At 45.1% G+C, this 72089-nt stretch overlaps 2 protein-coding genes across 4 annotated transcripts; one reads left to right on the top strand and one right to left on the bottom strand.

The window, feature by feature from the left end:
* Positions 1-7284: 7284 nt before the first annotated feature.
* LOC129831825 (uncharacterized) lies at positions 7285-13154 on the bottom strand. 2 transcript variants are annotated; one of them, XM_055895315.1, is made up of 5 exons: positions 12578-13154; positions 10114-10244; positions 8522-8608; positions 8203-8367; positions 7285-8081 (listed from the first exon to the last, which is right to left on the bottom strand). In XM_055895315.1, the coding sequence occupies exons 1-5, from the start codon at positions 12588-12590 to the stop codon at positions 7935-7937; spliced, it is 543 nt and encodes a 180-aa protein (XP_055751290.1). In that variant the 5' UTR covers positions 12591-13154; the 3' UTR covers positions 7285-7934. The 2 variants fall into 2 exon arrangements, with proteins under 2 accessions (XP_055751290.1, XP_055751288.1); XM_055895313.1 differs by lacking the exons at positions 10114-10244; positions 12578-13154 and having other exon boundaries at positions 8522-10104.
* A 10356-nt stretch (positions 13155-23510) lies between these two features.
* LOC129831824 (chordin-like) lies at positions 23511-60948 on the top strand. 2 transcript variants are annotated; one of them, XM_055895312.1, is made up of 22 exons: positions 23511-24643; positions 36070-36274; positions 38597-38700; positions 38962-39088; positions 41711-41857; positions 42325-42442; positions 43413-43500; positions 44997-45138; positions 47134-47271; positions 48036-48118; positions 50508-50655; positions 52204-52310; positions 52443-52722; positions 53634-53875; positions 54008-54121; positions 55042-55233; positions 55467-55560; positions 55738-55794; positions 58591-58694; positions 58852-59109; positions 59613-59706; positions 59883-60938. In XM_055895312.1, exons 1-22 carry the CDS (start codon positions 24155-24157, stop codon positions 59945-59947), a joined length of 3396 nt encoding a protein of 1131 aa, XP_055751287.1. In that variant the 5' UTR covers positions 23511-24154; the 3' UTR covers positions 59948-60938. The 2 variants fall into 2 exon arrangements, with proteins under 2 accessions (XP_055751287.1, XP_055751286.1); XM_055895311.1 differs by lacking the exon at positions 23511-24643 and having other exon boundaries at positions 27762-36274; positions 59883-60948.
* The last annotated feature ends 11141 nt before the right edge of the window (positions 60949-72089 follow it).

The raw sequence follows: 72089 nt of genomic DNA, 5'->3' as shown, positions 1-72089 counted from the left end.
TCCTAAACTGAATTACATAAAGATCTGGGCTATACAAACAAATTCGTACATTCTGGTATTGACAAACTTGGATCTCTAGTGACATTTTGGACAATATTAATATTGAAGGTTATGTGTTCAGAGCTGACAGACAGGGAAGAGGTGGTGGAGTGGCAATTTTTATAAGAAAAAATATTTATCTGTCTACTGAAATCCATGTCCCTTGTCAAAAAAATGTGAATTATCTTTAAGCCTTTGTGGAAAATGTATCCATAACTGTCGGCTAATCTTCGTGCATTTGAGGAGTTAACTAGTTGTCTTCTTTTACTAAATCAGAAGTTATTATCCTGGGTGACCTAAATTATGATTGGGAAATGTAGCCTTCAGACAATCTAAAAGACGTGTAATGATCTAAACCTCACCCAGCTGGTGACTATGCCTACACGGCCCAAACCTAAAGATCCTTCAAAGTTGACTCTCATTGATCTTATTCTAGTGAATACACCAGAGAAATATGTTTCTATTGGTGTCTCCACCCAAGATATTAGTGACCATTGCCCAGGTTGTGTTACAGATGTGAGAATACAAAAATGTAAGCCTGTGTCAACACTAAAATAAACTTTAAAAACGTCAGTGAACAGGCTTTTTTATTTTATCTTTATTTTAGTGACCTTGATTGTATTTAAACTATCCCTAAACCTGATTTAGCATTGAGCCTTTTTTCAGATGTCTTCAATACTATTGTCGACAATAAATAAGGGTTAAGGTTAGATCAAATGCCTGGAATTATCAGAAGTCATTCATAAAATATATGATACTTGGGTCAAGGCCAGGAACACCGGCTTAGGCCCAGACTGGCAAGCTTTTAAGCAACTGAGGAAGCATTGTGCAAGACAAATCAGAAAGGCTAAATCAGATGTTTGTATGTAACCACTATTTTGGATTGTAATGGGAACCCTGCTAAATTAGGGAAAACTGTCAAATCCCTTAAGGTTTCTACTTCCTCCTCCCTGCCACAACAAATTCATTCAGACATTGGCCTCATTACAGAAAAAAATGTAATCATTAAGCATTTATTCACCATTTTATTTCAGCTGGCTTTCTCTTTGAAATAACTTCTAACACAATTCACAATGATATTGGGTTGGATGCTAAATGATCAGACAAATGATAGTCAGAGCTTTTCTTTCAGGCTATTTACAGAAAAATAATTTCTGAATGCTTTGCTAGCAATAGACAACAAGAAATCCAAAGGGGCTGACCAATTGGATCCCGGTCTGCTTAAGTGTGGAACACCCATCAATGTTGGCTTAATAACCTTAGTAAATGTACAACTTTGCTCTTTTTTAATCTGAGAAATTCATTTTGAATGTTAACCATTAGGGTTTAGGCCTTGGCATAGCACTATTACAGCAACCACATTAGTTGTTAATTATCTAGGCAGTAATTTAAATAGACAAATGAAATGGACTTGTCAAAAGCTTTTAAAACTGTTGATCATGCTATTTTATTGAATAAATTGTCCTCGATAGGCCTGAGCTTTGACACCTGTTCATGGTTTAATGATTATCTTAGTGACCGAACTCAGACCATCGTGATTGATGGGGTTAAGTCTGCATTTCTTGATGTACATAAATGTGTACAACGGGTCAATTTTGGGACCTGTTCTCTTCACTATTTAAATAAACATTATTGGTCAGTCTGTTAAAAATTAATCTATATGTGGATGATACTATTATGTACAGTTGAAGTCGGAAGTTTACATACACCTTAGCCAAATACATTTAAACTCAGTTTTTAACAATTCTTGACATTTAATCCTAGTAAAAATTCCCTGTCTTAGGTCAGTGATGATCACCACTTCATTTTAAGAATGTGAAATGTCAGAATAATAGTAGAGAGAATTATTTATTTCAGCTTTTATTTCTGTAATCACATTCCCAGTGGGTCAGAAGTTTACATACTATTTGGTAGCATTACCTTTAAATTGTTTAATTTGGGTCAAACGTTTCAGGTAGCCTTCCACAAGCTTCCCACAATAAATTGGGTGAATTTTGGCCCATTCCTCCTGACAGAGCTGGTGTAACTGAGTCAGGTTTGTAAGCCTCCTTGCTCGCACATGTTTTTTCAGTTCTGCCCACAAATTTTCTATAGGATTGAGGTCAGGGCTTTGTGATGGCCACTCCAATACCTTGACTTTGTTGTCCTTAAGCCATTTCGCCACAACTTTGGAAGTATGCTTGGTATCATTGTCCATTTGGAAGACCCATTTGCGACCAAGCTTTAACTTCTTGACTGATGTCTTGATATGTTGCTTCAATATATCCACATAATTTTCCCTCCTCGTGATGCCATCTATTCTGTGAAGTGCACCAGTCCCTCCTGCAGCAAAGCACCACCACAACATGATGCTGCCATGATGCTGGTGTTCTTCGGCTTGCAAGCCTCCCCCTTTTTCCTCCAAACGTAGCGATGGTCATTATGCCCAAACAGTTCTATTTTTGTTTCATCAGACCAGAGGACATTTCTCCAATAAGTACGATCTTTGTCCCCATGTGCAGTTTCAAACCGTAGTCTGACTTTTTAATGGCGGTTTTGGAGCAGTGGCTCGTTTCTTGCTGAGCTGCCTTTCAGGTTATGTCGATATAGGACTCGTTTTACTGTAGATATAGATACTTTGTACCTGTTTCTTCCAACATCTTCACAAGGTCCTTTGCTGTTGTTCTGGGATTGATTTGCACTTTCGCACCAAAGTACGTTCATCTCTAGGAAACAGAACGCGTCTCCTTCCTGAGTGGTATGATGGCTGCGTGGTCCCATGGTGTTTATACTTGCGTACAGATGAACGTGGTACCTTCAGGCGTTTGGAAATTGCTCCCAAGGATGAACCAGACTTGTGGAGGTCTACTTTTTTTTTTTTGAGGGCTTGGCTGATTTCTTTGGATTTTCCCATGATGTCAAGCAAAGAAGCAATGAGTTTGAAGGTAGGCCTTGAAATACATCAACAGGTACACCACCAATTGACTCAAATGATGTCAATTAGCCTATCAGAAGCTTCTAAAGCCATGACATAATTTTCTGGAATTTTCCAAGCTGTTTTAGGCACAGTCAACTTAGTATATGTAAACATCTGACCCACTGGAATTGTGATACAGTGAATTAATCTGTCTAATCAATTCTTGGAAAAATCACGTGTGTCATGCACAAAGTAGATGTCCTAACCAACTTGCCAGAACTATAGTTTGTTAAAACAAGAAATGTGTAGAGTGGTTTAAAAACGAGTTTTAATGACTCAAACCTAAGTGTATGTAAACTTCCGACTTCAACTGTATGCTATTAACCCGACTGTTGATCTGGCTGTGTCAAAACTACAGTTAGATTTGATAGCTATGCAGGAATCCCTTGCTGATTTAAATCTTGTGCTTAATACAGGCAATACTCTCATAAGAATGTTTCAGATGAACTACATGTTCTCTCATTAGATGGTGCTCCAATCAAACGTGTTCCCATATATAAATACTTACGCACATGGATTGGTATGGATTTGACGTTTATAAAACATAGATAGATATCCTACCAACGGGACATTAAAACTGCAATATCTTATCTTTCACCGAGTCGTGGCTGAACAACGAAATTAATAACATACAGCTGGTGGGTTATACACTGTGTCGGCAGGACAGAACAGCAGCTTCTGGTAAGACGGGGTGGCGGTCTATCTATGTTTGTAGACAACAACTGGTGCACGATATCTAAGGAAGTCTCGAGGTATCAGTCTCCCCCTCAGGAGACTGAAAAGATTTGGCATGGGTCCTCAGATCCTGAAAAGGTTCTACAGCTGCACCATCGAGAGCATTCTGACGGGTTGCATCACTGCCTGGTATGGCAACTGCTCGGCTTCCGACGGCAATGCACTACAGAGGGTAGTGCGTACAGCCCAGTACATCACTTGGGCCAAGCTTCCTGCCATCCAGGTCCTCTATACCAGGAGGTGTCAGAGGAAGGCCCTATAAATTGTCAAAGACTCCAGCCACCCTAGTCATAGACTGTTCACTCTGCAACCGCACGGGAAGCGGTACCAGAGCGCCAAGTCTAGGTCCAAGAGGCTTCTAAACAGCTTCTACCCCTTAGCCATAAGACTGCTGAACATATAGTCAAATGGCTACCCAGACTATATGCATTGCCCCCCCCCCCCCTCCTCTTTAACACTTCTGCTACTCTGTTGTTATCTATGCATAGTGTGGCAGATGAATCAGAATTAGTTGGGTAACATAGATAAATAAGATGTTTTATTTACATAATATGCTTATGTGAGATACTTGTCATTAGAATGTATCCCTTTGGACTATACTGTTGGCAGTTGCACTTTTCCTTTCTCAGCTAGGGCTCAGTCACTTGGGGCCCAGAGAGGGGAGAGGTCAGGCTTGTCTTTTACATGTCTCTGGTAATATGCAGAATATCAGAAAGGGAGGAGTACAGAATGGAACATTGTCTTCATATGTGAATGTATCTGTTAAACCATGTGAAGGGATGGTGTGATTAAGGGGGAACCAATTATCTCTTGGCTCCACAATGTCTGTGTGCAAGTCACTCCCCCCAGTGAGCTTGTCCAGGATTGGGGAGAAGAGGGGGTTTACTTGAGATGGGGGTATATAGAGATGACAATTGAGTTATGCCTTGGATGAGTACCACTATGAAGTACCAGGAACAAGATTAGAACCTTCTTTTAGAGACCAAACTGAGCGATAATTTATAGCGAATGCAATCTGGCTAAGGGAAACTCCTTTCTCAAGTAAAAGGCCCTTTGTGAAGAGTTCCTAAGATCTGTGGTTCGTCATGTAAGTTGAGAGGGGTGTATCTTTGCTATAAAAGATCTCAGTTGCCATTATGTTGGGACTCTCAACAATTCATTATAGATAGTGAATTGTTGAAAGTCACAGGGCTATGGTAAAGCTCATATTATTAAATATGAAGTTTAAGTATAACTCTGACTGGTGTGTGGTTTGTAACTCTCCTCATACAGGAAATTGCCACGACATTAGTCACTTTAATAACTCTACCTACATATTACCTCAATTACCTGACTAACCGGCGCCCCGCACATTGACCGGTACCCCCTGTATATGGCCTCGCTATTGTTATTTTACTGCTGCTCTTTAATTATTTGTTACTTTTATTTGTTACTTTTTTTGGTATTTTTCTTAAAACTGCATTGTTGGTTACGGGATTGTAAGTAAGCACCTGTTGTATTCGGCGCATGTGACAAATAAAATATGATTTGATTTGTTGAGCTGGTTAAGAAGCTAAGATTTAAAGTTGGCTTTCTACAGAAACATATCATGCCTGACTAAGCAGTAGGAAGCAGATTATTCAGTCATTTTTATCTGTTCTTGATTGTGGCGATATTATTTATCAAAGTGCAGCTCCTCTTAAACCTTTAGATGCCATTTACCATAGTGCTCTTTGTTTTGTTACCTGTAACAGTTTTGATCCTCATCACTGCATCCTGTATCTTAAGGTTGTCTGGACTTTGTTAAAGACCTGTAGATCTCTACATTACTCCCTTTTTGTTTACAAGGACCTACTTCATAAACTTCTGTCTTGCCTAACTTTGCTGTTGAAGTATAGACACCTGAGTTGCCTAACCCGTTCACAGGATTGGTTAACTCTTGAGGTTCCTAAGGTCTCCACGAGCTAGGTAAATCTGCTTTTAGTTTTAATGTACCTTATTACTGGAACAAGATTCAAAATACATTTAATCTTGATGTTCTGGTGTCATTCGGGTAATTTAAAGCATTGATTAGGGACTTATTTGTGGGGGAATATCACTGTTTTTTTGTGATATGTGATGTTGAATTTGTGCTTCCCATGACGGGGTTTTTGCATTTTAATATGTATATATATTTTGTGTATATTTATGCAGTATCATGCAGGGCAAATTTGAAAAGAAACCTAGATCTCAATATGTCTTCCCTGTTAAAATAAAGGTTAAATAAAATCTGCAACCCATGATAGTTGTTGCATCTTGAAACTACTTGCATGTGTGGTGCGCATTTTAGATTGGTGTTTTCCAACAAATTGCATTTTGGAACATTTGCATGTAGGCCTATACTACCGTTCAAAAGTTACACTACTGTTCAAAAGTTTGGGGTCACTTAGGAATGTCCTTGTTTTTGAAAGAAAATACAATTTTTTGTCCATTAAAATAACATAAAATTGATTAGAAATACAGTGTAGACATTGTTAATGTTATAAATGACTCTTGTAGCTGGAAACGGCAGATTTTTAATGGAATATCTACATAGGTGTACAGAGGCCCATTATCAGCAACCGTCACTCCTGTGTTCCAATGGCACGTTGTGTTAGCTAATCCAAGTTGATCATTTTAAAAAGATAATTGATCATTAGAAAACCTTTTTGCAATTATGTTAGCACAGCTGAAAACTGTTGTCCTGATTAAAGAAACAATAAAACTGGCCTTCTTTAGACTAGTTGAGTATCTGGAGCATCAGCATTTGTGGGTTTCGATTACAGGCTCAAAATGGCCAGAAACAAATAACTTTCTCCTGAAACTTGTCAGTCTATTCTTGTTCTGAGAAATGAAGGCTATTCCATGCGAGAAATTGCCAAGAAACTGAAGATCTCGTACAACGCTGTGTACTACTCCCTTCACAGAACAGCGCAAACTGGCTCTAACCAGAATAGAAAGAGGAGTGGGAGGCCCCGGTGCACAGCTGAGCAAGAAGACAAGTACATTAGAGAGTCTAGCTTGAGAAACAGACTTATCAGAAGTCCTCAACTGGCAGCTTCATTAAATATTACCCGCAAAACACCAGTCTCAACGTCAACAGTGAAGAGGCGACACCGGGATGCTGGCCTTCTAGGCAGAGTTCCTCTGTCCAGTGTCTGAGTTCTTTTGCCCATCTTAACATTTTCTTTTTATTGGCCAGTCTGAGAGATGTCTTTTTCTTTGCAACTCTGCTTACTTACCTACTGATTAGAAGGTCCTGTGTAGATTGTATTTTCAACCAGTAACTATCAGAAAATAACACTGATCAAATGTTTTCACACTTTTACAGCGTTAGTTTCATCAGCTGTTGTACAATATGCTACAAAACACTGGAAAACAGAAATCTGACTGCACTGGGCCTTTAATGGAATGCACTTTATCAATGATTTAATGTTGTAATACAACTCCATATAATAGACTATATCATGCATTTTACACATTTTAAGCAAATACAGAAATTTGAGCAAATAATAATGCAATATAAAATATGACATAGTCCAAAATGTTTTGTTGACAAGGACACTTTAATATCAATCATTATACACAGAGAGATACATATAGAATACAACACACTCTTTCTCTCTTGACATTTTCATTGTCATCTGGCTCAACTTTTTCCAAAATAGTAATTCTTCAAAAATATGCCTTTGATTTATATTCCTCTTCCATTCTTCCAACCAGTGCAGTAATCAATTTTAACCAACTATATTTCCAGCATGGATGTTTCTTTCCCTCCTGACATGGCTGTGAAAATCCATGCAAGTTAGGCTACCTTTACTCTGTTGATATTCCCATTTGAAAATACTGTTGATAGTCTTCTTCCAATTTGGCACAGAGGCACTTTAAAGTCAGGGTAAAAGTCTTTAAAATTGTCTTATCTAATAAGAGCATAGGTCCAATCTCTTTGGTCTTGGTCTTGTTCTCTCTGATAGTGCCTGCTTTTGATAGTAGCCATTTGTAGCCTACTCAGATCCCAACTACTCCTCAACAGGTACAACACCATGTCATACTGTATATGACCAGAAGAGGGTAATGTAACTCCATTAATAAATACAGGTGGCAGCAAAACACTGCCATGTAGTACAGATAGCCTCTACCAGGGAATGCTACCTCATCCAGTTCAGCGTTGATAATACTGGAGAGGGATAGAAGAAATCCCAGGTTATCAACTCTGGTCCAGACAGCTGTCTCTGAGGTCCAGGGAGAGCCACTCCAGCTTCCCCCGGAGCAGCCTGCCGTACAGCTGCAGCACCTGGGTCAGACTCCGGCTCTGCTGGCTGGGGCAGCCTGGGTCTGGATCTGTCAAGTCACCCTGTGGACCAACAGACACACAGTCAAGTGTTTGTGAGGGGAGATTGGGAGAGAGGAAGAGAGAGAGAGAGGGCTGGAAAGAATTAAAGTGTGTGTGCGTGCGTGTGCGTGTGTTGTCTCACCTTGATGTCCAGTTTGGTGACTATGTGCAGGTAGTTTGTGATTCCATGCTCAAGTCTTTCCAGCAAAGATGACTGACAGCTGAGTTTGGTCTCTTTCCTCACTCTCCCTACACCGTCCAACAACACTCCCAGAGCCCCTCTCACCTCAGCACGCTTCTGCTGCAGCTAAGGACACACACACACACACACACAAACAACGAAACACACACACAATCAATTTGAAACTTTGACTTTATGTGTTATAGAGCGTTATACTGTAGATGTAAGTGTTATAGAGCGTTATACTGTAGATGTAAGTGTTATAGAGAGAAACGCTTACAGATTTGTGATCCCAGGTTGCCTTTAGAATCCTGACACAGGGTAGCTGAAGGGAGGAGGGGAGTTGGTCTGAACCACTACAGCCAACCTGGATGGATTTAAGAAACATTTTTACAAAAATATAATGTGAAGTAAAGTGTTGATTCCATGTTTCATGAGCTGAAATAAAAGATCCCAGAAATCTTCCATACTCACAAAAAGCTTGTTTCAAATTTGAGTGAGCATTTTTGAGTGAGCATTTCTCCGCCAAGATAATCCATCCACCTGACAGGTGTGGCATATCAAGAAGCTGATTAAACAGCATGATCATTATGCAGGTGCACCTTGTACTGGGGACAATAAAAGGTCACTCTAAAATGTGCAGTTTTGTCACACAATACAATGCCACAGATGTCTCAAGTTTTTAGGGAGCATGCAATTGCAATGCTGACTGCAATAATGTCCACCAGAGCTATTGACAGATAATTGAATGTTAATTTCTCTACCATAAGCCTCCTCCAATGTTTTTTGACAGTAAGTCCAACCGGACTCACAACTACAGACCATGTGCATGGTGTCGTGTGGGCTTGTGGTTTGCTGATGTCAACGTTGTGAACAGAGTGCCCCATGGTGGCCGTGGGATTATGGTTGGGCAGGCATAAGCTACGGACAACGAACACAATTGCATTTTATCGATGGCAATTTGAATGCACAAAAATACTGTGACGAGATCCTGAGGTGTCACGTTCCTGACCGGTTTTCTGTTATTTTGTATGTGTTTGACGGTCAGGGCGTGAGTTTTGGGTGGGTAGTCTATGTTGTGTGTTTCTATGTTTGTTTAAGGGTGACCTGATATGGCTCTCAATTAGAGGCAGGTGGTTTTCATTTCCTCTGATTGAGAGCCATATTAAGGTAGGTGTTTTCACACTGTTTGTTTGTGGGTGGTTGTCTCCTGTGTCAGTGTCTGTATGTTACGCCACACGGGACTGTTTTCGGTTTTGTTTGTTTGTTCGTTTTTATGTAGTCAGTTTTCCTGTTATTGCGTTCTTCGTGTTTCATGTAAGTTCGTCGTCCAGGTCTGTCTACGTCGTTTATTGTTTTGTAATTATTCTAGTGTTCGTCGTGTTTTCTGTTTTGTTTATTAAATAATATGTCGAACTACAACGCTGCATTTTGGTCGAATCACTACTCCTCCTTTTCGGATGAAGAGGAGGAGGAACGCCGTTACATGAGGCCCATTGTGAGGCCCATTTTTTTTTAAGGTAAAGTATCTGTGACCTATAAAAACAAAAAGAGTCGAACACTCCATATGTATAATCTCCCAGTAATTTATCAGATAAATAAACACCAATGTTTTGACATCACTGTGCCTTCTTCTGGGTGAAGAATCTGTGACCAACAGATGCTTATCTGTATTCCCAGTAAGGTGAAATCCATACATAAGGACCTAATTCATTAATTTAAATGTACTGATTTCCTTATATGAACTGTAATTCAGTAAAATCTTTGAAATTGTTGCATGTTGCATCTATATTTTTGTTCAGTGTACATAAAACAGATAAGATAGACACAATGTGTGGATTTCTGTGTGATTGCCAAGTTTCTGTCTCTCACCATGGCAACCTCCAGGTCCTTCATGTTGTTCATGTTTCTCCTGGCGTGTGCGTTGCACACAAAGTCGATTGGTCTCGTCTTGGCGTTGGGTATCTCAAAAGAAACCACGCACAACAGCAGGAGCAGAATTCCTAAAGGAGTAAAGAGCAGATATTACTTAGGCTCTGGGATTACAATGGTGAATGTGTCCCACACTACAATCAAGATAGCATCTATTCCTAGACCAGTTCAGTGGCTCTAAAGAGGCAGGTTTGACCACATTTACACAATCTGTTTCCACCTAATGTCTCTATTACATGGGGTGTTTTTTGGACACTTCTTGGCAACTTCAACACAGGAGCCAAGCCAAGTGTTGTCTCACACCGTTTCTTAAGAAAAAAGCCATAGTTTCATTATGGTCCATCGGTTACCCAACACTCTGGTGAACTGAACTGATCGTTCTTGCTTCAATAAGTTCTCCTCAATAATAAAAAGCATGCCAAGTTTAATTTTCTGATATCCCTGTGGAAAGTGTATAATTCTATTGGTCTAAACATCATATTTCAATGTAAGATCTTAAAACGATAGGCCCATACAACAAAATCAGCCCAAAATAATTACATTGCATTAGGAAAGTATTCAGACTTCTTTACTTTTTCAACATTTTGTTACCTTACAGCCTTATTCGAAAATGTATTAAATTGGGAGTTTTTTCGCATCAATCTACACACAATACCCCACAATGCCAAAGCAAAAACAGTTTTTTAGAAATTGTAACAAATGCATTAAAATAAAAAACAGAAATACCAGAGTATTCAGACCTTTTGCTATGAGACTTGCAATTGAGATCAGGTGCATCCTGTTTCCATTGATCATACTTGAGATGATTCTACAACTTGATTGGACATGATTTGGAAAGGCACCCACCTGTCTTTATAATGTCCAACAGTTGACAGTGCATGTCAAAGCAAAAGCCAAGCCATGAGGTCAAAGGAATTGTCCGTAGAGCCCCAGAGACGGGATTGTGTCAGGACACAGATCTGGGGAAAGGTACTAAAACATTTCTGCAGCATTGAAGGTCCCCAACAACACAGTGGCCTCCATCATTCTTAAATGGAAGAAGTTTGGAACCACGAAGACCGCAAAATCGCCAAACTGAGCAATTGGGGAAGAAGGGCCTTGGTCAGGGAGAACCTGATGGTCAATCTGAATGAGTTCCAGAGTTCCTCTGTGGAGATGGGAGAAACTTCCCAAAGGACAACCATCTCTGCAGAATTCCATTAATCAGGCCTTTATGGTAGAGTGGCCAGAGGGAAGCCACTCCTCAGTTAAAGGCACATGACAGCCCGCTTGGAGTTTGCCAAAAGGCACCTAAAGACTTTTAGAACATGAGAAACAAGAAAACAAGATTCTCTGGTCTGATGAAACCAAGATTGAACTCTTTGGCCTGACGCCAGGTGTCACGTCTGGAGGAAACCTGGCACTTCCCTACGGTGAAGCATGGTGGTGGAAGCATCATGCTGTGGGATGTTTTTCAGCGGCAAGGACTGGGAGACTAGTCAGGTTCGAGGGAAATATGAACGGAGCAAAGTACACAGAGATCTTTGATAAAAATCTGCTCCAGATCCACCTTCCAACAGGACAATGACCCTAAGCACACAGCCAAGACAACACAGGAGTGGCTTCGGGACAAGTCTCTGAATGTCCTTGAGTGGCCCAGCCAGAGCTAGAGCTGCCCCAGTCAAATGTAAGTGCTGTTGTTGTGAAGTGGAAACGTCAAGAAGCAACAACGGCGCAGCTGCGAAGTGGCTCGGCCGCACAGCACGTAAAAATCATCTGTCCTCGGTTGCAGCACTCACTTCCGAGTTCCAAAGTGCCTCTGGAAACAACGCCAGCACAATAACTGTTCGTTGGGAGTTCATGAAATGGGTTTCCATGGCTGAGTAGATGCACACAAGCCTAAGATCAATGCGCAATGCCAAGCGTCGGCTGGAGTGGTGTAAAGCTTGCCGCCATTGGACTGTGGAGCAGTGGAAACGCGTTCTCTGTTGTGATGAATCACGCTTCACCATCTGGCAGACCGACGGACGAATCCGGGTTTGACGGGTGCCAGGACAAAGTTACCTGCCCCAATGGATATTGCCAACTGTAAAGTTTGGTGGAGTAGGAATAATGGTCTGTGGCTGTTTTTCATGGTTCGGGCTAGGCCCCCAACAAAGTCTTAAAGAAATGCATATCAACGAATAATGCACACAGTTCCCATTTGTATGTCACATTTTATGTTAGTGTATCACATTGCCAGAAAGGGTAAAATTATCACTATTCATGAATCTATACTTATTCTAATAAAATAACACTTGAGGAGGATAATAAACCACCATGATAACTGATCTATTAAACAAACACAAAAATAATTCACATTGCATGTGTATTCATTCGTATAGTATGATGATAGCCCTACTGCAATGCGCATTTGGATACCCACTGCTTAAAGCCATAGTCCGCTCCTGTGCGCATGACGCCCCTCAATCAAGGCATTTTCTTCCATGGTGCTCGTCCCCGTGTTCCATTTATTCCAGGAGGAATATCATAGGAGTTCGCGACACCGTTATATAGGTTTAAAGTCACTTATATTCACCAAATCCCACATTGCATTTTGCGTCTGCCTTCTTGAGCTGTTTATCCTAGGCGTGTGCCTCTGGAAACCTGTTTTGTTTGGTGAGTTTTTTTTGTTGTGCCAACAATTGGACCTAATGTGCGGAAATGTTTGTGATTCCTGAAATGTAGCAGTCCGTAAATGCACATGCCCATAAAAGGTATAAAATCCAGTGAGCAAGTGACGATAACCTAGCCTAACTTTTGATTAATATTTTTTTTAAGTAGAAAGTTGGAAAAATAAATGACCAAATTAATCGAATACAACTCACATGCGTTTTAGGCAACAGCAAAAAATGTGGACTGAACGTCATATTTGATTTACCCTGGCGTTAATGTTTGACAGTTGGCCATCCTCCTGTCAACGGTGTGCACATAAACGGTACAACTCTCCCAAAAGCAGTATGAAACGAGACACGTGCAAGGGGAAACAAATATGAATGGAACAAGACAAAACGATATGTTTAAAAAAAAACAAATAGCTCAAAGAAAAAATATTAAATAATATGATTATCGTTTCATGATCTCTTATTTCCTACATTGCCATTATCCCTGTGAGTAGGCATAGGCAACCTCCATTTCTTTTCATGAGTCAATAGATAATCCAATCACTAGAATATTGATAATGTATCTGGATGTATAGAGGCTATTGCCTAATCGTCCACACCAGATTTTGCTTGCTAAGAAATGGCCTTTGGACATTGTGCATACTGCATGCTGGTTTGGTGAACACTGAGCACTCTCATTCCCCCCACTCCAACTCCTGCCACACACACTGTGAATTATGCTGATATAAAGATTAGATTAAAAAGCAGTGTGTGGTGGTTAAAGTGAAAGGCATTAGGAATAGTTCAGTGGTGAAATAAGCCCCCTACCTCTACTCAGCCACAGCAGTCCTCCTAAAATAACCAGTCTGGAGACACATTCATTCAAGTTTTTTTATTTTTTTTATTTTTTACAATTTTCTACATTGTATAATAATAGTGAAGACATCAACACTATGAAATAAAACATGGAATCATGTAGTAACCAAAAAAGAGTTAAATCTAAATATATGTTATATTCTTCAAAGTAGCCACCCTTTGCCTTGATGACAGCTTTGCACACTCTTGGCATTCTCTCAACCAGCTTCTTGAGGAATGCTTTTCCAACAGTCTTGAAGAAGTTCCCACATATGCTGATCACTTGTTGGCTGCTTTTCCTTCACTCTGCAGTCCAACTCATCCCAAACCATCTCAATTGGGTTGAGGTCGGATGATTGTGGAAGCTAGGTCATCTGATGCAGCAATCCATCACTCTCCTTGGTCAAATAGCCCTTACACAGCCTGGAGGTGTGTTTTGGGTCACATAATAGTCCCACTAAGTGCAAACCAGATGGGATGGAGTATAGCTGCAGAATGCTGTGGTAGCCATACTGATTACGTGTGCCTTGAATTCAAAATAACTGACCGTGTCACCAGCAAAGCACTATCACACCTCCTCCGTTTACCTACTCTGCGTCTCACAAAGACACGGCTGTTGGAACCAAAATGTTTATTATTGGCATCTGTTTGTAGTGGTTTCTTTGCAGCAATTTGACTATGAAGGCCTGATTCAAGCAGTCTCCTCTGAACAGTTGATGTGTCTGGTACTTGAACTCTGAAGCATTTATTTGGGCTGTGTGTGTGTGTGTGTGTGTGTGTGTGTGTGTGTGTGTGTGTGTGTGTGTGTGTGTGTGTGTGTGTGAACTCAGCAAAAAAACTCACTGTCAACTGCATTTATTTTCAGCAAACTTAAATATTTGTATGAACATAAGATTCAACAACTGAGACAAACTGAACCAGTTCCACAGACATGTGACTAACAGAAATGGAACAATGTGTCCCTGAACAAAAGGGGGGTCAAAATCAAAAGAAACTGTCAGTGTGGCACCCACACATGCTTTTTCAGTTCTGCCCAAAATATTTCTATACGATTGAGGTCAGGGCTTTGTGATGGCCACTCCAAAACCATGACTTTGTTGTCCTTAAGCCCTTTTTGCCACAACTTTGGAAGTACGCTTGGGGTCATTGTTCATTTGGAAGACACATTCGCAACCAAGCTTTAACTTCCTGACTGATGTCTTGAGATGTTGCTTCAATATATCCACATAATTGTCCTTCCTCATGCCATCTATTCTGTGAAGTGCACCAGTCCCTCTTGCAGCAAAGCACCACCACAACATGATGCTGCCATAATGCTGGTGTTCTTCGGCTTGCAAGCCTCCCCCTTTTTCCTCCAAACGTAATGATGGTCATTATGGCCAAACAGTTCTATTTTTGTTTCATCAGACCACAGGACATTTCTCCAATAAGTACGATCTTTGTCCCCATGTGCAGTTGCAAACCGTAGTCTGACTTTTTAATGGCGGTTTTGGAGCAGTGGCTTCTTCCTTGCTGAGCGGCCTTTCAGGTTATGTCGATATAGGACTCGTTTTACTGTGAATATAGATATTTTTGTACCCGTTTCCTCCAGCATCTTCACAAGGTCCTTTGCTGTTGTTCTGGGAATGATTTTCACTTTTCGCACCACAGTACGTTCATCTCTAGGAGACAGAACGCATCTTCTTCCTGAGCGGTATGACGGCTGTGTGGTTTCATGGTGTTTATACTTGCGTACTATTGTTTGTACAGATGAACGTGGTACCTTCAGGCGTTTGGAAATTGCTCCCAATGATGAACCAGACTTGTGGAGGTCTGCCGGAGGTCAGCCGGTTTCTTTTGATTTTCCCATGATGTCAAGCAAAGAGGCACTGAGTTTGAAGGTAGGCCTTGAAATACATCCACAGGTACGACTCCAATTGACTCAAATTTTGTCAATTAGCCTATCAGAAGCTTCTAAAGCCATGACATAATTTTCTGGAATTTTCCAAGCTGTTTAAAGGCACAGTCAACTTAGTGTATGTTAACTTCTGACCCACTGGAATTGTGATACAGTGATTTTATAAGTGAAATAATCTGTCTGTAAACAATTGTTGAAAAAATTACTTGTGTCATGTGTAACAGGGTTGGTTATGTTTCCACTTGCCTCTAAAGAAATGTGTATTTAATGTTCAAGCATTCTTATTGGTTAGTTCAACTCTGATGACAATAAGGTGTGTTGTGATTGGCCCCGCTTGCAGATAGGGGGAGATCGCAAACGTCAGGTCTTCCCAGTATTAAAATGTGATGAAAGTGATTTTGCCATCAATATCGTTAAGCCCTGCACAACTAATGTGTTGTTTCCCATTTAACAACAGCAGCAAAAATAAATGATGCTCAACTGGGACCACTAGCTGATGTGATTTATTAGGAGTAAACACAACGCAAGGAGAGTACGATTTACATCTGCTACATTGGTGCTGTGACTCGTCTTTTTGTCTTCGCCGGACGTCACGTGGAGGGATCCGAGACCCGGCTTCAAGAAGTACTGTGGTTGCTGATGCACGCCAGAGGCCTAGGTTTCGCATTCTGCACAAGTGGAATTCTCAGGGAGCTCCTGGTAGCATGAGTGAGTGGGGGAAATATAATGTACTGTTTATTACTTGTATGTGGTGATGCTATTTTTATTTAGTGATGTAATTGTGCTGTTACGCTAGTAACCTTCCGAAGCCAATTAACGTGAGGGCGACGCCATTTTCTACCACACGGTGGCGACAACTATTTATTAAAGCGTTTCTTGTTACTTTTCTGTGTTGATTCTTGGTCTTGTTAGACAACTACTACTGAACTTTTATTTTGAGTGCATTATGTTCAAGCTGATTTTATGTTTTAAGTTTTATGTTTTCGTGTTCATATTGATTGTGATATATATTTTTTTCTTTTACATGGAAAGTTTTAGGAGAGGTAGGGGAGTTTTCATGTTTATCCCTTCACCACCAGTGGGTAGGGGGGCAGCTATTTCTCCAGTTACTTCCACACCTCTGGCCAGGCCAACTGCACAGGCAAGTGTGTGCTTTCCACATTCGAGCCAGTTTCACCTAGTCCTAGGAAGGAGGATGTGTCTCTGGATTTCCTGGCGGGCATTGTTAAGCCTTTCTAGGGAGTTTTTCCTAGCCACCGTGCTTCTACACCTGCATTGCTTGCTGTTTGGGGTTTAGGCTGGGTTTCTGTACAGAACTTTGAGATATCAGCTGATGTAAGAAGGGCTATATAAATACATTTGATTTGATTTAGATAGGTTACTCCACAGGTGAAAATATTGCCTCTTATTTGGAATCAAAGGCTATGGGAGATGGGGTGGGACAGAAGGTTGATTATGTTGGTAGTACCAAGGCTGGGGCCAGCTCTAGTCTAAATGTAGTGGTGAAAAATGATGTCAGGGAACCAGTGTGTTTCAGGGGGGATGGTCCAGAGGAATGCACAGTGCATGAGTGGGAGGAGACCATGTTAGTGTACATGCAGAAGAAGGGCTATGGTGGGCAGGAGAGGTCAGATGAAGTTTTGGGTAAGCTGTCAGGGCGGGCACGTGACGTGGTAAGCCTACGCAGTAACCCAGTTGACTTAAGCAAGGGCCCTAGACCGGTTTTTGACATTCTGAAGCATCACTTTAGCGACACAATCAACTCTGACATGCCCCTAGCTGATGTTTATTTTACGTTGCCAATGGAAGGGGAGACTCCATTTGATTACTAGATCAGACTGAACAGGGCCATAGAGGTGGCAGAGGACTGTTTGAAGAGGCAGAACAAGGAGCTAGACAATCCATCATGTGTTCTGACTGTCATGTTCATCAAGCACTGTCTGAACCCAGAGCTGTCATTGATATTCATGTGCAAACCATTGCACGAGTGCACGGCTGCGGAGGTCCATGGCAGGCTGGAGGAGTACCGGAGGAAGTGCAAGGCTCCACGTCCCTTGCTGCTGGCCACAATGGTCACCAAACTGACACAGGAAGTAAGTAGGCCAGTGTTGGCTGTTGCAAACTGCCCGGACCCCTTGCAGCAGCTCACAAATGGCTCATCCGAGGCATTGGATCGTGTGATTGGCATGCTTGAACGGGTCTTGGAGCAGAGGCCACAGCAACCCATAGGAGGCTATGATAACCGTTTCCAGAGGAGGCCCAGGAGAAGGGAGAACCCGTCTTTGCAATGCAAAGTGTGTGGGGATGCGAATCACAGCACAATGGATCATTGTTATTCTAACCACCTATGCTTCCTCTGTTATGCAGCTGGGCACACACGTCAAGAATGTCCTCGCACTTCATCGGTAACTCCCGTCGCTCCATCAAACAGCAACACGACACAGCGGCAGGAAAACTAGCTGGCCCGCACAGGATGGGGGGAAGTGCTGGGCCTTGTGAGGTGCCCAAATCAGATAGTGGTGTAGATTTAGAGTCAATATATTCAAAGTGTTTGTGATGAAGTCAAGTTGAACGAAAAGGTCATTATGCAAAATACACAGAGAGTGCTCAACAACGATGAACTCTTCTATACTAGTGTGTTACTGGGGGATGTTATAGAGGTGTGCGCTATGATTGACAGCGGTTCTATGGCATGCACATTGAGCTCAACAGTGGTGCCACGCCTTGAGAAAGCAGGTGTGCTCAAGAGTGGCTCCCTCAGTCCGACTGAAGTGGTGTTGGTTGGCTGCGGGGGGTTGAAGACCAAGCCTGTAGGTGTGTGTGAATTGAATCTGTCTGTGTATGGCAGCAGTGTCTCTGTCCCTGTTCTAGTAGTGGATGGCCAACGTGATGAGCTCATCCTAGGCAGCAACGTGATAAAACACCTCATCAGAGAGCTGAAGACGACCGGTGACTTCTGGGAGAAGATGTCATCATCTGAACACAATGGAGATGACAAACTGTTCCGTCTGCTGGCTAATGTAGAGAGATGGAAAGGGACAGAAGTACCGGAAAGAGTGGGCACAGTAAGGCTGAAGCGGGCGGTCACATTGGAGCCTATGCAGGAACATTTAGTATGGGGCCGGCTGTGTACGCCTCAAAATGTATCCACGGGCATTGCTGTCGTTATTGAGCCTACGAGGGCACGCTCAAGACCAAAAAACATTCTAGTGGGGAGAACAGTAGCGACATTGTGGGGCGATGGCTGGGTCCCTGTCAAAGTTATCAATCCCTCACCAAAGCCAGTAACAGTGAGACGCAATGCCAAGATAGCGGACATTTTTCCTTGCATGGCATTAGATGACTTTGACACTGACTATATAGATGGGCCCACTGTCGAACCGGTCCCCCTGGTGCAGCAGGTACACAAAATGGATGACAATCCAGACTTTGACAATGGTAGTGGAGATAGCTTGACCGTTGACAGTGCCGTCAAACCGCGCAGAGTGACAAGTGAGGTGTTGCACGAGTTAGGGCTAGGTGACATTGACATTGAGTCCACTCAGTTGTCGCAACAGTGTAAGGCCAGGCTAGTTCAGCTTATAGCCAGCTACGAGTCTATCTTCTCCTGGCACAAACTAGATTGCGGGAAGGCTACTGGATATGTCCATCGCATCAGACTCAGTGACACTAAACCTTTTAGGCTACCTTACCGTAGGCTCTCCCCTAACCATTATGACAAGCTCCGGCAGGCCTTGGATGAGATGGAAGAGCGAGAGATAATCAGGAAATCCAGCAGTGAGTATGCCTCCCCGCTCGTGGTGGTCTGGAAGAAGTCTGGTGATCTGAGACTGTGTACAGACTTCCGATGGCTCAATGCTCGAACCGTAAAGGATGCTCACCCTCTACCTCACCAAGCTGATGATCTGGCGGCCCTGGGTGGCAAGGCCTTCTTCTCTACAATGGATTTGACCTCAGGCTACTACAATGTGGAGGTGCATCTTCTATGCCACCTGGACGATGTACTGGTTTTTGACCCGACTGAAGAACTTGGATTGCAACGCTTGGAGTCAGTTTTTGAGCGTCTCAAAGCCCATAATCTGAAATTGTCTCCAAAGAAATGCCATTTCATGAAAAGGTCAGTGTGGTCCTTGGGGCATGTCATCAGTGAAGGAGGTGTGGCCACAGACCCAGAAAAAGTGAGGGCTATTGCAGGGATGACAGAGAAGGATCTCATGGAGGATAACACGGATGTGCCCTCCCAGGGGAAGATTCGGTCCTTTCTCGGAATGATAGTCTATTACCATCAGTTCAGTCATTGGCTAAGGGGCAAGCCTTTTACTGTATGGACAGACAACAACCCATTAACGTACATCCTGTCCAAGTCCAAATTGGACGCCTGTGAACAGAGATGGGTTGCTAAACTCGCTCCATTCGAGTTTGACATCAAGTACATCCCCGGTCCCAAAAATGTCATTGCTGATGCACTCAGTAGACAGCCATTTGTGCAGCCGAGCGCTCTCCACCGCATCACAAGGGTTCCATACAAGGCCTTGCTGGAAGAAGCTGCGGGAGTACGTGCTGAGAAGGTGCAAGATGTGTTCCGCTGGTCGAACCACCCATTCGACCTCGGAAGCTGCTCACCGTCAATTGAGGCAGATGCCTGTGAAATTGTCATGGACTGCCAAACTACCTCCTATCCTTCTTCTGGTTCTCTGTCAAAGGAAGCAGTGTCAGCAGTCCTGAGGTCGCAAGGGGAGGCTGGTCTACAGAACTGTGCGCTGCTACTGCCTCAGCTCACTCAGTCACTAGTGCCATCTGAGATGTCAGATGTGAGAGTGCTGTCCCGTGACGACCTGATATCAAAGCAGCGTCAAGATGATGCACTCGCCATAGTTGTCTTCTATGTGGACAGGGGCCGTAGACCTTCTAGGAGGGAACGTGGCCATGAACCACTCGAGCCTCTGTGGATTCTGAAGACCTGGGAGAAGCTCACTCTGAGAATAAGTGTACTATATCGCGTTACCAAAAGTTTGCTGTCAAAGAAGACGTACCGTATGTAGTACCCACCTCAATAAGGGCGACAGTTTTGAAGGGTGTCCACGATGAAGCCGGTCATCAGGGGCAACAGCGGACGTTGTACTTGACGAGACAGAGGGTCTTCTGGCATGGTTTGGAGTCAGATGTGAGAGAGTATGTCAAGACCTGCAAGAGGTGTGTGTTCAGTAAGGCCCCCGAGCCAGAGGCCAGAGCTTCACTGGAGAACATCGTCACGACTGAGCCTTTCGAGTTGGTGTGTGTGAACTTCTGGTCTGCTGAAGAAACCAACAACAAGTCCTTGGATGTTCTGGTCGTCACTGATCATTTTACTAAGATGGCCCATGCCTTCTTGTGTCTGAACCAATCAGCTAAAGCAGTGGGCCTTCAGCTGTGGAACAACATCTTCTGTGTGTATGGTTTTTCTCATCGTATCCACTCTGACCAAGGGGCCAACTTTGAAAGTAAATTGATCGCTGAGTTGTTGAGTGCTGCAGGAGTCCAGAAGTCACACACAACTCCCTACCATCCGATGGGGAACGGGGGAGTCGAAAGGTTCGATAGAACGCTGGGAAACATGATCAGGGCTTTACCTACGAGAGCGAAGCACAGGTGGCCCCAGAAGCTGAAGTCGTTGACCTTTGCCTACAACTGTACAGTCCATGAAACCACGGGCCACGCCCCTTTCCAGTTGATGTTTGGGAGAACCCCACGTCTGCCTGTCGACATGATGTTTGGTACTGTGCTGCAAGATTGAGAGGTTGTAGACTATGACGAGTACATCAAGTCCCTGACGAGAGATCTGAGGGAGACCATGGAGACGGTACAGGTGTCGGCAACCAAACAGCTGAAGAGGCATGCGAGCCTCTACAACAGGAAGATCAGAGGAGCTCCAGTGGAGGTCGGTGATCGGGTGCTGCTGGCGAATAAGGGTGAACGTGGAAAGAGGAAGCTGGCGGATCGTTGGGAGAACAACCTCTATATTGTTACGGAGAAGAATAGTCACATCCACATCTTCAAGATACAGAACATGTCGACTGGCCAGGAGAAAACAGTCCACCGTAATCTGATCAATCCTGAAAACTTCTTGCCTCTCCCTGACACTGCCTTGGAGACACCGAATACGGGAGACCGTGAGGATCCGAGTGAGGAGGTGAGGAGGACTCATCCTTGAACGATATACCAGAAATGGACATTGGTGAGAGGCCTAGTGTGTGGGTATCAGAACAGACCTCGGGGGAAGCACAGCCGGAGCACTCTGAAAAAGAAAACCCAGATGTGCTGGAAGATGGGCCACTGGCGAGGGACCCTCAGAACTCACCACATTCTGAGGGTGCCACTGGTGACACAAGCATGTCAGAGGTAACCTTTGGAGAAGAAATGTCCGAACCCTCTGAAGAAGAAAGGCATGCTGAAGATGCCGCTGGTAGCACAAGCTCCAGCTCCAGCAACAGTCACAGAACCCTTGACCTTGACTATCCACCGACTGTGGACAGTAACCCACCAGTGGTGGTTGTAGGTGAACAGGTTAAACGTAATGATAACTCTGTTAGGCCTGTCAGGTCAGGGGCTGGTTGGGTTAGGAAACGCCCAGTGAGACTCATAGAGACTATGCAGACACAGAGGGTTTTTCATACAGAATTCATTAGAATACCTGTGTGGGTGTAGGATTATAATTCAAGTCTGTAGCACATTTTTTTTATTTTTTATTTTTTTTTACTTTCAATAGACCCAATGGAGGTCAGAGGTCAAGTAGGCCAAGGTTTTTCTGTCTGAGGTTCTTATTGTCACTGAGTGTACTGAACATGTAACAGGCATGTTTTCCTATGGGGTCTTGAATTCCCCTAATTCTCTTTAGAGAATAGTCTTTGCACTGGAATATTTGGTGACATATGTATTGCAAGGTATTGCATACCTCATTTTGTTTCTTTATAGTATGCAAGTGTAATTCAGCAGGGGAGAATGTAACAGGGTTGGTTATGTTTCCACTTGCCTCTGAAGAAATGTGTATTTAATGTTCAAGAATTCTAATTGGTTGGTTCAACTCTGATGACAATAAGGTGTGTTGTGATTGGCCCCGCTTGCAGATAGGTGGAGATTGCGAACGTCAGTTCTTCCCAGTATGAAAATGTGATGCAAGGGATTTTGCAATTGACAGCCATCAATATCGTTAAGCCCTGCACAACTAATGTGCTGTTTCCCATTTAACAACAGCAGCAAAAATAAATGATGCTCAACTGGGACCACTAGCTGATGTGATTTATTAGGAGAAAACACAACGCAAGGAGAGTACAATTTACATCTGTTACACATGCACAAAGTAGATGTCCTAACCGACTTGCCAAAACCATAGTTTGTTAACAAGAAATTTGTGGACTGGTTGAAACACTTAGTTTGGAGTCATTAAAACTTTTTTATGTAAACTTCTGACTTCAACTGTGTGTGTATATATAGGAATGACGCTTTTATCCAAATGGGTGCATACATTTTTACCTACGGGTGGTCCTAGGTATCAAACCCTCTATCCTGGCATTGCAAGCGTCATACTCTACCAACTGAGCTCCCTCTTTATCTTCCTGTCTCCATTCTATCCTCCTCCTACCCCTCCTCCGTCCTGCACACTTTCACCCCAGAAGCCCACTTTGAGCTGACCCCGACCTGGCCCTGGTGTTGTGGAGTGGCCCGGGGAACAATGGCCCCACCAGCCCATATGGAGACAGAAAGTGTAACCACGGTGATGGAGCTGTGGCAGATCTTTATATTCACATCATGTAGCAAAAACCCTTTCAGATAATTCACGTAGTACAGCAGGAGACATGGAGAGAGGGGAAGATTAAGGAAAAGGTTTGCATGACAAATTAGTGTCTGTGTGTGACCATTACATTAATCCCTAGTGTTTGTGTGCTCAGTGGGCCAGCCTTACTGGTGTCTTTACGTAAGGCCATAACCATGGCAACACCAAGCAGTGTCTAATAAAAGGCTGCTTTCCTCAATCTCTCTCACTTCCTTTATCTTCCTCTGTCTGCCTTGCCAACCTACGTAGCACAGCATGCTCAACATCAGCAGATGGAGATAGATGGAACAGCAAAAGCGAGGTGGGAGAAAAGGACAGGAATATGTCTACGGTCTCGCCCGCCATCGAGTGGAGCCCTCTGTGAACGCAGGCTGCAGTATCATCCATCTGTGTGGGGGACATCTTTGGTCTGTCAAAGAAGAGGATCTTTCATTTACCAGAGTTGGATATCTTTGGGATCTGTTGAGGAAAATCTATTTTGATATGTGCTAGAAAAGTATGTCTGTACAATAGGGATCTCTCCTCATTGTGTGTTTCTAAGGAGAATCGTTTGTGTCTTTTGTGTTGGCCAAGGCTCTCGGAATAATGGTTAATAGGATACTGTGGCTGCACATGCTACATTGCATCAACCCACAGAAAATACTTGATTCAGGGATGGACCCCTCACTATTTGAATCGTCAACAGTACATGTTGACTATGCTGACCTTTGTTTTGGTGAAGACTAAAAAATAATTGCATGACAAGGGTGATAGGATGATATTGAGCTATAAATGCATTGAACTCAACATCTGTCAATAATGCGAAAGACACCACCCTGTCTTGACGGAACACTACAAAAGAACGACAAGCGACAGGGTGAGGAGGAGGAACAAGAGGAGGAACAAGAGGAGGAAGAGAAGGGAGAAGAAGAGGGTCATTATGATTTGGCTAAATCCTCTCTATGCCCATCCTGTAGGTGTAGTTTTGACGTTGCCCTTCTCCTACCATGCTCCCATACCCTGTGTGGGCGCTGTGTAGGGGGTGGGGAGGGGGCAGGGCGATGTGTACTAAGTGAGGGAGGGGTGTGCCATGCTTCCCAAGGTGGCACCCGTTCTGCCCACCACCGCTCTATCAGTCCCCCTGTGTGTGCCGTTTTGTGCCCTTGCTGTTGCCACCCTGTGGAGCTGCCATGCTGGGAGTGGGCTTCTGCCACCTGCTGCCTGCCTCCCGACCCCACCCTGACCCCTGGGTGGACAGCCAGTAGAGCTGGGGAACAGGTGGAAGGAGGGACGAAGGCCTTCTCACAGGTAAGAAAGCTTATTTTCTTTTCAGGTAGGATCGTTAGACTTTCATCTTTGTTTTAGACAAGTGAGAGGCACAAGTCTTATGGATGCTCAATCTTCTCCCATTGCCCTATTCAATCTTCGGATGGATACAGGTCACACCCTCCAAGTGACCCAGTGACTAAACCCTCCCTGACACACCTTCCCATTCTTTCCCACCCCACCCCACTAATCCCACCTGCAGGGGAATCCATTCGTCAGGGACACAGGGGACGTCAAGGACCAGAGCATTGCTGCATATGGTGAGTGAAATTGCACCTTGGCAGCAGTGGAGGCTGCTGAGGGGAGGACGGCTAATAATAATGGGTGGAACAGAGCAAATGGAATGGCATCAAACACATAGAAACCATGTGTTTGATGTATTTGCTACCATTCCGCTCCAGCCATTACCACGAGCCCATCATCCCCAATTAAAGTGCCACCAACCCCCTGTGCTTGGCAGTTAGTCTAGGTAAGACACATTCTGTAAGCTCCAGGTTTAAACTGGGAGGCATGCCAGATAGTTATTGTTGTTGTGGTTACTCTGTTTCTTCAGTGTTTGGTTTCTGGTTCCTCTAAATACTGGTAAACCTTGTGGGAAAGTGAGAATAAATGGGTCAAGGATAATCTGGCATGCTTACATCCCTACATGCTTTAAATGGTGCCAACTGTTTTGTAGGCTGTTTTAACTCTCTGTTCTCTGTGTATCCATGTATACAGGCTCACCACTGGAGGGTGCTATAGACCTACAAGAGGAAGAGATGGATCAGTCTGTCTCAGGTCAGTGAGTCCAATGCAAGACTCTTTATCCAAGGATGTATTGATATACTGTGTTGAACAGTGGAGGCTGCTGATGGAAGGATGGCTCATAATAATGGATAGAATGGAGTGAATGGAATGGTATCAAATCAAACACATAAAAACCAAGTGTTTGATACCATTCCATTTACTCCATTCTATCCATTATTATGAGCCATCCTCCCCTCTGCAGCCTTCACTGGTGTAGAAGAAGAGTAAAAATACACATCTTATTAATTACAATGCCCCTGATTAGAGTAAATCAGGTTTCACCTTCTCTTTTGTCCTAATCTCTCCCTTCCCAGGTCTGACGTTCACCCTGGATCCCTCTGCTGCTGCTCTATCCCTCCATCTCTCCACCTCCTCCCTCACTGTGACCTTCCACGGACCAAGCCCTCCGTCACTACCCTCTCGTCACCATAGCAACAGGGTCACAGGTTCAGTATCCCAGGAGTCTGCCCCCCAGCTCCTCCCTCAGGTGTGTGGGGACGGGGTCATCGTCAGGGGTCAGTTCTACTGGGAGGTGGATGTCTGCAACAGCACTCTGTACAGGATAGGTGAGGATGTGCACTCTACTCCACCTGGCCATGAGTTAAAGATAGTGGCAGAACAAGTACAAATCACTGCTTTGATAATAATACTCTTAGCCTCTGGCATGCTGATATATTTCTACTGACAGATGGGCTACATTTCTTACACATAATCATGTGGCGGTTGTAGCCTACAAATACATACAGGCAGTCTTGTGCAAATACTCCCACACACACATAATATTGTCCCTAGGGCATACATGACACAGGCTCTGTCCTACATAAAGTTCATTCACGTCCTTTAACTCTGCTCTGTGGTGCCGCCCGGTGGTGAACAGGATGTCAGCATGGATTTCCCAGCGCTTGGCCGAACCACTAACAATTCTATTGTTTCTTTAACAATTTCATTTTGGCTTACAAGGCATATTGACATCTGCTCTCTGTAAACAACAGAAACTCTAATAATTTGGCCCAGCAACAAGCCATAAACAATCTGTTGATTTGAATCAAATATGACAGAAATGTGCAGCTTCGTCATTAACTGTAGAGAGTCAGGCCAAATACGTATTAGTGGTTGTTGACCAGGATGACTGGCACTGTCGACTGAACATGGGATGGGAACAGCATTGATATTTTACATATTATTGCTCACTCGTGCCTATCCCACATGAAAAAATACTATGGTTTACTATAGAATGCTACAGTACTTACTATAGAATGGTGTAGAATACTATTGTAAATACTACAGACCACTCCAGTAAATACTACAGTAATGTTCGCAAAAACACTACTGTAATTACAATAGTATATACTACATTATTTCATTTGCATATACCCTGTCCATTCCCCTCCTATATCCCAATTTGTTCGACCCATAAGTGAGAAATGTTTCTCTCTTAAGTGTGGCACCAATATTATTGTGTTCCCTACATAGAAAAGAGCAGAAGCTGACCGTCTATTCAGACCTCAGTTCTACCTACAGGTTATGGAAAATTTGCTCGTTAAATGTTTTGTCCATTAGGGTTCCACAGGTATATTACAGTCTGCAAAAATACTACAGTAATTACTATAGTATATTGTTTTTCTTACTACAGTATTTATACCATAAGTAAACTGTCACAACTACAGTCTTCATGGGGTCTTCCTGGGGCATACATATAACAACTTTTTGTTTTTAAGTACAGTGGCTGCCACGCACTGCTGCTACTAAATGCATATAGGGGAAACACTGTGGGTGCCTGGGGGCCAGTTTGTTCCTGCTCCAATCAACATGTTTTAGTCAGGCCAAACGAGGCAACAACTATGTAGCTTTGTTGAGTGCAGAAAAAGTTGGGCATAAATTCCACCCCGTTTCATAATGACATTGCAATGTTTATTGGCACAATATTTAAAGACATAAGTTCCCATGGTGTCTGTTTTGACACAGAAACCAACCACCTTTCCTATTTTCCATACAGGAGTGAGCTCATTGGACGATGCTTGCGGTTGGTGGCTTGAAAGGCAGGGCTTGTCCTTCTCCACTGTGTACGATAGCCGCCAGGAGCCCATTCATGCCGTGCCACCCCAGATCAAGACCCTAGGGCTGTTCCTCAACATGGGTGGAGGGGTGCTGAGCTTCCACAGCCCTCTGACCCAGGAGCACCTAGCCACCCTGCCCACTCGCTTCAGCAACGCTGGGGTGCGTCCCGCTCTGGGGCTGGGCCAGGGCAGGCTGAGGCTCCGCTGTGGCCTACCCCCTCCACCCCACATCTTCCTCAGCCGAGCGTCCGGCCTATAGAGGGCCTTCTGGAGCTGGTGGGGGTCGCTGGCACAGAGACGTGCCCTTCCAGTCTGTACAGGCGGTCTTCCAGAAGTTTGAGGAGCTGGCGGTGTCAGATTCTGACTCAGGGCTGGTGTCCAGTTTTGGGTCGTCCTGCTCCACACTGGCCTCATTGGCCGAAGCAGGCCCAGGTCTACGCTTCAGCCTCAGCCAAGGAGCAACTCGCCATCCTGGACAAGAGGGGAAGGAGGCTGGGGCAGAGTAACATGTGAAGGACAGATTATTGTACAATGATGGGCCTCTACCCTGCTGGTGATAGGAGCAAACTACTACCACGTCACATTACAAATAGGTTTTTATAAGGTTGGTGATGACACTGTGTGACAAATTTGGGATAAACTTGTGAGATGGAAGGGCCATTCTTCTGCTTTATGATGGGAGAAAACCATTTGGGATGAGTTTGATCTTTGGATGACTATTTCCATGACTAATTTCTAATCTGTGACTTTCTCATCAGTGTGATTGTGAACCAGTAGTTTACTTTCTCCCCAGGACGGTGGACTTCCTCTCAGCTACACTACCCCCAGAGGTTTGGGGCTGGGCCAGGGCTGTCTGTAGGAGGAGGGTTTCTCACTGGGGGTCCCACACTCTGGTGTGGGGGATGATGGTAGGGCAGTAGGGTTGATACGGATGGTGGTGGTGGTGGTGGCGGTGTGTGTGTGAGGATGTGAGGTGTAGGAGTCAGTGGCGGTGACACTACCAGTGTTGACTCTGGGTCACAAAGACAGGTGGTAAAGTACATTTATCCCGTTGTGTGTGTGTGTGTGTGTGTGTGTGTGTGTGTGTGTGTGTGTGTGTGTGTGTGTGTGTGTGTGTGTGTGTGTGTGTCCCTCTGCCCCATCTTGCCTCTCCATGATCTCTCTGTTTTCGCTTTTTCTGCTTTTTTATGTTCTGGAAAGGATTTGGTCAGACCACCCAAGCTGTAAATCAGCTGTAAATCACATCGTTAAAAAAAATCCACCAAATTAAAACAACCATCAATCACAGGCATCACGGGAAGAGCCGTTTGTACCTGTGGAGAGGAGAAAACAAGATGTCCACCGAGTAGTTGTTGGGCTGGGCCAATAATTTAATTCATTGACGTGCTACTTGTCACGCATCTTTAGGGAACATAATTACGCACAAAAGACTGCGTCAATATCAGTGGAATAATTCGGAAGAGACGGTTGGTCTGTGAGTCAAATGCGCTGTTACACTGTCGCCCCCCGAAACACTAATCTTGATGACTGTGTTGATGTGTAATGGTCGAGGTATTTACCGCAGGAGTAAAAATGTGTGTACTGCGGCCAGTTATCACTGGGTTCTCGACTCTTGAGAACTATCAACTTTCCAAAGCAGCTTAAAATAAAGTGTGGAAGTAATTTCACTCTTATAAACAAAATTAGAAGGGGGGTAATGCAGAATTCAAAGGCGCTCAGTAATGAGGTGTCTGTCGGGGGTGATTCAAGCCTGGTGTTTGCTTATCGAGGGGGGAGCAGATCTGTAAGCAACTCGGGAACAGCTGTAGAGAAGAACAGACCCACATAGACCCTGAACGTTACGTACAGTACTGTAGGTGTCAGTGAGTTATTCTTCTGGCGCCAAAGTGTAGGCCGAGTAGTATAACGGACCCAACGGTCTGGTAACATTAGAGAATCAAGTCTAGGCCTAAACTACTATATAATATCAGATACATACAGTAGGCTGCTACAGTGGCGACTTGGAGTGACGCAATTATACAAGCCTAAAGTGAGAGATATCACAGTTGGATCCGAGGTGTCAAAGACAAGTGGTGTTGTGTCCCCCTCCTCACCACGTTTCCATGCCAACTGTGTTTGGAGATGGCTTCTGGTCGCTAATTGCATGGAGGGCAATAATTCGACTCACACTCTCCATCTAGGGAACCCTCGAAAATGTATTGTGAGAAAAAGACAACCAGGAGCACCAATTTAATTCGCACCCCCGTCCACTTTCATTTAGCCGTTTCGGCAGTGTTTGCGTATTGATTCCCGAGCGTTCATACATGAATAAACATGAATTCTAACCAGACCGCCATTTAAATTTTGAGTGGCTATTCTCTACTTTCCATTGCTAGGAGTAACACAATAATTAGCCTAACAACACCAAGTCATGTAGGCCTGGTTAGCCTTATTACCATCATTATCAGCATAACAGTAGCTATAAATACATAATCACTTACCGTTTTGTTGTTCTGTCAGTTGCCATTAAGAACCAAATTGGAGGCAGTAAAAGGCTCTTCCCCGAGACACATCCTGGTTTCAATTGACCTCATAATGTGTCAGTTTAGATGATTAGTTCTGAATATGACCAATTTATATTTTATCATGTATACAACGTTTAATTTATAAACACTGGCATGGCTATTCAATCACTGGCATGTTATTATTTTTTCCATCATTAGGCTAAATAATATCCACCTCCTCCAAGAGTCATATTAAGGATTTTATCAAGGGTAAAATAAAATGAGTCATCGTATTTCTGACGACTCTCTATAAAAGTGAACTAATCAGTGAGCAACTTTCCTTTTTTCTGACTTGTTCTTGAGAAACAAAATTCCGTCTCGATGTCTGGACTTGATAAAGCGAGCAGTGGTCCAAGGAGAGCGCGGGAGACAGGATGTCCATACTCCATTCAGCGCATTTGTTCTGGATTGTTTCACGACATTTACACTTGAGTCAGAAATGATTGAGACTGGAATGTAAATTAAAATTAAGGACATCGCGCATATTACCAAACAAATCCATCTCTCAGGTGCCACAGCGGGTTAAATGTGCGTGCGTAAAAGGACAGAAATTGTAGTGACCTCGTTGTCGACCTCTGCCATTTGATCAGTGTACATAAAACCGTGATGGGGAACAGGTGGTGTTGGGGGCGCCCTGTAACCGGTTGGTACACATCTGCCAGGCTATCTGCTCCCCCTTCTCGCTGTATATTCACACCTCCAGTATAATCCAGCCAGCAAACAGGATGCGGTCCCGAATGTGCCAGTCAGACGGAAAGAGGATGGAGTGAGGGGGTTTCTGGGGAAGTAGGCCTACACAAATGAAACATGCGCTGTTGCGTTTATGCACTTTCGGCTGTCTGTATTCGACACCATCAGCAAATACACAGAGAAGAGGCATGATTGCGTCATCAAAAGCACCAATATGTTCTCACATAGGCCTATATAGCGTCTCTGTTTCTTTGATCTGGTCCTATTTTAGGCCTCGAGTGTGTCCTATCTTCAGGGAGAACATATTGGACAACACTTTGACTATAAAAGAGGCATGGTGTCTGGTTTATACACTGCTCAAACAAATAAAGGGAACACTAAAATAACACATCCTAGGTCTGAATGAATGAAATATTCTTATTAAATACTTTTTTCTTTACATAGTTGAATGTGCTGACAACAAAATCACACAAAAATGATCAATGGAAATCAAATTTATCAACCCATGGAGGTCTGGATTTGGAGTCATACTCAAAATTAAAGTGGAAAACCACACTACAGGCTGATCCAACTTTGATGTAATGTCCTTAAAACAAGTCAAAATGAGGCTCAGTAGTGTGTGTGGCCTCCACGTGCCTGTATGACCTCCCTACAACGCCTGGGCATGCTCCTGATGAGGTGGCGGATGGTCTCCTGAGGGATCTCCTCCCAGACCTGGACAAAAGCATCCGCCAACTCCTGGACAGTCTGTGGTGCAACGTGGCGTTGGTGGATGGAGCGAGACATGATGTCCCAGATGTGCTCAATTGGATTCAGGTCTGGGGAACGGGCGGGCCAGTCCATAGCATCAATGCCATCCTCTTGCAGGAACTGCTGACACACTCCAGCCACATGAGGTCTAGCATTGTCTTGCATTAGGAAGAACCCAGGGCCAACCGCACCAGCATATAGTCTCACAAGGGGTCTGAGGATCTCATCTCGGTACCTAATGGCAGTCAGGCTACCTCAGGCGAGCCCATGTAGGGCTGTGCGGCCCCCCAAAGAAATGCCACCCCACACCATGACTGACCCACCGCCAAACCGGTCATGCTGGAGGATGTTGCAGGCAGCAGAACATTCTCCACGGCGTCTCCAGACTCTGTCACGTCTGTCACATGTGCTCAGTGTTAACCTGCTTTCATCTGTGAAGAGCACAGGGCGCAAGTGGCGAATTTGCCAATCTTGGTGTTCTCTGGCAAAAGCCAAACGTCCTGCACCGTGCAGGACGTTTGGCATTTGCCAGAGAACACCAAGTTGGGCTGTAAGCACAACCCCCACCTGTGGACGTCGGGCCCTCATACCACCCTCATGGAGTCTGTTTCTGACCGTTTGAGCAGACACATGCACATTTGTGGCCTGCTGGAGGTCATTTTGCAGGGCTCTGGCAGTGCTCCTCCTTGCACAAAGGCGGAGGTAGTGGTCCTGCTGCTGGGTTGTTGCCCTCCTACGGCCTCCTCCACGTCTCCTGATGTACTGGCCTGTCTCCTGGTAGCGCCTCCATGCTCTGGACACTACGCTGACAGACACAGCAAACCTTCTTGCCACAGCTCGCATTGATGTGCCATCCTGGATGAGCTGCACTACCTGAGCCACTTGTGTGGGTTGTAGACTCCGTCTCATGCTACCACTAGAGTGAAAGCACCGCCAGCATTCAAAAGTGACCAAAACATCAGCCAGGAAGCATAGGAACTGAGAAGTGGTCTGTGGTCACCACCTGTAGAACCACTCCTTTATTGGGGGTGTCTTGCTAATTGCCTATAATTTCCATCTGTTGTCTATTCCATTTGCACAACAGCATGTGAAATTTATTGTCAATCAGTGTTGCTTCCTAAGTGGACAGTTGGATTTCACAGAAGTGTGATTGACTTGGAGTTACATTGTGTTGTTTAAGTGTTCCCTTTATTTTTTTGAGCAGTGTATTAGGTTGTCTTATCGGAATTGTAACCTTACTCACTCTTATGAAACGCTGGTCACGGTTAATCGATTGTAATAGAACGCAATCAATGTTTTTTGGCATATGACTTCAGACGCGTGCGCTCTCTTTCCTTTTCCCTCTCATTTTCTCTCTCTCTCGCTCCTCTCTTCTTTAAATGAAACCACAAGTCAAGGCTTAGGGGAACGACTGTAAACTCCTGGCTAAGCTACTTTCATTCTTGAAGTGGGTGCGAGAATGAGACTAAATTTTTAAAAATCGGCAGGTAAGGACAAACTCTACACAAGCTACCGAGGTGGATTGACTCCACTTTTCAACCCTGAATCGGTTACTTTTACATATACAATAATAGTAGTCTGTACAATATACCCAATAATATGGCAACATTAAAGAATGTCTTACAACACCCAGAATCTGTAAACCAAATGTTGTATTATCTCAGGCATGTCCACACACACACACACATCATTTTTGGAATTAAGAAAAGTGCACCTACTGTGTAGCAATCCATGTGTGTAGGGAAAAAACACAAAAGCTCCCCTCGTTACTCTAAGTGTGACCCGCATAATATAAATGTGTGGTGTTATCTCCAACAGACAATTCGCTAGCCAGTCTAATGAATTGGTCGGTGCAGCAATAAATAAAAGCGGCGGTTATCACTTCGTGATGAAGTGCAAATAGACCATCATCGATTCCATTTCACGGGTGCGCGAAGTTGACGGAGGAGAGGGGAACCCGCGTGTGATTTCACTCACCTCAATGGAAGTCTCTCACAGCCACATAATGTGACATATGCATAAAAATTGCACGTTGTCCTCACATATACAACTTTGCCAGCTCCAACAGTGCAGTAATACCTAGCAATACAAAACAATACACACAAATCCCAAAATAAATTAAAAGAAAGAAATGAAGAAATAACAGAACAAACAATGTCAGGAATATAAAATATAATGCACATACAGAACCAGTCAAATGTGTGGACACACCTACTCCAGTGTTTTCTTTATTTTGACTATTTTCTACATTGTAGAATAATAGTGACGACATCCAAACTATGAAATAACACATGGAATCATGTAGTAACCAAAACAGTGTTAAACAAATCAAAATATATTTTTGACTGATACTGTATTTGTGTCTATTATATGTACTTTCACCACCAAACTGGCATGTCAGATCTGTACTTTTTCAATAATGTTTATTTGCTCTTCAATTTCGGCTACAATGTCTGTCTATAGCATAAACACAAGGGGACAAAATAAGTCAGTTTTATTCCAATACTTTGACAGATATTTAGGGGTTCCCACATTCACTTCTATCTCCACCTACACTGGCGCTGGGGAACTAGCCATAAATACAAACGGGTGCAGAAAATAGAATGCAATTTTATTCAAATAGCCTAAGACTAATGCTGGCACAATTACCATATAATAATGCAACCGACAATTATGAACAATAACCATGGATCGGGGATCCGATCCAGCAACCTTTCGGTGGCCTAACACTCTAACCACTAGGCTACCTGCAGCCCCAAACACAATTATGATGCATTAGGCCTACAAACTCAACAAAAAAAATCGACAATAACCCTTACCCAAACTGTAATAATCGTCACAGCCCTACTAAGACTTTAGAAAACTTTAATTTAGATATAGGCCTATGCTTCGAGACATCGTTGTCCTTTTCTTTTCATAGTTGTTGTTTATAGCACTTGTTAGATCCAGGGTCACTCGGGCAGAATAGGGGACGTGCTGGTTTCTTATTGAATGGGTTAGGTTATCGCCATTGAGCATATTGTATCGTCATGTTTAGCATGTGGATGGATTGGGGAGGGTTTGGAGGCGAGGGGCTCGCGCCGTTTCCGGGGCGCGACAGACAAAGCTACAATCAGTAATAGATATATGGTTCTTCTCTAAACAGCCTGATTCACAGCCTGACACAGGCCAACTTTATTTTGGTTGTTTTATTATTCGTTGGGGTAGTTTGAGACTTTGGGAAAGAAGGGCACACAAAGAGTGTGAACCTTTAGGCTACAATGAGCAAATTAATGTCCAGAGTTTGAAATTAGTTATTATGTGCCATTATTATTTTGATTAATATTATCATTACTGTATTATCATCATATTTTGTCTGATTGGGGGTGGTTGTCCTGTACTTGCACTCACTAAGGGATCATTACTGTTCCACAGAATGACTGATTGGCGAGACTCTTGCTGTGAACTTCAATTCAAATAAATCTCCGTGCACACTTCACTGTAAACTTGACCCGCCGAGCGCTCGTGATGCCTCCGTAGGGACCATGCCTGAAGCCTCTTGCACGCCTTCTCGCACCTATGGAATATGGAAGAGTGGAAAGCATATTGCTCAACTTAAAACAAATCTAAATCAAGTGTTTATTGTATGTAATTTTCACTTTTATAACATCTAAGAGAACGTTTCCCTAAACAAAACAATAAAGAATGTGAGTCGATATTGTCGATGACTTCAGACATTCTTATTCAATGAGAACTGGATGAAGGGCAGACAAAACCTACATAGACGTCTAGAACAGTAGTCCTACACTATCCAAAAACAGGATTATATTGAGTTGTAACTTTATAACGACATAAGAGTACAATCAAACCGTTGGCTTACAAATAGGCTACACAAACAGATGAATGTTCAGGTAGGAATGGTAGGTATTTGAAGCTGAAGTTAATATGGCCAAAATAAATCAAGTGCTAAATAAAAAAGGGCATTCTGTGATAGAGGATCAACACAGATTGAAATACGTCGCCTGAGCTATTCAAACTATGTTCATTTGTTTCTGTTAAGTCACTTAGGTCTGAACTCTAGAAGCAGTTGTATAAATACAGAACAGGCTGCACACACAGAAACCAACATTCCTCCCTATCCTACTGTAGGCTACAGCCCTGAAGATTACACTTTCCTTCACTAGGTGTTCACATTTGACATGGAATTAGGTTAGTGGTATAGGCTCTAAGACCCCCGTTGACCCCCCCCCCCCCTCCTAACTCCACCCACTCCTTTCCTTCTCACCCCTCCCTGCCCGTGCCTGCTCCAAGTGTCCAGGGAAAGTATAAAGTGGGAAGGGACCCGCACGGACGGGACATAAGCTTCTGGGCTGGTACAGTCATTGCCTCGGAGAACCTCCAACCTCTTTGGTCACTTTCTCTGCTTCTCTCTGTTGCATAACTTGGGAGTCTTTATTTCCGAATAGGAATAACTTCAAGACCATCAACGAATAGGCTGTCTTGTGACTTGAATGCTGACCTATTCCTGTCTATTTAGAGAAGGTTTATTACTGGAGTGACAACTGACCTTCACGTGAAAGCTTCTAAAAACGAAGGGAAGAAGTTTTTCAAGAACGAAAAGGGAAAGAGAAACCGGAGCCAGTTTTGGATGCTACCCCTCGCCGGGATGCAGACTCGCGGCGCGCTGAGTTCCTTATTGTGCGTGATGAGCTGCGCGTGGCTGCACTCTGGACTGGCCTCACGGCTGAAGTCTCCCGTTCTGCCCATCCATTCGGAGAGGGAACCTTTACCATCCAAGGGCATGTCAGGTGAGCCAAGATGCTTCTTCTACTTCTTTTCAACCTAAATATCTGAATTCAATGAATGACCCCTGCTGCGTTTTGAATCCTGGCACGGGCATTTCAGCACTATAGGCTAGCCTAGTGCTCGTTTGCTAATCTGCCAAATATAAATTTGAATGTATAGCCTAATATGACTATAGCTTTTTAAGACCGTCAGTAGATGATTACTTAGGCTAAGAATAGGCTGTAGTAGCCTATCATTTTGTCTATCAAAGTGTCTCACTGCACCGCATCACCCTTATTATCAACCCAATCTTTTTTGTTTGTCTTCCTCAAATGTTCCAGTGTTATGGTTACTTCATGAACAAACTTTCAGAAAACATCTTAATCATAACCACTGAGAATGCCATCTGGTTTATGTGCAGGGCTTTAAACTGCTTGTATTTAAAAGGGTAGGCCTACTGAGCCCATGGGAGTAAGAAGTCAAGGGGTTAGAGCAGTGTATTAACAACTGCCACTAATAACGTTTTCCAATCCTGGAAACTGTAATCAATCGGCTGTCCATTGCTGCAGTTCTTTAGTGGCCTTCTCTGGCTGTGCCAAGCAGTGATTTATATCGCAGTGAGTTGTGCGGGAAAGCATGGTGCTACGTCTAACTCTAACGCGACTGGACTGTTTAAAGTGTAGTCACTTAATGAAAGAATAATGCGAACCAGGTTGCTAGCAGCTACGGCAACCGCGCAATATCAAATCAACAGTAGTGAACTTGGCACCGGGGAGGCTCACCTCCAGGCTGCGGTGTACAGCGACTCTGAAACGGGAAGAGGAATGCACAAGGCGCACACCCATATGGAGCTAGGCAGGGGAGGGTTGTGGCGCAAACACTTGTTGCTGGGGCCATTTTTATGCAGGCTTTTTATAATGCAATACTTTTATTAATACTACTTTAACAATTATTTTGAAATACTCAAAACCTAATATATCAATTGGTTTCCATTACATAGCCCCTGCTAGGCTACCAAAAGCGCATTACTTTTTTCTCTCTTTCCAAATGACTTAATGTTTGTTGTGTGAATGGCCTTTTTTATATTCATTGAGGGTCCCCTGCACCATTTAAATTGAACAGGAGGCGTCGGTGAGCTCTGGAGCATGAGACATCCAGTCAATCCACCCAACATGTCCCAGCCACGGAATCGATTATCTGTCAAACATCCACAGTCTGGCTGGGAATAATCCTATTTTTGTCGTTCTGTCTGACGCCAATGTGGGAATATGCAGTCTTTCACTTCGCAGTGAACTGTCCAGTACATATCTCATTGGCAAGAGCATAGGCCTGGCTATCCTATTAAAGTGTCTGGCAATGCCATGCAATCGTTTCTGTTCCACTGAATGTTTGGTTGATTGTCTCGGGCATAAATTGTGAATTAATTGTGGCCATTCGAAGAAGAAAAAATCCAGCATCATAACATGTAGATCTCAGACTAGGCTATGTAATGGAGTGATATGTCATGTGAACTATGTAATGGAGTGATATGTCATGTGAACTATGTAATGGAGTAATATGTCATGTGAACTATGTAATGGAGTGATATGTCATGTGAACTATGTAATGGAGTGATATGTCATGTGAACTATGTAATGGAGTGATATGTCATGTGAACTATGTAATGGAGTGATATGTCATGTGAACTATGTAATGGAGTGATATGTCATGTGAACTATGTAATGGAGTGATATGTCATGTGAACTATGTAATGGAGTAATATGTCATGTGAACTATGTAATGGAGTGATATTGTCATGTGAACTATGTAATGGAGTGATATGTCATGTGAACTATGTAATGGAGTGATATGTCATGTGAACTATGTAATGGAGTGATATGTCATGTGAACTATGTAATGGAGTGATATGTCATGTGAACTATGTAATGGAGTGATATGTCATGTGAACTATGTAATGGAGTGATATGTCATGTGAACTATGTAATGGAGTGATATGTCATGTGAACTATGTAATGGAGTGATAATGTCATGTGAACTATGTAATGGAGTCATATGTCATGTGAACTATGTAATGGAGTGATATGTCATGTGAACTATGTAATGGAGTGATATGTCATGTGAACTATGTAATGGAGTGATAATGTCATGTGAACTATGTAATGCCAGCATACTTCTGATTTGAAGTTCAACTAAAGTATACGAACGCCTCAACCTCAGTTCTTATAAACATAAGCAATCTAAACAGAGGAATGTCACAGGCTACTCACCAGTTTTACATTTAGATGTGGACTGTACCAACTGCTAGTGTATTGTTGTCTTAATGGCTTCTTCTGGACTGATTGCAGGATGTTCATTCGGAGGAAGATTTTATTCTCTGGAGGACACTTGGCACCCTGACCTCGGGGAGCCGTTTGGAGTCATGCACTGTGTCCAATGTTACTGCGAGACAGTAAGTAACACCCTTCACAATAAGCCTAATAGAGTACATGTCAAGCTTGGATAGTGGAGCCATTATGTAGGCCTATCAATGGACAGAAATTGGGCCTAAAATAACAAACAAATTAATTATGAATTAATCAATTACCAAAATCATCTCAAGATCTTAGTGCCCCCAAAATGACCCCATTTAACAAATATCACCAGGTCTGTGTGATACAGTGTTGAGGTCAGTGTGGATGAGGAGTTGATGTTTCTTATCTATTATTTTCAGCAAAGGGGTCGTAAGAGTAAGGTGTTGGGGAAGGTAAGCTGTAAGAACGTCAAGCAGGACTGTCCTGAGCCTAGCTGTGATGACCCAGTGCTGCTACCTGGACAATGCTGCAAGACCTGCCCCAAAGGTAACCCCTACTAGCCTACTAACTGTCCCTATCACTATATAGACTTGCCCAAAGGTAACCCCTACTAGCCTACTAACTGTCCCTATCACTATATAGACTTGCCCAAAGGTAACCCCTACTAGCCTACTAGCCTACTAACTGTCCCTATCACTATATAGACTTGCCCAAAGGTAACCCCTACTAGCCTACTAATGATCTATCCTGCCCCATCATGTCTCCTGTTACCCCTCTTTCACTCTCTCTAGGTCAGATAGTTTCATTATGTTGTTCTCTAGAGAGGCTGATTGGTAATCAGTAGCAGGTCTGGGCTCGGTTGTCTCTCCTACTCGACTGTGTCAAATACGCTCATTATCGCTCTCTTTTTATTTATTTCTCTTATTCCCTCTTTCTCACTCCCCCATTCACTCAGGGTCACAATCATGCACACGCATACCCCCCCCCCCCCCCCCCCACACACACACACACACACCACACACACACCTGCGCAAATGTTCCCTCACACATGTTGGCTCTTATTTTCTCCATAGTTATTCAGCAGTGTGTTTTGGTAATGGAAAGTTAAGGTAAAGCCCTGAGTTTCTCTGAGGTGTGGGCCCCCAGCACTGAGACAACATTGAGTGTGTTTGTGTTCATGTGGGAAAATGTTGAGAGTGTGTGTGTCGTGGTGGTGATTTTTTGAAAGGCTTGGGAGTGTGTTGTGGTTGTGTATTTAGGAAAAGTATGAGTGTGTTTGTCTAAATGTTAAAAAGCTTTGAGTATGTTTGTCTAAGTGATGGAAAACGGTGTGTGCATGCTTGTGTGTGTGTGTGTCTATGTGCACGTTTGTGTGTGTGTCTGTGTGTGTGTGTGTGTGTGTGTGTGTGTGTGTGTGGTGTTCTTAGCCAAGGCTGGGGTTTGAGTGTGTGTGTGGTGTTCTTAGCCAAGGCTGGGGTTTGAGTGTGTGTGTGGTGTTCTTAGCCAAGGCTGGGGTTTGTGTGTGTGTGTGTGTGTGTGTGTGTGTGTGTGTGTGTGTGTGTGTGTGTGTGTGTGTGTGTGTGTGTGTGTGTGTGTGTGTGTGTGTGTGTGTGTGTGTGTGTGTGTGTGTGTGTGTGTGTGTGTTCACTGGTGCACCTGAGGATACAGTATAGAATGGAAGGAGGTGAGACTGACACTACACAGAAGCCCTAGAGCGTGCCCTGTGGAGGGAGAGAGAGAGAGGACCGGGGGAATAAGGCCATGGAAGAGAGAGGAAGGAGGATAATGAGAGAGAGAGGATAATAAACGAGTGAGAGGAGAGAGCCAGAGAGAGAGAGGATAATAAACGAGTGAGAGAACAGAGCCAGAGAGAGAGTGGATAATAAACGAGTGAGAGGAGAGAGCCAGAGAGAGAGAGAGAGAGGATAATAAACGAGTGAGAGGAGAGAGCCAGAGAGAGAGAGAGAGAGAGAGGATAATAAACGAGTGAGGGGAGAGAGCCAGAGAGAGCGAGAGCAAGAGAGAGAGAGGATAATAAACAAGTAAGAGAAGAGAGCCAGAGAGAGAGAGGATAAATAACAAGTGAGAGGAGAGAGCCAGAGAGAGAGGATAATAAACGAGTGAGAGGAGAGAGCCAGAGAGAGAAGATAATAAACAAGTGAGAGGAGAGAGAGAGGGGATAATAAACGAGTGAGAGGAGAGAGCCAGAGAGAGAGAAGATAATAAACAAGTGAGAGGAGAGAGAGAGAGGATAATAAACGAGTGAGAGGAGAGAGCCAGAGAGAGAAGATAATAAACAAGTGAGAGGAGAGAGAGAGAGGATAATAAACAAGTGAGAAGAGAGAGCCAGAGAGAGAGAGGAGAGGAGAGAGCCAGAGAGAGAAAGAGGGGATAATATACGATTGAGAGGAGAGAGCCAGAGAGATAGAGAGAGAGAGGATAATAAACGAGTGAGAGGAGAGAGCCAGAGAGAGAGAGAGAGAGGATAATAAACGAGTGAGATGAGAGAGCCAGAGAGAGAGGATATGAGAGGGACACAGTGAAGTCAAGCAGATAGTCTAGGAGTAAAGTAGATGACCTTGAAGAAATAAGTCTGGACTCTTTGATGATGTGTGTGTGAGTAAGAGCCTGTCTGTCTCGTAGTGTGTGTGTTTTTCTCTCAGTATGCTTTTCAGTGTGTCTGTATTTCAGTGTGTGTGAGGCGCTGAAATGTGCTCATGACATCAGGACACACAGTGGTTTAGAACAGCAGGTCATTGTTGGGATTGCACGTGAGTGTCACTCCCCCTCTGCTCTTCGGACTAAGAAACAACCCTTGTGCCGTGGCACCCAGACGAGCGAGCAGTGCTCCAACAAGTGATTGGAAGAGACACCTGGAGAGAGAAAAAGGGAAGGAGAGACAGACATAGAGGGCGGATAGAGAGAAATAAGAGAGGGAGAGAGACAGAGATAATTAGGGAGGACAGAAAGAACTCCTGGCATTTTAGAATTATTCCTCTCCTCTCTTTCACTCTGTCACTCTTTCTAGCTGTTTCACTCATTCAACATTTGCTGTGATTCTCCTTACTTTATGCCTTCATGTTAAAGTAATGCCAACCTGTAGGTGTTGTGTAAATAGCCCACCGCCTCACACGCTGTGCCCCTGGGTGTTGTGTTGCGCTTGTCCAGGCGAGGTGGACAGGAAGCAGGCGGAGGCGGTGTTTGATGGCTTCGAGTACTTCCAGGAGAAGGAGAAAGAGGATGACCTGCACAAGTCCTACAATGACCGCTCATACCTCAGCTCTGAGGACATTTCCTCTGGGGAGAGCCGCACTGGTGAGCATGCACACTTGGACGCACCAACCCACGCATGCAAACACACATACTGTACACTCATGCATGAACATACATCATATACATTTAGTCATTAACATTTAATCACTAACGGGAGTTTTTAGGGTTAAGTGCCTTGATCAAGGGCACATCAACAGATTTGGTCACCTAGTTGGCTCGGGGAGTCGAACCAGCGACATTTCGATTACTGGCCCAATGCTCTTAACCGCTAGGCTACCTGACATGGAAACACACACACATATTATACATGCAGTACATGGATATACAGTACAAGGATATACAGTTTTCATATAAGGACACATTCTCTCACAGCCCCCGTAACAAGGAAATCATTCCTCCATTCAGTCATTCTTACATCTTTACTTTACTGTGTGTGTGTGTGTGTGTGTGTGTGTGTGTGTGTGTGTGTGTGTGTGTGTGTGTGTGTGTGTGTGTGTGTGTGTGTCCAGACTTTGTAGCAGTGTTGACGGGAGTGACAGGCTCCTGGTTACCCAGCTCCAGTGGTGTGGCCCGGGCACGCTTCTCTCTCACTAGAACCAGCCTGACCTTCTCCATCACCTACCAGAGGTAACACACACACTGACAGAAAAACTAACAATAATCATGTGATAATCATTAGTAATGACTAGTCTCTAACTTGATAAAATGAAATTGTATCTTTCCCTCTTCATCTCTCCTGTTCTCCCTCCCTCTTCCTCTCTCCTGTTCTCCCTCCCTCTTCATCTCTCCTGTTCTCCCTCCCTCTTCCTCTCTCCTGTTCTCCCTCCCTCTTCCTCTCTCCTGTTCTCCCTCCCTCTTCCTCTCTCCTGTTCTCCCTCCCTCTTCCTCTCTCCTGTTCTCCCTCCCTCTTCCTCTCTCCTGTTCTCCCTCCCTCTTCCTCTTTCCTGTTCTCCCTCCCTCTTCCTCTCTCCTGTTCTCCCTCCCTCTTCCTCTCTCCTGTTTTCCCTCCCTCTTCCTCTCTCCTGTTTTCCCTCCCTCTTCCTCTCTCCTGTTCTCCCTCCCTCTTCATCTCTCCTGTTCTCCCTCCCTCTTCCTCTCTCCTGTTCTCCCTCCCTCTTCCTCTCTCCTGTTTTCCCTCCCTCTTCCTCTCTCCTGTTCTCCCTCCCTCTTCCTCTCTCCTGTTTTCCCTCCCTCTTCCTCTCTCCTGTTCTCCCTCCCTCTTCCTCTCTCCTGTTCTCCCTCCCTCTTCCTCTCTCCTGTTCTCCCTCCCTCTTCCTCTCTCCTGTTCTCCCTCCCTCTTCCTCTCTCCTGTTTTCCCTCCCTCTTCCTCTCTCCTGTTTTCCCTCCCTCTTCATCTCTCCTGTTTTCCCTCCCTCTTCCTCTCTCCTGTTCTCCCTCCCTCTTCCTCTCTCCTGTTTTCCCTCCCTCTTCATCTCTCCTGTTTTCCCTCCCTCTTCCTCTCTCCTGTTCTCCCTCCCTCTTCCTCTCTCCTGTTTTCCCTCCCTCTTCATCTCTCCTGTTTTCCCTCCCTCTTCCTCTCTCCTGTTCTCCCTCCCTCTTCCTCTCTCCTGTTCTCCCTCCTTCTGTCCTCTCCTAGGATCGGGCGACCAAGCAGGGTTGTCTTCCTTGATTCAGATGGAAACACTGCGTTTGAGTACAAGACCCCTAAGGGAGACTCAGACATGGTAAGAGACTGGAACACTCTCCGTTCCTAGGTAGACATTTCCACTATTCATGTTTTTGTTGTGTGTCTATGTGTGTGTGAATGTGAGAAGACAGGGAGAGAAAGATGAAGCACCTCCATGATAAACGCTCTCTCTCTGTGACTCTCCTGTCAAACTCTCACTGGCCCCGACATAATTCACCCTGCAATAATAAACACAGACGCTGCCACAAATACACAAACATACACACGCACATACAGACACACACAGACACACACACACTCACAGCGTTGTCACAGCATTGCCTTATCATTGTCCGAATGGAGCCATTCTCACAAACAGTTGATTTTATTGGGTCAAATGGAATGGTGCAACTGTTGGACTGAGAGGCACAAGGAACTGCCACAGTCACCTAACTTTACACAGAGTAAACACAGAGAAAGACAACGAGTAAGGAAGGTATAGTTTATTTAAGAGGGGAGCTGTGTGTGTGTGGGTGTGACAGAGGCCTACATCACCAGTGCACCATTTCCCGTCTAAAGCCAAATTACACACGTACCATCATCACATTCTGTAACAACTTAAGTCAGGACCCCTGAAAATAGGCCTAGAATTTGTTTTAATTATAATTTGTTTGACAAATGCCCCTATCAAGTGTCGAGTGCTAGAGGACCTTAGTGAAACCGCCCTGGGACGGCCAGGGGGAGGGGTTGTTGGCACAGATTATCTCGGGGGGTGGTATTTAGTGCGTGACATCACCCGTGCGAAGGAGACGGAGCACAATTATAATTGAAAGAGGAGATTATCCTGGAGTCTGAGCTATGAGGTGTGTGTCCGTCATCACATTTCTTACCCCTCTAAGGCAAATATTTTTTCCGGAAGTTTCGATGTTTGAGTCCAGAGTCTCGACTGGCTGATCTTTTCCACAGATGGAACTGTGTGTGTTGCAGAGAAATTAAACAGCATATGCAGACTGTTTTGAGTCAGTTTGTAAGCTGTAACTATGGCAGAACACAACACACACACACTCAAACCCCAGCCTTGGCTAAGAACACCACACACACACACACACTCAAACCCCAGCCTTGGCTAAGAACACCACACACACACACACACACACACACACACACACACACACACACACACACACACACACACACACACACACACACACACACACACACACACACACACACACACACACACACACACACACACACACACACACAAACCCCAGCCTTGGCTAAGAACACCACACACACACACACACTCAAACCCCAGCCTTGGCTAAGAACACCACACACACACACACACACACACACACACACACACACACACACACACACACACACACACACACACACACACACACACACACACACACACACACACACACACACACACACACACACACACACAAACCCCAGCCTTGGCTAAGAACACAACACACACTCAAACCCCAGCCTTGGCTAAGAACATGCAGCTGCAACTGTGGCTCACCTGTGTGTGTGTTTCAGATCTGCGGGGTGTGGAAGAATCTTCCCCAATCCCACGTGCGACAGCTACAGGCAGAACAACTTCGGGTTTCTATGACAACAGCTACCGGTAGACGGGAGCAGATCGAAGGAAAGATCATCAAACACAGAGCACTGTTCGCAGGTGTGTGTGTGTGCGTGCACGTGCATGCGTGTATTTGTGGGTGCATGAAAGTGTGTTTGTGTATCTGTTTAAATGTGGATAGATGAATATATTTCAATGAATTCAGATTTATGTACATACAGTTGAAGTCAGAAGTTTACATACACCTTAGCCAAGTACATTAAAACTCAGTTTTTCACAATTCCTGACATTTAATCCTAGTAAAAATTCCCGGTCTTAGGTCAGTTAGGATCAACACTTTATTTTAAGAATGTGAAATGTCAGAATAATATTAGAGAGAATGATTTATTTCAGCTTTTATTTCTGTAATCACATTCCCAGTGGGTCAGAAGTTTACATACACTCAATTAGTATTTGTTAGCATTGCCTTTAAATTGTTTAACTTGGGTCAAACGTTTCAGGTAGCCTTCCACAAGCTTCCCACAATAAGTTGGGTGAATTTTGGCCCATTCCTCCTGACAGAGCTGGTGTAACTGAGTCAGGTTTGTAGGCCTCCTTGCTCGCACACGCTGTTTCAGTTCTGCCCACAAATTTTCTATAGGATTGAGGTCAGGGCTTTGTGATGGCCACTCCAATACCTTGACTTTGTTGTCCTTAAGGCATTTTGCCCCAACTTTGGAAGTATGCTTGGGGTCATTGTCCATTTGGAAGACCCATTTGCGACCAAGCTTTAACTTCCTGACGGATGTCTTGAGATGTTGCTTCAATATATCCACATAAATGCCCTTCCTCATGATGCCATCTATTTTGTGAAGTGCACCAGCCCCTCCTGCAGCAAAGCACCCCCACAACATTACGCTGCCACCCCTGTGCTTCACGGTTGTGATGGTGTTCTTCGGCTTGCAAGCACCCCCCTTTTTCCTCCAAACTTAATGATGGTCATTATGGCCAAACAGTTCTCTTTTTGTTTCATCAGACCAGAGGATATTTTTCCAAAAAGTACCATCTTTGTCCCCATGTGCAAACCGTAGTCTGGCTTTTTAATGGCGGTTTTGGAGCAATGGTTTCTTCCATGCTGAGCGGCCTTTCAGGTTATGTCGATATAGGACTTGTTTTACTGTGGATATAGATACTTTGTACCTGTTTCCTCCAGCATCTTCACAAGGTCCTTTGCTGTTGTTCTGGGATGATTTGCACTTTTCGCATCAAAGTACGTTCATCTCTAGGAGACAGAATGCTTCTCCTTCCTGAGCGGTTTGACAGCTGCGTGGTCCCATGGTGTTTATACTTGCGTACTATTGTTTGTATAGATGAACGTGGTACCTTCAGGCGTTTGGAAATTGCTCCCAAGGATGAACCAGACTTGTGAAGGTCTACAATTTATTTTTTGAGGTCTTGGCTGATTTCTTTTGAATTCCCCATGATGTCAAGCAAAGAGTCACTGAGTTTGAAGGTAGGCCTCAAATACATCCACAGGTACGCCTCCAATTGACTCAAATTATGTCAATTAGCCTTCCAGAAGCTTCTAAAGCCATGACATCATTTTCTGGAATTTTCCAAGCTGTTTTAGGCACAGTCAACTTAGTGTATGCAAACTTCTGACCCACTGGAATTGTGATACAGTGAATTATAAGTGAAATAATCTGTCTGTAAACAATTGTTGGAAAAATTACTTGTGTCATGCACAAAGTAGATGTCCTAACTGACTTGCCAAAACTATAGTTTGTTAACAAGACATTTGTGGAGTGGTTGAAAAACACGTTTTAATGACTCCAACCTAAGTGTATGTAAACTTCCGACTTCAACTGTAGCTGTGTGTGTACAGGTAACTGCCAAAATAAAGGAACCACTTGAGTAAATGAGGGATACAATACATTTGTGTACATTTCAATGAGAACAACCGTTCAGTAATGTATATAGCTCATATTGTAAACAGTATCTGCATGAGAACATAGTGGATGGCCTTCATAACCAAATACAGTAAAAAAAAAAAAAGGTATGTGTGTATAGCATGTGTGTTTATAATGTGAGTGTAATATCTGTGTGACCCCACAGAGACGTTCAGCTCCACTCTGACCTCAGAAAAAGAGCATTCTGGGATGGGAGGCATCGCCATGCTGACTCTGAGTGACACAGAGAACAACCTTCACTTCATCCTCATACTGCAGGGACTGATACAACACAGACAGAGAGGTGGGAGGGGGAGAGAGAGAGGGATGGGGGAGGGAGGACTGATACCTTCAGCCATAGGACTAGAGGTTGTTTTGGGAGTAGGAACTAAGACAAGAAACTAGGGATTGTTTTGGGACTAGAGAGTAGGGGCTAAGACAAGTGACTAGAGGTTGTTTTGGGACTGGGAACAAGGGAGTACCTTAAGGAATAAGACAAGCGACTAGAGGTTGTTTTGGGACTAGAGAGTAGGAGCTAAGACAAGAGACTAGAGGTTGTTTTGGGACTAGAGAGTAGGAGCTAAGACAATAGACTAGAGGTTGTTTTGGGACTGGGGACTAGGGAGTAAGTTAGGAGCTAAGACAAGAGACTAGAGGTTGTTTTGGGACTGGGGACAAGGGAGTACCTTAAGGAATAAGACAAGCGACTAGAGGTTGTTTTGGGACTAGAGAGTAGGAGCTAAGACAAGAGACTAGAGGTTGTTTTGGGACTGGGGACTAGGGAGTAAGTTAGGGGCTAAGACAAGACACTAGAGGTTGTTTTGGGACTGGGGACTAGGAAGTAAGTTAGGGGCTAAGACAAGACACTAGAGGTTGTTTTGGGACTGGGGACTAGGGAGTAAGTTAGGGGCTAAGACAAGAGACTAGAGGTTGTTTTGGGACTAGGGACTAGGGAGTAAATTAGGGGAAAAGACAAGAGACTAGAATTTGTTTTGGGACTATGGAGTGCTGTGAGGCAGTGTGACATGGTTCTAAGTTTGTTCTGTGTGCTCTCTCTCGGCCCTGTAGACTCCCCCCTGGTGCCCATCCGGGTACGACTGCAGTACAGCCAACATGTCCTGAGAGAGATCCATGCCAACGTCACCGCCTATGTATGTTTTAGAAACTACACACACACTCTCTCTCTTTCTCTTTCTCTCTCTTTTTCTGTTTCTCTCTTGGACACAGATCTAGGATCTGCTTGTCCTCACTAAACCAGATCCTAACCTTAACCGTTAGGAGGAAAACACACATCAGGACAAACCAAGAGGCAGGACGAAAGGGGGGAAACAGATGACATCGTGACATCAGGGACAAACCAAGAGTCGGGAGGAAAGGGGGAAACAGATGACATCGTGACACACTCTCCCGCTGAGACGGATGTGGTTCCTTCCCCACATCCTACTGCTGTTGCCAGTACTGTTAAACCTCCATAGAGATGTGATGGACAAAGAAAAAGAAAGAGAGAGAGTGGAGGGGTGTTGTAAGAGACAGATGTAGTGAGGAAGAGATGGAGGGATGAGAGACAGAAAGGAGAGAGTGAGGGAGAGAGTGTGGGACGGCATGCACACTCCTCACACATGTCAGTGGTTAGTTGTCTGTGGGACCAGAAAGAGGGAGGAAGAGGGGGAGGGATAGAGGGAGGAGGAGTGATGAAAGGAGGAGTCTGTTTTTGATCTGGTGGGAATTATGTGAATCTGAGAGTTGATGTGCCCCTCTTTCTGTTTTACACCCACACACACATACACCAAATAGTCTTTACGTTACATGACCAAAAGTATTTGGACACCTGCTGGTCGAACATATCATTTCAAAATCATGGGCATTAATATGAAGTTGGTCCCCACTTTGCTGCTATAACAGCCTCCACTCTTCTGGGAAGGCTTTCCACTAGAGGTTAGAACATCGCTGCTGGGACTTGCTTCCATTCACAAGAGCATTAGTGAGGTCGGGCACTGATGTTGGGCGATTAGGCCTGGCTCGCAGTCGGCGTTCCAATTTATCCTAAAGGTATTCGATGGGATTGAGGTCAGGGCTTTGTGCAGGCCAGTCAAGTTCTTCCACACTGATCTCGACAAACCATTTCTGTATTGACCTCGCTTTGTGCACTGGGGCATTGTCATGCTGAAACAGGAAATGGTCTTTCCCAAACTATTGCCACAAAGTTGGAAGCACAGAATTGTCTAGAATATCATTGTACGCTGTAGCGTTAAGATTTCCTTTCACTTGAACTAAGGGGCCTAGCCCGAACCATGAAAAACATCCCTAGACCATTATTCCTCCACCAAACTTTACAGTTGGCACTATGCATTGGAGCAGGTATCGTTCTCCTGGCTTCCGTCAAACCCAGATGCGTCCATCAGACTGCCAGATGGTGAAGTGTGATTCATCACTACAGAGAATGTGTTTCTACTGCTCCAGAGTCCAATGGCTGCTAGCTTCACACCACTCCAGCCAACGCCTGGCGTTGCGCATGGTGATCTTAGGCTTATGTGCGGCTGCTCGGCCATGGAAACTCATTTCATGAAGCTCCAGACTAACAGTTATTTTGCTGACGCTGCTTCCAGGATTTTTATGCGCTTTAGCACTCAGTGGTCCCATTCTGTGAGCTTGTGTGGCCTACCACTTTGCGGCTGAGCCGTTGTTGCTCCTCAACGTTTCCACTTCACAATAACAGCACTTACAGTTGACCGGGGCAGCTCTAGCAGGGCAGACATTTGATGAACTGACTGTTGGAAAGGTGGCATCCTATGACGGTACCACATTGAAAGTCACTGAGCTCTTCAGTAAGGCCATTCTACTGCCAATGTTTGTCTATGGATATTGCATGGCTGTGTGCTTGATTTTATACACCTTTCAGCAACGATGTGTCTCTCTCTCTCTCCCCCCCTCTCTCTCTCTCTCTCTCTCTCTCTCTCTCTCTCTCTCTCTCTCTCTCTCTCTCTCTCTCTCTCTCTCTCTCTCTCTCTCTCTCTCTCTCTCTCTCTCTCTCTCTCTCTCTCTCTCTCTCTCTCTCTCTCTCTCTCTCTCTCTCTCTCTCTCTCTCTCTCTCTCTCTCTCTCTCTCTCTCTCTTCCCTGGATTCATTGTACATGGATATTTCTATTTAAATGGCCTCCGAGGTCATAAAAGTAATGTGTTCACCACAGTCATACATCTGTCACATTAATACAACATTTTTCAAATAACTTTACAATCTCTGTTTATCTAAAGTTCTGGCTTTTGAAAGGATATGAAAGTGGGTGCATTGTGTGAGATATTAGCCCCAAAGCAAGCCATATTTCCGGTGTGTCTAAGGCCTATATGTGTGTGTGTGTGTTGGTGGGGGGGTTGTTGAGAGAGACAGAGAGAGTGTGTTGTTGTGACATAATGAGTGTGTTTCAGGGTCTGTATGTGTGTTTGAGTAGAATGACTTTGTGAGTTTATCTATTACAACCCCTTGTGTGTTTGTTTCTGATAAGTCTGACGATGTATCACCATTTCCCCAACGTTCTCCCTTTAGGACCCAGACTTTGCTGAGGTACTGACAGACCTGAACAGTCGGGAGCTCTTCTGGTTATCAAGGGGCCAGCTGGTGATCGCCGTGGAAACTGAGGGCCCGGATCCCAGACACATCTCCGGCTTCATCACCGGCAGGAAGTCATGTGACAGTAAGTGCCACGCCCCTTTATGTAGAACAACCAATCAATCAATCAGCCCACAGTCAGTCACTCAGAGAAGTGACATGTTGAATCGATGAAGTTACTCGAATCGCTCAACATCAAACAATCAACCTTTATTCCTCTTCTGTCACCCCATCACACCTGAAATGAGGCCAACGTCAGAGACCTAGAAGGAATGTGTTTTGTCTTTCAGTTCACTTGTTCCCCTTCTGTTCCTCCATGGCTGTTTTAGCGATTCTCTCTCTTCTATAAATACTCCTTTCTTTCAAGTCTTATCACTGAAGTATAACCATGTTTATATCCCCGCTGTTTGACTTGATGGTCCACCAAGACCGGGAGAGGAGGTGTGTGTCGTAGACAAAGTCTGAGACAATTCAGGGCACACATGTTCCATTCAAGTGACTCTAATGCAAACATACTTATGTACTTAGACCCCCCACACACACTCACACTCACATTGTCTTTTTCATACGCACACACACACACACTTGTGTGTACAAACACACACACACACACACACACACACACACACACACACACACACACACACACACACACACACACACACACACACACACACACACACACACACACACACACACACACACACACACACACACACACACACAGGGCGCTGCCAAGGTCACAGTCTGCTGGACCTCACTCTCCATACTGGTGTTCCAGCTCCATGATTAACAGGTTGACGTTATGTGTGAAGAATTCAACCCACCACACTCGTTTCCCTCTCTCCTTACATCTCTCTCTCTCTCTGCCTGTCTCTCTGGTTCTGTTCTTTTTCTGTCTTGAACTCCTTCCCCTCTATCACTCCCATTCGGCCTTTCTTTGAGTAGTTTTCTCCCTTCTTTGGAGAGCCTCTCCTTCTCTATCTGTCTTTCCCTGTCTGTCTTCTAAGCCCCTTCGTGTTCAACAAGGGTTACCTCATCCCACGGTTTAACCTTGGGTTAGGGTGTGCATGTGTTGGGGGGTACACCACTTAAGCTAGAATTCTCTCTTTTGAGATGACATACACTTACCCTCACCCCAAAGTTCTGTGTGGACGGGTTGTGCTCTATTCCGTTCCCTGTGATTGTCCCCTCTGGTGGAGTGATGACATGGGGTGTGTGTGCATGTGTGTGTGTCGTTCTACAGCGGAGACGTGAGAGAATGTGTTCTGGCCCTCTCTCAGCTCCCCCCTGTCTGGCTCTCCAGACTAACATGGTGAATTATAACACGACAGAGAGCATTGCCTCATCTCGCATGCAAAAGCTGCCTCATCACACACAGATTAGTCTGTAGTAGTCTGGGTCTGGGGCTGAAATGGAAAGGGGACAATGTTTTGAGATCAGAGTCAGGGAGACCCTACTCATACTCACTCTCTCATCATCCTCTCTCGTTCCACCTTCAATTTGCTTTATGGAAACATGAAACGATCCAAATGTGGCACTGCGTATTCATCTGTTATGAAGAAATCATTTACTATTTCCTCTCTCACTTTTCTCTCTTTCTGTCCTCCACTCCCTCTCTTTCTCTCTCCAGCCATCCAGAGTGTCATGTCCAGTGGTGATGCATTGACAGCAGGGAAGACAGGCGGTGTGGGATCAGCATTCTTTCATCTCCATGATAACGGCACCCTGGACTACCAGGTATGGATCTGAACTGAATTGAATTGATTTTAACTTTAAATAACTGAATCAAATGGAATTGTACTGTCACTATTTACATATCTGAACTGAACTGAACCACCAAAACCAACCCATATCCTGCTCTGTCCACAGGTCCAGATAGCGGGGTTATCCAGTGAAGTGGTGGGTCTGACCATCGAGCTAAAGCCTCGGCGGCGCAGTAAGCGGTCCGTGCTGTATGACCTAGCTCCAGAGTTCCACAGGCCCAGCGGGCGGGCGACGGGAAGCTGGAGTCGTCTGGAGGCGCGCCACATCCACATGCTGCTGCAGAACGAACTCTTCATCAACGTGGCTACCGCACACAGCCAGGAGGGGGAGCTACGCGGACAGATCAGAGGCCTGCTCTACAGCGGCCTGGAGGCACCCAGACATGGTGAGACACTGACCTCAGACCAGAGCACTAGGGCTGAATCCTAAATCAACCCCCTTTGTCTCGCTCCTTCATTTGTGCATTCGCTCCTCCATTCATGAATTCTTTTTGAGTTTGCGCAATTTCACACTAGAATGGAGTCGCAGAAATTATGAGCCACCTGTGTTTGTTTGTGTTTGACACAAGTAACAGATGAAATACCTCCCAGATGACATGTTTAACTGTGACTGTTATCGTGTAAAATGACAGGGTAATTTTTCTAATTTGAATTTCATGTCCATTTTATTATTTAAATGTGGAACATGAATTGCATCATTCAAGGGTATATCCCGAACCTGTGTCACAGCCGGCCACGACCGGTAGACCCATGAGACAATTGGCCCAGCGTTGTCTAGATTAGTTTGGCCGGCAGAGATGTCCTTGTCCCATCGCGCTCTAGCGACTCCTTTGGCGGGCCAGGCGCATGCACGTTGACATGGTCGCCAGGTGTACCGTGTTTCCTCCAACACATTGGTGCGGCTGGCTTCTGGGTTAAGTGGGCATTGTGTCAAGAAGCAGTGCGGCTTGGTGGGGTTGTGTTAGTATGTCCCGAAGTTGATTGATCCCCTCACCACTCTTGAAATCACCCTTTGAGTTTTGTTAGTAACACGTGAAAATGGAAGGCCCTCCGAGCGAGTTGGTAGTGGCGATGGACTGGTTTGGGATTCACCATAGAGTAACTCAAATACACTTAGGTTGAGTAAATGGTCAGGGATAGAAAACTCCAGTCCTCTAGACTAGAGACAGTGTCCACAGAGGCACCTTTATAAAGTATCTGAAAGAAAAACATTGATCCCAATTTGAGAATATTCTCTTTAACTCTAGTCTTTTGCTTTTCATTCATATTTAACTCTCTCAACCCTCTCCTTCCCTAGAGATCCCTGTCCCTCTGGCAGGCCAGTTTGTGGCCCCTCCAGTCCTGACCAGTGCTGGGGGCCATGCCTGGGTGTCTGTGGACGAGCGCTGTCACCTCCATTATGAGATCGTGGTGGCAGGCCTCAGCAAAGCTGATGACCTCACAGTCAGCGCCCACCTTCATGGATTTGCCGAAATCGGAGAGCTTGGCGAGAGCAGCACCAATCACAAGAGACTGCTGACAGGGTTCTACGGTTCTCAGGTAGGCAGAGGGAGACGCATGAATAATCACAGACACACAACTTTGTCATGACAGTATGATATAGATAATGTATACATACAGCAGAATCTTCTCTCTCTCCTCTCTCCTCTCTCCTCCCTCTCTCTCTCTCAGGCCCAGGGTGTGTTGAAGGACATCAGTGTAGAGTTGTTGCGTCATCTGGACAGAGGGACAGCCTTCATCCAGGTCAGCACCAAGGTCAACACCAGAGGAGAGATACGTGGACAGGTGAGTAGGACCACAACCATAACTCAACCACTTAACAACCGTTATTCAACCACTCTAAAATCCTAATACAGTGCACATCTCAACCTCAACCGTAGCTCAATCTCAATCCACACTCTTCAGTTTGATCATGCATTACTGGAATATATTGAGGATTATAGAGATGGAGCATGACAGGTGGAGGAGAGGAGGGAGGGAGGGAGCTGAGGCTCCTTAGGGCCCTAGTCAGCTGAGTGTTTATGTGTGTGTGTGTGTGTGTGTGTGTGTGTGTGATTGCTCACTTGGTCAGTGTGAGGCCACACACTCTCACTGACAGGTGGTCTTGTGTTTTTAGAGACATTTTGTTGAAAAGTAAAAGTTTGTGAGGGCACACACACACACACACAAACACATCGTTACACGCTAACATATCTGCAGGTGGCCTGGTTTAGGATTTTGTCTTAGCTGCCAGGGATTAGAATGGAAGAAAGAAACGTGTGAGAACACACACACGTACACTCAGTAAGGTCCGGTAGTTTTAATAGCAAACAGGTCTGACACATAAACAGCCATCTGCCATGGAGCCGTAGAGACATGGGCGGAAAGCAGGCTGAAAGCTCCATTTAGGACTAATTTACAAGTACACTTTATAAAAAGGCACAAGGGAGGTTTGTCCAACAAATCACTGAAATCCTAACCTCTGTCTTCCCCCCTCTCTCCCTACTTCCTTGTTCTCTTTCTCTTGGTCCCTCCTCTTATTCTCCTATTCTCATGCTCACCCCTTTTCTGCCCCTCTCTATCTATGTCCCTTTCTCATGCTCGTCCCCTTTTCTGCCCCTCTATCTATGTCCCTTTCTCATGCTCGTCCCCTCTTTCTCTCTCTGTCACCCCCCTCTCCATCCTTCTCTCTCTCCCTCCCTCCTTCTGTCTTTCTCTCCCTACAGGTCCATGTGCCTAACAACTGTGAGTTTGGGACAAGGGGTGAGATGGAGGTGGCGGAGTTTGATGGCCTGTTTGTGCGTGATCCTGAGGAACTAAAGAAAGACCCCCACACCTGTTTCTTTGAGAGTCAACACCACGCCCACGGCTCATTCTGGACCCCCAACTACAACAACTGTTTCACCTGCAGCTGTCAGGTAGGACTGTTCAAACTACAAGCACTAGGGCGGCGCTATAGCTATGCATTAAATTAACTGCTGGTTTCCCAGACACTGATTAAGTCTAGTCCTGAACTAAGAGCCCTTTCCATGGAGAATCTAGAAGTATAGTTTCTACTTCTATATTGAGTGACTTTGTGTCTAACCACTCTCTCTCTTCTTCTGTCCATTTTCTCTTCCCTCATCTCTCCATCTCTCTGTCCTCCCTGTAGAAGCGCACAGTGATCTGTGACCCGGTCATCTGTCCAGTCCTCACCTGTTCTCGCACCATCCAGCCTGAGGACAAGTGCTGCCCCGTGTGTCTCGGTGAGTGTGTGTGTATGAGTGTGGACGAGCGTGTGTTACTATGTTTGAATAGGATTGTGTGCTTGAGTGTGTTTTCCTTATTCTTGAGAGGACTTACTATTGACAGTTCACCACATTACGGTCGTAAAGTTGTGGAACAATACTTTCCTGTGTCCGTTTCTCCTGTCTGTCCTTTAGAGAGGAAAGAGCCCAAGAACATGAAGACTCCAGAGAGGCTAGACGAGCATCCAGAAGGTTCTGAACCATCTCTCTGTCTGACTGTCACTCCTCTTTCTTTCTCGCTTTCTCCATCTGTCTGTTCCTCTGTCTCCCCCTGCCAGGAGTTACTCGTTTTGTCTCTCTACATCACTCTCCCTCCTCTCCTTCTGTCTGTTCCTCTATCTCTCCCTACCAGGAGGTACTCGTTCTGTCTCTCTACATCACTCTCTCTCCTTCTGTCTGTTCCTCTATCTCTCCCTACCAGGAGGCACTCGTTCTGTCTCTCTACATCACTCTCTCTCCTTCTGTCTGTTCCTCTATCTCTCCCTACCAGGAGGCACTCGTTCTGTCTCTCTACATCACTCTCCCTCCTCTCCTTCTGTCTGTTCCTCTATCTCTCCCTACCAGGAGGCACTCGTTCTGTCTCTCTACATCACTCTCTCTCCTTCTGTCTGTTCCTCTATCTCTCCCTACCAGGAGGCACTCGTTCTGTCTCTCTACATCACTCTCTCTCCTTCTGTCTGTTCCTCTATCTCTCCCTACCAGGAGGCACTCGTTCTGTCTCTCTACATCACTCTCTCTCCTTCTGTCTGTTCCTCTATCTCTCCCTACCAGGAGGTACTCGTTCTGTCTCTCTACATCACTCTCTCTCCTTCTGTCTGTTCCTCTATCTCTCCCTACCAGGAGGCACTCGTTCTGTCTCTCTACATCACTCTCTCTCCTTCTGTCTGTTCCTCTATCTCTCCCTACCAGGAGGTACTCGTTCTGTCTCTCTACATCACTCTCCCTCCTCTCCTTCTCTGTTCCTCTATCTCTCCCTACCAGGAGGCACTCGTTCTGTCTCTCTACATCACTCTCCCTCCTCTCCTTCTCTGTTCCTCTGTCTCTCCCTGCCAGGAGGTACTCGTTTTGTCTCTCTACATCACCCTCCCTCCTCTCCTTCTCTGTTCCTCTATCTCTCCCTACCAGGAGGCACTCGTTTTGTCTCTCTACATCACTCTCTCTCCTTCTCTGTTCCTCTATCTCTCCCTACCAGGAGGCACTCGTTCTGTCTCTCTACATCACTCTCTCTCCTTCTCTGTACCTCTAACTCTCCCTACAAGGAGGCACTCGTTTTGTCTCTCTACATCACTCTCTCTCCTTCTGTCTGGTCCTCTATCTCTCCCTACCAGGAGGCACTCGTTCTGTCTCTCCACATCACTCTCTCTCCTTCTCTGTACCTCTAACTCTCCCTACAAGGAGGCACTCGTTTTGTCTCTCTACATCACTCTCTCTCCTTCTCTGTTCCTCTATCTCTCCCTACCAGGAGGCACTCGTTCTGTCTCTCCACATCACTCTCTCTCCTTCTCTGTACCTCTATCTCTCCCTACCAGGAGGCACTCGTTTTGTCTCTCTACATCACTCTCTCTCCTTCTGTCTGGTCCTCTATCTCTCCCTGCCAGGAGGCACTCGTTCTGTCTCTCTACATCACTCTCCCTCCTCTCCTTCTGTCTGTTCCTCTATCTCTCCCTACCAGGAGGTACTCGTTCTGTCTCTCTACATCACTCTCTCTCCTTCTGTCTGGTCCTCTATCTCTCCCTACCAGGAGGCACTCGTTCTGTCTCTCTACATCACTCTCCCTCCTCTCCTTCTCTGTTCCTCTATCTCTCCCTACCAGGAGGCACTCGTTCTGTCTCTCTACATCACTCTCTCTCCTCTCCTTCTGTCTGTTCCTCTATCTCTCCCTACCAGGAGGCACTCGTTCTGTCTCTCTACATCACTCTCCCTCCTCTCCTTCTGTCTGTTCCTCTATCTCTCCCTACCAGGAGGCACTCGTTCTGTCTCTCTACATCACTCTCTCTCCTTCTGTCTGTTCCTCTATCTCTCCCTGCCAGGAGGTACTCGTTCTGTCTCTCTACATCACTCTCCCTCCTCTCCTTCTCTGTTCCTCTATCTCTCCCTACCAGGAGGCACTCGTTCTGTCTCTCTACATCACTCCCCCTCCTCTCCTTCTGTCTGTTCCTCTATCTCTCCCTACCAGGAGGCACTCGTTTTGTCTCTCTACATCACTCTCTCTCCTTCTCTGTTCCTCTATCTCTCCCTACCAGGAGGCACTCGTTTTGTCTCTCTACATCACTCTCTCTCCTTCTCTGTTCCTCTATGTCTCCCTACCAGGAGGCACTCATTTTGTCTCTCTACATCACTCTCCCTCCTCTCCTTCTCTGTTCCTCTATCTCTCCCTGCCAGGAGGCACTCATTTTATCTCTCTACATCACTCCCCCTCCTCTCCTTCTCTGTTCCTCTATCTCTCCCTACCAGGAGGCACTCGTTCTGTCTCTCTACATCACTCTCCCTCCTCTCCTTCTGTCTGTTCCTCTATCTCTCCCTGCCAGGAGGCACTCATTTTGTCTCTCTACATCACTCCCCCTCCTCTCCTTCTCTGGTCCTCTATCTCTCCCTACCAGGAGGTACTCGTTCTGTCTCTCTACATCACTCTCTCTCCTTCTCTGTTCCTCTATCTCTCCCTACCAGGAGGCACTCGTTTTGTCTCTCTACATCACTCTCTCTCCTTCTCTGTTCCTCTATCTCTCCCTACCAGGAGGTACTCGTTCTGTCTCTCTACATCACTCTCCCTCCTCTCCTTCTGTCTGTTCCCTCTGTCTCTTTGTGCCAACAGATACGTTTTAACTCTGAAATTGATATGCATTTCCAATGCTAAGAGTGTCCTCTATTTCTCTCATCCCTCTGAACCTCCCCATATTCACTCACTCACTCACTCACTCACTCACTCACTCACTCACTCACTCACTCACTCACTCACTCACTCACTCACTCACTCACTCACTCACTCAGGTTGTTACTTTGAGGGGGACCAGAAGATGCATGCTCCTGGGTCTACATGGCATCCATTCGTCCCTCCATTTGGCTACATCAAGTGTGCCCTCTGCACCTGCAAGGTAGGCCTCTAGGTTATTTATTCACAGCTAGGATGATGTAAGTCGATAAGTGATGCTAACAAAACATAATTAGAAACATAATCTTTCTGCAGCTTCCTATAATTGAAAGTAAATTACGCTAATTTCCCATTGTGTCCTTCCTCCTCCACTCCTGTAGGGGGCGACAGGCGAGGTGCACTGTGAGAAGGTGACGTGTCCAGCCCTGACCTGCAGTCGTCCGGTACGCCGTAGCCCCTCAGACTGCTGTAAGGAATGTCCGGAGGAAGACAACCCCCCCCTGGAGCACGCTGACATGATGCAGGCAGATGGGACACGTCACTGCAAGTTTGGGAAGAACTTCTACCAGAACAGTGACAACTGGCACCCCCGTGTGCCCCTGATGGGAGAGATGAAGTGCATCACCTGCTGGTGTGACGTGAGTATTACAGGGAGTCAGGGACCAGTCAGGAACAAGTCTTTTACAAAATACAGACACTTAAGACTGGGTTTGGACCTATTGCCAAGCAACAAAACTCAAGACAAAAAAGCTTCAGACTGTTGGACCTAAACCCCATGGACCAAAAAGGAAAAAAACACTGTAGAACTGTGTGTTTCAGTGAACCTTTAGAAAAACCCAGACTCAACGTTTCTTCTGACTGAAGGAGTTTTTCCATGCCACTGTGCTCAATACATATTTGTACAGAGAGTAGGGATGTTTCAGACTTGGTTGAGCTTCATAGCTGTAGGGATGGGGGGACTTGTGTGGTCCTTACCCCTTGGGGAAATATTCCAGTGTCAGTGTGGGGAACTCTGGGATTTGGAGTTGAGAAGCGTGGAGCATTTTATGGTTTCACAGCATTGTGAGGAGCATTCCTAATGTACCTCCCTCGGTCTCTCCCTCCCCCATTTCTCTCTCTTTCTTTCTCCCTCTCTCTCCAGCATGGTGTGACTAAGTGTCAGAGGAAACAGTGTCCAGTCCTGACCTGTAGTAACATCACCCGCCGGGAGGGCATGTGCTGTTCTGAGTGCCAAGGTGACAAGCACACACAAACATACACCATCCTCCCTCATGCTCCCTAGCCAGAGCATCCAAGGACACATGCTTGAAATAGTGAGACATGCTCTCAATCCTGATGACATGTTTTCAAACAGTGATGATTCATGTAGTAATCATTGATTAGTTCATATTGGATTGTCTCTTTTGTTTAGATTCCAAAGAGGAAGAGGAGGAGCTGATAAAAGTTCCGGAAAAGAAGAACAGCTGGAGCCACTGAGCTGAGATCCCCTCTCCACCCGCATCCCCCACTTCTACCTTCCCCCCACCACGCCCCCCTCCCCTCCTCTCTCTACCTATCCCCTCATGGGCAGACCTAGACCTGCACACTGGGTCAGCTAACACCCCCTAAAATCAAGACCCCTATAACCCTCCAGCCCCAACCCACAAACCCCCTGTCCACTCCCACCCCTTAGTCAGCCTCTGGATTGTAACGAAGGAAGGAAAGACAGAGGAAAAGAAAGAGTAGTATTGAGGTGTCATGGAAGAGAATGGAAAAAAGGGAACTAAAAGAGATTAGAAGTGGACCAACCACAGCTGTTGCAGCAGTGTCTTTTGACTGGTTTCTCCTTTGAAATTTGAAATGTTTGTTTTGTTTTTAGTTCTTTGTTTCCTCGTGATGCATTTTGCCCACCCTTTCAAAAATCACATACAGTTACCCTTCATATTCGAATGCCGGTACACAAGGTTTTTTGCTTAGTTGTTAAAATGGATGTGTTGGTGGTCTTTGCATTGTTAGATTGATGTTAATTGTAAATGGTTTGTACTGATTGATTTCTGTGCGTGTACGTGTGCGCGTGTGCGTGTGTGGTAAAAAATGCTTGCTAAACAGTGGCCAAACATACAAGACAGTAAACTTACTTGGTGGCTAGATGGAAACACACACAAAACATTGTCAGCGATGCTCAGTCTATCTGATAAACCAGCACCACCCATACCCCCTGTCATCTCATCCAGTAAGCACCACACGTATGTCCTGTCATCCCATCCAGTCAGCACCACACATACCCCCTGTCATCCCATCCAGTCAGCACCACACATACCCCCTGTCATCCCATCCAGTCAGCACCACACATACCCCCTGTCACCCCATCCAATAAGCACCACACATACCCCCTGTCATCCCATCCAGTCAGCACCACACATACCCCCTGTCACCCCATCCAATAAGCACCACACATACCCCCTGTCATCCCATCCAATCAGCACCACACATACCCCCTGTCATCCCATCCAGTCAGCACCACACATACCCCCTGTCATCCCATCCAGTCAGCACCACACATACCCCCTGTCATCCCATCCAATAAGCACCACACATACCCCCTGTCATCCCATCCAGTCAGCACCACACATACCCCCTGTCATCCCATCCAGTCAGCACCACACATACCCCCTGTCATCCCATCCAATCAGCACCACACATACCCCCTGTCATCTCATCCAGTAAGCACCACACGTATGTCCTGTCATCCCATCCAGTCAGCACCACACATACCCCCTGTCATCCCATCCAGTCAGCACCACACATACCCCCTGTCATCCCATCCAGTCAGCACCACACATACCCCCTGTCATCCCATCCAGTCAGCACCACACATATGTCCTGTCATCCCATCCAATCAGCACCACACATACCCCCTGTCATCCCATCCAGTCAGCACCACATATATGTCCTGTCATCCCATCCAGTCAGCACCACACATACCCCCTGTCATCCCATCCAGTCAGCACCACACATACCCCCTGTCATCCCATCCAGTCAGCACCACACATACCCCCTGTCATCCCATCCAATCAGCACCACATATACCCCCTGTCATCCCATCCAGTCAGCACCACATATATGTCCTGTCATCCCATCCAGTCAGCACCACACATACCCCCTGTCATCCCATCCAGTCAGCACCACACATACCCCCTGTCATCCCATCCAGTCAGCACCACACATACCCCCTGTCATCCCATCCAATCAGCACCACACATACATCCTGTCATCCCATCCAAACAGCACCACACATACCCCCTGTCATCCCATCCAATCAGCACCACACATACATCCTGTCATCCCATCCAATCAGCACCACACATACCCCCTGTCATTCCATCCAGTCAGCACACACCACACATACCCCCTGTCATCCCATCCAGTCGGCACCACACATACCCCCTGTCATCCCATCCAGTCAGCACCACACATACCCCCTGTCATCCCATCCAATCAGCACCACACATACCCCCTGTCATCCCATCCAATCAGCACCACACATACCCCCTGTCATCCCATCCAGTCAGCACCACACATACCCCCTGTCACCCCATCCAGTCAGCACCACACATACCCCCTGTCATCCCATCCAATCAGCACCACACATACCCCCTGTCATCCCATCCAGTCAGCACCACACATACCCCCTGTCATCCCATCCAGTCAGCACCACACATACCCCCTGTCATCCCATCCAGTCAGCACCACTAGAACTCTTCCCTTGGAAAAGCATAACACACCCAAGTATCTATTCTAATTGCTCACTGAAGAGATTAGAATATACAGTAACTTTACATAAACACATGATTTAGATTTATTTGCAGCTCTGAGTCTGGTACCATTGACCTGTATTGCACCTCTTCATGTGGTTGTCTGTTTCTCATTTCAGTAATATGTATAATTATTTTATAATACTTTGTATTAGTGTTGTTATTTTTATGAATTTTGTTTGTATTTATTGAACGTTTGAAGGAAAAAATAAAAGTTGTTTGTAAGAAATTGTCTTTTGACAATTTAGTTGAAATCCATGACCTTTTCCACTCTCCTCCTCTCTTCTCCCTTTATCTTAATCTCTATCTCTCTTTCATTTCTTCTCTCCACTCTTCCATTTCCCGTTTGAACTGGTTCCACTTTTCTTCTCCTAACTTTATTTGGCATTCTCTCTCGCTCTCTCTTGCACTCTCTCTTGCTCTCTCTACGTACAGTATATGTATGAACACTTATGAACACTTCTCTCCCTCTGATCTGTCTGTTTTCTCTCCCTCTGATCTGTCTGTTTTCTCTCCCTCTGTTCTGTCTGTTTTCTCTCCCTCTGATCTGTCTGTTTTCTCTCCCTCTGATCTGTCTGTTTTCTCTCCCTCTGATCTGTCTGTTTTCTCTCCCTCTGATCTGTCTGTTTTCTCTCCCTCTGATCTGTCTGTTTTCTCTCCCTCTGATCTGTCTGTTTTCTCTCCCTCTGATCTGTCTGTTTTCTCTCCCTCTGATCTGTCTGTTTTCTCTCCCTCTGATCTGTCTGTTGTCTTTCCTTCTCCTCCTCCCTTGTTCTGTCCAGCTGGATTTGAGTAATAGTGAAATGTGACAAACAGACGTAGCTCCCCTCTCTCTCTCCCTCTCCACCCTTCATCAGATGGCACTCTTTATTTTCCTCTCCTCCGTTCCATAGACATACACCACATGTGTTCTACAGCACCCTCAATGCACTCTGCCCCTGATGGACACACACACACACACACACACACACACACACACACACACACACACACACACACACACACACACACACACACACACACACACACACACACACACATACACACTCATAATGACTCAGCCAAAGGAGAGACAGACTGGAACATAAACACACACTCTGCCCCTGAAGAAGAAACACACACACACACGTGCACACAGGTTAGCATTTTTCCGTCACGAATCTTGTTCTGGAAGCAGCTCTGCAGAGTGGTCCCTAGCTGGCACGGACACAAAGTCATAAAATGTGTTTTTAAACCTAACCTTAACCACGCTGCAAATCCTACTGCCTAACCCTAACCTTAAATTAAGACCAAAAAGCTCATGTTTGTTTTCCTTAATTTATACAATATAGCCAATTTTGACTTTGCAGCTGGCCTATCTAAAGGGAAATTGTTCAGTTCTGCCTCCAGGACAAGACTCATAACAACAAACGTCAACCTGCCACATGCACACTGATTCAGCCAAACGACACAGACTGAACTTCTACCTCTCCCCCTATGGGCAAGGTAAATAGTACTGACATAAATCACTTCCTACTGTAGAGCCAGCTGGTTGTGAGCGTGCCCAGTAGCATTTGTTGATCTTCCCATAGCAGAGAGCAGAGAACAGAGCAGAGAGCAGAGTAGAGAGAGAGGCCATGTTGTAAAGCCATCAGCCAGCCGGCTGACCGGCCTGCAGCCATACAGCTGGAGGCTAGGGTCAAAGGTCAACAATGAGGAGCTATGGCTCTGTTCCCACAGCCTGGATCGGAGGCATGTCTACTGATTGACTGGGGAGGGAGGGATGTGGGTCTGCATCTGCATGCCATGGTGTTGGTGCATTTTCATTGCACATTCCTGTTTTCACTCCTTCTCTCTTACCCCCCTTTCTCATTTTTCTTTCTCCATCTCCTCCTGTCTCTCTCTATGTGGCTTTGTGGGCCACAGGGCCTTTGAAAAGCCTCTTAAATCTCTGGGCCTGAGCTGAGCCACGGGCAGGCAGCACAGGGCTCAGCTCCACACTAACCCCCTATAGCTACAGCACACCCAGGGACACAGCCCCACCCAGACTGGGCTAGAAGAAAGTTACAGGAGCAGAGAGATAGTGTGAGAGCAGATAGAGAGAGAGAATGGGGAGCGAGATTTAGAGGAAAGAACAGGAGGAGGAGGAGGAGAGAGATGTTGTTGTCCTAGTGTGACCCAGCGCTGTTTAACTTTCTGAGGAGAAGTTATACGAAGGGAGAGGCCAGTAAACAAGGCTCCTGCATCATCAAACCCAGAGAGAAAGAGAGAGAGACAGTTAAAGAAGCAAAGAGGAAGAGGGTAGAGAGACACAGTAAGACAGAGAGGGTTTTCCACTGCGTTAATTACTAACACTGTACCCCTCTCTTATAACGACAACAGCAGGATAACAGCTGTTAAAATCACCAGGAGTTAGCAACTCGGCAACACACATGCTACTAACACTCACTGTTCACACACACGCACGCACGCACACACACACACACGCACACACACACTACATTCATCCACTCAGTCCTTTCTGTTGAGTTCCCCTACAGCAGTCTACTGTGCCCTCTAATGGTCGCTGACGAAAACTGCAATCAAGTTGTTGTTCATTCACTACTAGGCTATATCAAGCCACAGGACACCCCTTTGATTTGTTTGAGTGATTTCACTAGATAGAGTGAATTCTTGATTGGCACGTTATATTATATGAACTTTACCACTCGATACAATAACTGTTGTGGTTTAGGGTTGGGGTTAGATTAAGGACTGTGGAAACTAGACATTCAGACATTAGTTTGCCTGTGAGTGCCACAGTTCCAGGGACATGAGAGAGCCAAGGGCCATTCCAGCTGAGTAACGAGGAAATAGGGACCACTTCCGAGCAGTCTCTCAGATTATATATTTATTATTGTTTTAATATTATTTTATTGCCATCTGCTGTACTGAGGGAATATTACAGAAGACTGGATAGAAAACAAGAGCGCAAACTGGCTGACATTTAAACAAGACCGGGTATGAGTTGCGTAAAATGTCTGATCTCTCATTGTTGAATAGGTCCTCTGTATGCTGGGGCTCACATAGTGATTCACTTGACTTTGACATGACACCTCATCCAGGGCTGGGGCAAGGAGTGGTGTTTGAGGGCTGTATAGAGAGAGGAGAGGATGGGGAGGCTTTAAATGGACGTTTGAGTATCCAATGCTCTTTACAAGTAGCCTAATGACTCTAAGCTAAGGAAATAGAGTAACCAACCAATAGAAATCCCAAGACCACTTCAAGTCCATTATGTGATAAATTCTCCAGTCCCAAATTTGTTCCATTGTTTGATGAATCTCAGGTGGTATACGGGCTTTGGCCATGTGCTAACTGAAAGAGAGTGTGAGAGGGCAATAATAGGTTTGTACATTCAAATTACATTATTGAATGTGGGGTCCCCACGCGCTCCCATCTCCACACTGCATTGGCTAACGATATAGAGGGCCCCAGAGTGTAATTTAACAATGCAGTGGGGCAAGACAAGGTCACAAAACAATTAATGTTGAGATTAATGCACCAGGTACAGCACATTTGAGTCTAATTTCAGTATTTTCTCAGTTTTATACGCAAATAATTTTTCTCATGGCTTTATTGTCGCCTAGGAGGTTCTGTATGAATTGGGAAGTGAAATTATAATTCCCTGTCAGGTGATTTATGGCAATAATTAATAGGCCTAAAGTTTTTTTCATTCATGAATCAACTATCTCCTATTAGGAGAAAACCTGGAGGATTCCTTCCCTCCCTGAAATGAGTAGGGCACTAGGGGGTAACTGCCCCCCGTAATTCACGTTAAGACCACAAGATATCACCTAATTATTTCCCCAACACTTTCCCTCTTGCTCAACTAAAAATGTCCTCTGTGTCATCACAACATTTGGAGATATTTCAACAAAACGATATTGTTGTAAGTTAAAACTTCTCTGCTAACGTCCCACTTGGCCAAAAGCCAGTAAAAATGCAGAGCGCCTAATTCAGATAAATTACTATAAAAATCAAACTTTCATGAAATCACACATGAAAGACACCAAATTAAAGCTACACTTGTTGTGAATCCAGCCAATATGTCTGATTTCAAAAAGGGTTTATGGCGAAAGCACACCTTGCGATTATGTTAGGTTAGTACATAGCCACAGAAAAACACAGCCATTTTTCCAGCCAAAGAGTGGAGTAACAAAAAGCAGAAATAGAGATAAAATTAATCACTAACCTTTGATGATCTTCATCAGATGACACTCATAGGACTTCATGTTACACAATACATGCATGTTTTGTTCGGTAAAGTTCGTATTTATATCCAAAATCTGAGTTTTGGCGGGACGCTACTGTCTCACTTGGCCAAAAGCCAGAGAAGATGCAGAGCGCCAAATTCAAATAAATTACTATAAAAATCTAACTTTCATTGAATCACACATGAAAGATACCAAATTAAAGCTACACTGGTTGTGAATCCAGCCAACATGTCAGAATTCAAATAGGCTTTTCGGCGAAAGCAAACGATGCTATTATCTAAGTTAACACCATAGTAAACAAAGAGAGAGAAGCACATTTCAACCCTACAGGCGCGACACAAAACGCAGAAATAAAAATATAATTCATGCCTTACCTTTGACGAGCTTCTGTTGTTGGCACTCCAATATGTCCCATAAACATCACAAATGGTCCTTTTGTTCGATTAATTCCGTCGATATATATCCAAAATGTCCATTTATTTGGCGCGTTTGATCCAGAAAAACACCGGTTCCAACTTGTGAAACGTGACTACAAAATATCTCAAAAGATACCTGTAAACTTTGCCAAAACATTTCAAACTACTTTTGTAATACAACTTTAGGTATTTTTTAACGTAAATAATCAATAAAATTGAAGACGGGATGATCTGTGTTCAATACAGGATTAAAACAAACTGTAGCTAGCTTTCTGGTCAGGCACCTCTAACAAACAGGACACTTCGAGTGACCCTCGTTCAAGATGGCCGTACTTCTTCATTACACAAAGGAAAAACTCTCAACCAATTTCTAAAGACTGTTGACATCCATTGGAAGCGGTAGGAACTGCAAGAAGGTCAATTAGAAATCTGTATTCCCAATGAAATCCATTGAAAATCCATCAAAAACAAAAAGAATCTGAATGGCTTGTCCTCGGGGTTTCGCCTGCTAAATAAGTTCTGTTATACTCACAGACATGATTCAAACAGTTTTAGAAACTTCAGAGTGTTTTCTATCAAAATCTGATAATAATATGCATATCTTATCTTCTGGGGATGAGTAGCTGGCAGTTGAATTTGGGTATGCTTTATATCCAAACGTGAAAATGCTGCCCCCTACCCTAGAGAGGTTTTTAACCCTCCCCCCCAATATTTTTTTTTTAAAGTTGAAGATATATTTAAATGAAGTTAGATCTATATATTTTTTTTAAACATACAAATAGGAAAGCCTTAAGATAGATAGTCCACTTGTTTAGAGACTAAAATGTAATTTATTTTTTTGCAAAATAGTAATATGTTGGATGAGTGTGTTGGGAGCAACTCGCCCCCCCCCCCCCCCCCCCCCCTCCCTAAACTGGCCCCTAGAGTGCTGAGCACTTGTTGGCTGCTTTTCCTTCACTCTGCAGTCCAACTCATCCCAAACCATCTCAATTGAATTGAGGTTGGGTTGAGGTTGGGTGATTGTGGAGGCTACAATCATCTGATACAGCACTCCATCACTCTCCTTCTTGGTAAAATAGCCCTTACACAGCCTGGAGGTGTGCTGGGTCATTGTCCTGATGAAAAACAAATGATAGTCCCAATAAGCCCAAACCAGATGAGATGGCGTATCGCTGCAGAATGCTGTGGGAGCCATGTTGGTTAACTGTGCCTTGAATTCTAAATAAATCACAGACAAGGTCACCAGCAAAGCACCCCACACCATCCCACCTCCTCCTCCATGTTTCACGTGGGACCACACCTGCAAAGATCATCCGCTCACCTACTCTGAGTCTCACAAAGACACAGCAGTTGGAACCAAAAATCTCAAATTTGATCTCATCAGACCAAAGGACAGATTTCCACAGGTCTAATGTCCATTTCTCATGTTTCTTGGCCCAAGAAAGTCTGTTCTTCTTATTGGTGTCCTGTAGTAGTGGTTTCTTAGCAGCAATTCGACCATGAAAGCCTGATTCGCACAGTAACCTCTAAACAGTTGATGATGAGATGTCTGTTACTTGAACTCTGTGAAGCATCTATTTGGGTTGCCATTTCTGAGGCTGGTAACTCTAATGAACTTATCCTCTGCAGCAGAGGTACCTCTGGGTCGTCCATCCCTGTGGCTATCCTCATGAGAGCCAGTTTCATCTTAGCGCTTGATTGTTTTTCCTCATTGACTGACCTTCATGTCTTAAAGTAATGATGGAATGTCGTTTCTCTTTGCTTATTTGAGATGTTCTTGCCATAATATGGACTTGGTATTTTACCAAATGGGGCTATCTTCTATGTACCACCCCTACCTTGTCACAACACATCTGATTGAAGGAGGGGAAGAAATTTCACAAATGAACTTTTAACAAGGCACACCTGTTAATTGAAATGCATTCCAGGTGACTACCTCATGACGCTGGTTGAGAGAATGCCAAGACTGTACAAAGCTGTCATTAAGTCAAAGGGTGGCTACTTTGAAGAATCTCAAATATAAAATACATTTTGATTTGTTTAACACTTTTTTGGTTACTACATGATTCAATATGTGTAATTTCATAGTTGTGATGTCTTCACTATTACTCTACAATGTAGAAAATAGTACAAATAAAGACAACCCCTTGAATGAGTAGGTGTGTCCAAACTTTAGACTGGTACTGTATATATACACATTTCTATTTAAAAAAATATATTTTCCTTTATTACTTTCTAACTCTACCAACACAATGGAGTGAATCCTTACCACTGCTACACCTGGCTTTCAGTGGAGCCTTGTCTGGCAGCGAAACAGTTCATTCAGCCTAATTTATTGCCTTAAAAAAACATAGCTGATATGGCTGACTTGCTTAAACAAATGTGGTTTCTACTGACAATTGAGATGTATAAACTATGACATAAGGGGACGACGAGCGGATAAGAGGCAATCGATAATTTTTAGTAAGACATTAATGAGCGAGCTAGGACAGATGTAGTCAGTATAACTATTTGTTCAGCACTTTGAAATGTACAGCGACAGAATTCAGAACATGGGCCGCTCCCTGTACACCAAGTCAGAATCGTAGGATAAATAAAGGGGGCATATACGCAGACAATGAAAGCTCTTACAATATTCAATGATTACAATTCTCTAAAACAGGCTATAGGCTTCATGTACACCACCAAGTCAGAACAGTAAGCTAAATTATGAGGGGGAAAGGGACCACATTATTAGGGTGAGGCACATGGGCTACTAACAGCTTACTACACAAAGTACACTTAGTATTACTTTCTTAGCTACAGTATACATATCTCCCTGGCATTTTCCATCATTTATGCAGCAGCATACACGAAATACTTGCACTCACCTTGTGCTGTGCTCACTTGAACAGGAAGGTGGCGTGGCGGTCCTTGTGGGCAGATTTTGTCATCAAAGTCTGGCATTCTCTGGATTTGTGGTGCTTTCAAGACAATTGGGAACTCTGAAAAGAACCAGGTTCAATTATGACGTCAGTGATCTTCAGGTCGGAGCTCTAGAAACAGGCCCGAGTTCCTGACTTGGAATTCTGAGTTGGATGACCATTCAAAACTTACTTTCCCAGTCGGAGCTTGTTTTTATCAGAGTTCCCAATTGTCTTGAACTCACTGAAGTCTGAGATTTCCCAGGTTTCCAGTTTCCAGTTGTTTTGAACGTGGCAGAAGTCATGCTGGATTGCAGCCACTGATTGCTTCCGAACCACTAATTGTTGAATTTGCGATTTCCAACTTGTTGTGTAATGTTTATGTCCAATGGCTGATGAGCACCGATATGTTTAATCTATAATATGACAAGTATTGAAAAGGATTTACCTGTAACGGTACCTGTAAGTCGTTCTCCTCCTCGAACGAGGAGGAGCAAGGATCGGACCAAAATGCAGCGGGTGATGAATACATGATGAATTTATTTAGACAAGACGAAACACGAAGTACACTTGAATAAATTACAAAATAACAAAAACGACGTAGACCGACCTGAACATGAGAACTTACATAAAACGAAGAACGCACGAACAGACTAGACAAACGAAACAGTCCTGTGTGCTACAAACACTGACACGGAAGACAATCACCCACAAACAAACAGTGAGAACAACCTACCTTAATATGGTTCTCAATCAGAGGAAACATCAAACACCTGCCCCTGATTGAGAACCATATAAGGCTAATTAACCATGAACCTAAACAAGAAACAAATAACATAGACTGCCCACCCCAACTCACGCCCTGACCATACTAAACAAATACAAAACAACGGAAAACAGGTCAGGAACGTGACAGAACCCCCCCCTCAAGATGTGAACTCCGGGCGCACCACCTAAAAATCTAGGGGAGGGTCTGGGTGGGCATCTGTCCGCGGTGGCGGCTCCGGCGCAGGACGAGGACACCACTCCACCATTGTCTTTGTCCCCCTCCTTAGCGTCCTTTGAGTGGCGACCCTCGCCCCCGACCCTGGTCTAGGAACCCTAAAAAGGTCCCCCCTAGATAGAGGAGATATCTCAGGACAGAGAGGTAGCTCAGGACAGAGAGGTAGCTCAGGACAGAGAGGTAGCTCAGGACAGAGGGGCAACTCCGGACTGAAGGGCAGCTCCGGACAGAGAGGCAGCTCTGGACTGAATGGTCGCTCCGGACTAGTGGCAGCTCCGGACTGGAGGGCAGCTCATGACTGGAGGGCAGCTCATGACTGGAGGGCAGCTCATGACTGGAGGGCAACTCATGACTGGCGGAAGGCTCTGGCTGCTCCTGTATGGCGGAAGGCTCTGGCGGCTCCTGTCTGGCGGACGGCTCTAGCGGCTCCTGTCTGGCGGACGGCTCTAGCGGCTCCTGTCTGGCGGACGGCTCTAGCGGCTCCTGTCTGGCGGACGGCTCTAGCGGCTCCTGTCTGGCGGACGGCTCTAGCGGCTCCTGTCTGGCGGACGGCTCTAGCGGCTCCTGTCTAGCGGACGGCTCTGAAGGCTCAGGACAGACGGGCGGCTTTGAAGGCTCAGGACAGACGGGCGGCTTTGAAGGCTCAGGACAGACGGGCGGCTTTGAAGGCTCAGTACAGACGGACAGCTCAGACGGCGTTGGGCAGACGGGCAGTTCAGGCGCCGCTGGGCAGGCGGCAGACTCTGGCCGGCTGAGGCGCACTGTAGGCCTGGTGCGTGGTGCCGGAACTGGAGGTACCGGGCTAAGGACACGTACCTTAAGGCTAGTGCGGGGAGCAGCAACAGGACGCACAGGACTCTGGAGACGCACAGGAGGCTTGGTGCGTGGTGCCGGAACTGGCGGTACCGGGCTGGAGACACGCACCATAGGGCTAGTGCGTGGAGGAGGAACAGGGCTCTGGAGACGCACAGGAGGCTTGGTGCGTGGTGCCGGAACTGGTGGTACCGGGCTGGAGACACTCACCATAGGGCTAGTGCGTGGAGGAGGAACAGGGCTCTGGAGACGCACAGGAGGCTTGGTGCGTGGTGCCGGAACTGGTGGTACCGGGCTGGAGACACGCACCATAGGGCTAGTGCGTGGAGGAGGAACAGGGCTCTGGAGACGCACAGGAGGCTTGGTGCGTGGTGCCGGAACTGGTGGTACCGGGCTGGAGACACTCACCATAGGGCTAGTGCGTGGAGGAGGAACAGGGCTCTGGAGACGCACAGGA

Source organism: Salvelinus fontinalis, chromosome 33 (genome assembly GCF_029448725.1).
Source record: "Salvelinus fontinalis isolate EN_2023a chromosome 33, ASM2944872v1, whole genome shotgun sequence".
In the NCBI taxonomy this organism is placed as follows: domain Eukaryota; kingdom Metazoa; phylum Chordata; class Actinopteri; order Salmoniformes; family Salmonidae; genus Salvelinus; species Salvelinus fontinalis.
The sequence above is the reverse complement of the archived record's forward strand: the minus strand, read 5'-3'. Positions and strand labels throughout refer to the sequence as shown.

What these genes read in the sequence shown, in the direction of transcription:
- LOC129831825 (XM_055895313.1), bottom strand. Translation starts at nt 8,830, where the DNA reads ATGATCATGCTGTTTAATCAGCTTCTTGATATGCCACACCTGTCAGGT. An exon ending in CAACCTGGGATCACAAATCT is followed by an intron (nt 8,368 to 8,521) that starts GTAAGCGTTTCT and finishes GTGTGTCCTTAG; the next exon opens with CTGCAGCAGAAGCGTGCTGA. An exon ending in TCACCAAACTGGACATCAAG is followed by an intron (nt 8,082 to 8,202) that starts GTGAGACAACAC and finishes GTTGGTCCACAG; the next exon opens with GGTGACTTGACAGATCCAGA.
- LOC129831824 (XM_055895312.1), top strand. Translation starts at nt 24,155, where the DNA reads ATGCGAAAGACACCACCCTGTCTTGACGGAACACTACAAAAGAACGAC. An exon ending in CAGGGTTCTACGGTTCTCAG is followed by an intron (nt 53,876 to 54,007) that starts GTAGGCAGAGGG and finishes TCTCTCTCTCAG; the next exon opens with GCCCAGGGTGTGTTGAAGGA. An exon ending in GCATCACCTGCTGGTGTGAC is followed by an intron (nt 59,110 to 59,612) that starts GTGAGTATTACA and finishes CTCTCTCTCCAG; the next exon opens with CATGGTGTGACTAAGTGTCA.